General features: G+C 42.3%; 1 protein-coding gene and 1 pseudogene across 3 annotated transcripts; both read left to right on the top strand.

The window, feature by feature from the left end:
- The first annotated feature begins 36,942 nt into the window (after positions 1-36,942).
- LOC147616967 (transcription factor Pur-alpha 1-like) lies at positions 36,943-67,115 on the top strand. Of its 3 annotated transcripts, none has more exons than XM_086776616.1 (8): positions 36,974-37,112; positions 37,232-37,388; positions 37,575-37,648; positions 37,735-37,870; positions 37,969-38,016; positions 64,533-64,682; positions 65,955-66,188; positions 66,398-67,115. In XM_086776616.1, exons 2-8 carry the CDS (start codon positions 37,323-37,325, stop codon positions 66,563-66,565), a joined length of 876 nt encoding a protein of 291 aa, XP_086632742.1. In that variant the 5' UTR covers positions 36,974-37,112; positions 37,232-37,322; the 3' UTR covers positions 66,566-67,115. The 3 variants fall into 3 exon arrangements, with proteins under 3 accessions (XP_086632743.1, XP_086632742.1, XP_086632741.1); XM_086776615.1 differs by having other exon boundaries at positions 37,232-37,451; XM_086776617.1 differs by having other exon boundaries at positions 36,943-37,112; positions 37,575-37,870.
- On the top strand, positions 44,877-46,020 carry LOC147616968 (uncharacterized; annotated as a pseudogene).
- Positions 67,116-72,089: the final 4,974 nt, after the last annotated feature.

Here is a 72,089-nt window from a genome sequence, read left to right as displayed (position 1 = left end):
TCCCCCTCACTTTCGGATGAACTGCAGGAGGTCACCGTCCTAGGCCTTGAGCACATTGCTTCCACATTTGGGTGAATATTTGATTCATCCTCCCCATCAGGCTCAGAGTCAGTTTCTTCTTGAGATTCAGACGACTCAGAGTTACATTGGTCAGAGTCTTCGCTACTTTCAGTGTCAGTGGAGTTTGCCACTTTCTCGCCATCAGGAGTCAAGTGCATAACACCTATCATGTTTATTGGCACTAACGATGGCATATCTTGCCTCTCAAGTGTTACCCAACTTGTGCCTCTATTTTCCCATGTGTCTATGGTTGCCGCTAGGTGTACCCAATCCACGTTATCCGACTCAGTCATACCCGGTAGGACATCCATATAAGGAGAATCTTTCCCATCATCAGTCTCTTGTTTGCATGTATAGCAATATCTTAATGGGGCGGAGTGAACAGTGGTATCCGATCGATTATCGATAATAACCTTGCTTCCTAAAGGATGCGCACGACCATTGTCAAGATCAACTCGAATGACAGAGTCCAAGAATTGTAGGTAGACATGGTTTTTCGACCAGTCATGTACCATTTGTGCTTCCCTCATGAAAGGACGTCCTAAGATCATTTGATATGACATAGGATGCTTGGAGAAATCCATTACAATGAAGGTATGTTTTACCTTGTATCCCAGAACCTTGATCTTAAGGTCCCTTAACATTCCAATAGGTTTAGCAATAGTTCCGTTTGCCATCTTAACCACTATGTTTGTGACTTCGAGGTGAGGTCTTCCCATAGATTCCCAACAGTTTTTAGTCACAATGCTCACGCCAGCACCACCATCAAGGATTCCCTTTAAAGTTAATCCCTTGGTAGTAATGGGGAGGGTCGCATTAGATTCATCACCTTCAAAGTACTGTCCCAACTTGTTAACAGGTATTTCAACGATCGAATCTTCATCTACGTTGGATTGTAGATCCCAATGTTCCCCTTCATGTTGAAGCGTGTCAGGTCTATCCATATTTGCGAATTGTAGTAGCCCCGCCTTTAGTTCTCCATTGAGAAATGCCCGAAGAGCTAAGAATAGCTCAGGATCTCTGTATAATTTGGATATGATCGTGGTTCTGATTTCAGAGGACATGAAATCCATTAGCTTAGACACATTCAACGGTACTTTTCGAGACATCGCCCCTTGACTAGGGACTGGTGAAGATGGAATCACTTCCTCTTCGATGGGGTCAGGCGTTCCCTCACTAAACATTCTTTCAAGCAAAAAGGGTGTTTGCCCACTTCTTGATGTCCTATCCTCACTTTCTTCTCGAATGATACTAGGTATAGCTAACGGTTTATGGCTCCTGTGAGGCTGAACTTGCATAGGAAACACTGTATCTAGAATTTTGATTTTTCTCGAGTTTGGTTCCAGTTCTCTTTGTGTTTCTTCCACCAAACCCCTTAAGTGTTGTACTTGTTCAATCTCCTCAACTAGGTTTGGGTAAGTTCCAATCTTTTTCTTGAGGGTTTTTGGCCCACGTGGCTTGTCTTGGGGAGTCTCAGTCAGTATGGGTGGTCGAGAGGGCATTAACTGACTTGGTTGTGGGGCCGAGGAAGTTTCCTTCTGTTTTCCCTTATTTATGTACTCGCTTGATTCTCCTTCGTTGAGCTCCCGAGTGGGTTCCTCCCTTAAGGTAGTGGCTTTGGTCCCCATGGTTTCTATTGAATCAGAATCATCTTCAGGATCATTCATATACACGGGGTCATCTCCTGTCCCTATGTTAGTCTTTGAACTAGGCTCGGAGCTCGTGGCATTAAGCGATCTCTTCCGCCGCGTTTTCTTTTTCTTTGCTCAAGCAATTGATGCAGTATCCCTCTCTTCGAGAATGTAGTTTTGATTTTGAAGCATTGACCGTGTAACTACATTCGCGGGTACGACAGGTATGGTTCCTCGTGCCTGGTTGGTGACCTCAACCAAATTCAATGGCGTAATCTTAGGTGCATTAGGATTATGTGCACATTGAGCAATCAAATGATCTATGCCACAACGATTACATGTAAGTACCGGCATTCCCGATGTGCTCCCTTGATTTGGTTGCATCTGAGTAGCGATCTTCTGTAGCCTATTAGGGCACTCCGCTACACGATGTGGTCCACCACAATCGTAGCATTGAAGAGGTGGTCTCCTTGCCATGGTCGATAGGCACTGGCATGTACTGTTGTAGGTACTGTTCCACTAAGTAGCGGTGTCGTACTAACTACAGCAGTAACAGGTGCGCTTTTCGCCATGCTCATCATTGGGGTAGGCATTGTGGATTCCTTAATGGAAAGTTGAGCCAAGGTTGGAAAGCTAAAGTTATTGCTCGTGGGCTCAACCTGCATTGAGACTCCAGGCGAAACAACATACGAAGGGTCTATGGGACTCACCGAGGGAGTCTCCAATTGTGATAGGGTTGGTTGTTTGGCCTTGCCCGTATCCAAAAACCTCATAGGGCCAGTGGAAACTAGGTTCACTCCCCTATTTTGCCTCTCAATTTGGATAATTCTATGAATAACCTCACATATCATTTGTTGTTGCTCCTCTAGATTAGTGGCGCTAGATGTAGATCGTAGGACTTCTAACCAACCTACATGGTATGTGTAACCCGTGTATAGGTCAGTTAGAGTCTCTGTGTGTAGATCATATTCCCAATTTTCATTGAGAAATATCCCATCTAGACTTGGTGTGCCAAACGGTTCTCTTGAAGTGGACGCAATGTCACTTCTTATGAATTGGCTTCTAGGGACCTCTACTTTAGGAAGAGCATCGGAAGGTGGTAGCTCAGTAGGACCCTCATTAAACGAAGTGGGTAGGATATCCACATGGACACTCTTTGGGAGGGTAGGGTCCACATGAGATGTGAATGGCGAATCCACTACCTCTCCTTCTTCATTTACTTCGCTTGTCGCATGTTTCGAGTGTGTAGCTCTACTAAAGGTCTCTATTAGACGACTAAACATGCTAGATCCGGGTGGTGGGACCCAAACTGGCATGTTTTCGCTTGTCTCCTCAGGGTTCTTGGTAGGATGCCCTTCCATGGCTTCTGAGTCAGAGGACGAGTCACTATCCACTATTCGTGGATCTTGGGTTGCACTTTCTTGGGTCCCAACAGAAGGCCAAGATGCTAACGTGGAGGGATGGTGTGAGCCTGCGTAAACTGAAACGCTTTCTAGTGGCTCAGACTCCAGCACCCGACCAGAGCGTAGATGCATGTGACCTGGGTACCCTACGTGCATTGGTAACTACCCTTGAAGCCTACACAAGGGGTTGCTTGGGTATTTCGCACCCCGTTTTTACTTGTTTTTAGATTGTTTTTAACCCGTTTTTGACCCCCTTATTATGGTCGAACCTGGACTAGGACGTGTGATAGCTCGAAACGAGCGTATCGTTCAAAGGGTCCTAGTGTGCTTTACAGCACCGTATTCGCCTATCCAGAGCTCTTGTAGTCCTCAAAACAGTCTGTTTCCTTGTGGGGAAGGGGCGAAAGCCTATTTGCTTGTGGAGGAAAGGATGAGGGCTTTATCCCACATGCTCACTTTACTCCTTGGGGGGTGGACTACATATAGGGCACAACTTCCCATAAGCTCTCACTTGAAAGAAAGCTATGGAGGCTCACTCTCCTATATATATATATCAAAAGACCGAGACCGGGGTCGGGGTCAATTGGGGGTTTTTCTTTTCAAAATTTTTTTCTCTAAATAAAAAATCTTTTCTTTCCACACGTTTGGTTTTTTTTCTGTGAGAATAAAATTTAAATTTTTTTTAATTTTTAAATTTTTTTTAATTTTTTTTGGATAAGTTTTCTACTGTTTCTTTCTAGGGTTCAGACTTTGCCGCGGTGCAGTTCACACACAGCACAGGTCTGGGGATTCAGAAATCCCCCCTCACAAGCAGAAAACTAGATAACAGAACGTACGCCCACACGCGGAGCAGAAAAATAACAGAAGAAACAGAAATGCAGAAGCCAAATTGCAGAAACAGATTGCAAAACACGGAAACACCTCAACAACAACACACAGACACCTTTCCTACAGTGTAAATTTCACTTCGCGCAGCAGCCCGAGCTGCAAACTGGAGCTTGGTGCAGGGCAACTCCCCGGCAGCGGCGCCAAAAATGTGCGCTTTTGCCGCACAGGTTGTAGTAGCTGGGGACGAACACCGTATGCGAGCCACGAATGGCTGCAAGCATACAACCAGGAAAGCAAGCTCAAACAGAATGCAAGGGTGTGTCACTCACCGCTCTAACCGCCGCCGTGAAGGATTCCCACGTCGCAGCAGTGAAGGAGGAGCTGCCGTCGCCGCTCTACCGCCTCTCCGCCCCGCCGTGCCGCTACACAGTGCTCGATCGCTCTCTCACTCTCTCTCTCTCTCTCTCTCTCTCTCTCTCTCACGCAGGAGAAGGAAAACAAGGAGATAAGGCAAGAGCACTCTTGTATTCAACACATGAGAATAAGGATTTTAGGGTTACATTTGACTCTTATAGGTGACTTGGCCGTACACATGGGCGCCCATACATGGCCGGCCGATCCTAACCCTTATCCTATTGATATTCAAGGTGCGCCTCTCATCGGCGATCACCCAATCCCTTTATCCTTTGCATATGGTGCCGACAAGCCCGGCCCATGACTCAGAATAGTTAAACTAATTACATGACGTAAAACATAGTACGTCTCATTGTCCGTCATAGGTTAACACATTGTCCAAGAAGACTTGAAGGTTCGGCGTGGGATTGGTGAGCATTGTCCAATGACAATGCTCAGCAGATTCCTAAAACATTTTCCAAGAAGACTTGAAGGTTCGCGTGGGATTGGTGAGCAACATGAGGATATTGTAGAGCCTGCTCATGTGGAAGTTATGGTTAGGATTGGTGAGAAACTTCAAGATATTATAGAGCAACTTGAGGATATTATAGCGCAACTTGAAGGTTCGGTCTAGGATTGGTGAGCAACATGAGGATATTATAGAGCCTGCTCATGTGGATGTTGTGGTTCAGCCTAGGATTGGTGAACAACTTAAGGATATTATAGAGCAACTTGAGGATATTATAGTGCCTGGTCATGTGGATGCTAACCGTAAGCCTCCTAAGACCATGTGGGTGTTGGGCATGTGGATGAAGTTGTACAACCTTGGATAATTGCACATGTGGATTTTGGGCATGTGGATGTTGTGAACAACCTACTATTAAACAACCCGCTACATGCCTTATAATTGATGAAATAGGAACATCATTTAGTAGAGTGTTACCCAAGCAAATGCCCAAGCGGATGATGTTCAAGTACGCAACTTATAATTGATGAAATAGGAACATCATTTAGTAGAGTGTTACCCAAGCAAATGCCCAAGCGGATGATGTTCAAGTACACAACTTATGAGAAGAGTGACCTGATACTCAAGGTGATGGGGTTGGTGATGGGGCTGCTAGATGATGATTCAGACAAAAATGAGAATTCTTCTGTGATCATGTGGAGGATAAACAGTGGAGGATAAACAGGGTGAAAAGACCATGTGGAGGGTCAATAAGGCAAAGACGATGTGAAGGATAGACAGGGTGAAGACTAGCAAGAGGATTTTACTAATGATGAAGTGTTCTTAGTGACTCCAGAATCAATGATTATTTCTCTTTATGAATAAAAAATTAAGTTGCTACTGGTACTCGATATGAATGGGCTGCAATCCAAGGTATGTAGCAATGTTATGTAATATATAACATATAGCTCTCGCCCTTCTACATAGCAATGCTATATAGCACTACTACATAGTAGTGCTATATAGTACTACTAGATATCTATGTAAGATTGTCTCCTAGCTAGAAAAGCATGGCATATCTAAGTGTTAAAGGTAATATTTATGCTATGTAGCATATAACATATAGCTCTAGCCGTGCTATCTAGCACTGCTAGAAAACTATGTTGGAATGTCCACTAGTTGTAAAGCATGGCATATCTAAGTCTCTAAAAGGTATATAACAATGCTACGTAACATATGACATATAGCTTATAGTAATGGTATACATCACTATAATATATAGATAGTTATATATGACTGTCTCCTCCCAGTTATAGAGCATGGTATATCTAAGTGTCTAAAAGGTAATGGTTGTATAGGTATGCAAGAGTTCCCAAAAGAGCACAAACCTGTGGAGATTTTGGCAAGTGATTCACAAGAATAAACAACTAGTCCTTGTGGTAAGACCGAATGCTAAGTAGTTTTTGATTTGTTGCTCTGAGCATTTTCACCTAATGATATGGACCAATTACATGGCACGCAAGATGGATAAAGCATTGAAGGTAGTGTTTCCTAGACAATGGAAAGATAATAAATTATTTTTAGGTATAGTGATCTCCTATTTTTAGTACTATTGCCTTTATAAATAGCCGAACTAATATTTAACAACACTTATCTTGTTGTAGGTCGATTCTTGCAACAGCATTGTTCACAGTGCCCATATGATTTCAGGGAGATCCAACATCACAAGAGCTTGGATAAACCTATTTTCTGGAATAAACTTGATGTTGTGTGTGGAATCATTATCCTCAATTCAACACATTATTAGTCAACAATAATCATGAGACTGGGAGAATTGTATATCACCAAAGTCATTTGACGATCAGGACTAGCTGGATTCATGGTACTTGACATGATTTCTTACGTCATGGGTGTACATGTGGAGCATTGTAACTGATCAAACAAACATTCACTAGGTAGAATATGCTCTTGAATAGCAAGGATGACATTTTTAAGGGATTTGAAAGACAAGAAAATATATTGATATGCATGTATATACATCTGTGAAGTCAATATAGATATTTTTTTAACTAATTGTGTACAAGCTTCCTATATTTTTATGAATGAAGTTTTATAAAGTTTATCAATCTATGGAGATTGAGTTAGTGTCTCATCATTTTATGTTGCCGATAAAAGTACTTGGACTCCCAACCTGTAAAAATTTAATATAGTAACTATTAAATGTTTACCACATCATATGGCAATGCATGATAGATGGCTTCATGTACCTCATGAGAAAGGTAGAACACTAACACTTTTGTGCCCACTAACTACTAGATGACTGAAGTATATAACAACATAGGCAGCTTATCCTCTATTAATTGGTAATTGGTCATTTGGTTGTTTATAATATAGACTTGATGCAAAATAAGATCCTCTTCGACACTTAGCCCCCATGCATCAGAACTTGTTTTCTCTACCATCAGCTTTGCTGCACTGTATTTCAAAATAAAGAACTCATCTTGTTCATCATTGCCCTTTTTTACATTGACAGCACAAATGTCACCTTCACAAAGAAAATCAGCCAAGGTATCGCTCACAACCCTTATAGATGGGGTCGCTACTAGTAGTGCTTTTCATCATCTGATGAAACCTTATATGTAGGTTAGAGTTGGACATGGACCCACTTTTTTACATGTGACTTAATGGTACACATTCTCCATGGCCCATGCATACATACATCACAATAGCAAGATAACTACTTCTGAATTGTGTTAGATCGTGCTTGGCAAATCCACATACAATATGCATGGATCATGTACCTTTAATGGTGTCACATCTCCAAGTGTTGCTGAAATCCACGCCATCAACCTCTGAGAAAACTCACTTGATATCCTTTTCCTTGGAATCATAAGTAGTGTTGGGTTGATCCATTGCTCAGTAGTGTTGATCCATTGTTTAGTGTCTCAGTTAAGAAAAGCACAACATCTCTAGCATCCTTGAGATTAATGCTATCAGTATTTAGTTGCTCACATGAGTAAGAGCCCTCTTGATTACTACACTTGCCCTATCATGCTCACCCTTCCCATGGTCAGATCCGAAGAAATTCTAGGTCATCTCTATATCTATAAATCTGAGATACCTACCCATAAAGAAAAATGGTCTAGAAGCCTTGAATTGGGAAGCTACATCATCAGGCAACATATGGGCGTCGGTGCCCAAACCCCCCCTCCTCCCTCTTCCCAAAGGCAAAAAAGGGAGTGGGGGGGACATATGGGCACCGATGCCAAAACGCCCCCCTCCCTTACCCCCCTACCTTTGGGCACCATCGCCCATAACCTCTTCCCTTCCCTCCCTTATTCTCTCCTCCATTCCCTCTCCCCCATAACTTTTTTTTTCAAAACCAAAACCTTATTCTCTCCTCTTTCCCTCTCTTCCCCTCACTCCCTCCCTCCCTATCTTCACCTTACTCCTTCCCTCCCTCCCTCTTTCCTTCTATCTTATTGTCTCTCTCCCTCTATCGTGTTGTTCTATATTAAATGCAGAATATTCTTCATTAATACAAAATATTTTTCATTTAATGTTGAATATTATTTATTAATTTTTAAATATTTTATATATTTCTATTTTCAATCGATACATACAAAATTTTAATCTATTAGGTCATTGTCAATGGTATAAATGTTTGAGAGTTTTTTTTAAGTGTATTAATATTAGATTATTTGTTTCATTTTTTACATTCTATTCTTCATTTTGAGATTCTTCTTCTTGGATTTGGAGATTCTAAGTCTATCTCTCTAACATTTTTGAGCTAATCACGCTTCTTCTCTCAGTGTACATTTAGGGCTTGTGTTTGCAATGGATTTCTCTACTATATCAATATTCTTTGGTACCTACAAAACAATGGCCACATGATGTCCTTCCCATGTGTAGGTCAATATTTGGTACTAAAAGATTGGGAGTTACAATCTCCTCTCTTTTGTAATCCTAATGCTTCTATTAGTGTGTTCGCCATATGTGAGCTAGAAGGCAACCCAAATCACTTAATCCAATTGTATCTAAGCAAGACCACCTCCCTCTCTACCCTGTATGTTTTTGATAGGGAGTTAGTGAAGAAGACAGTATCTAGTCCAGACCATGTAAGATTCAAATTCATGGGAAATGCACCGTAAGCAGCATCCACAAACTATCATGAATCAGGATGGAAATAGCTCCCATAGGCCGCCTGAATATGTTACTGAGAATCAACCTCAAAAGGGTAAAGGGAAAAAAATTTAATTTACACAAGAGCAGCAAACAAATGGAGGTGTGCAGATAGAGGAGAAAGAGGAGGGAGTGCAAAGAGTATGGGAATCAGATAATTCATGACACAATGTGGGGAATTCCTCATACGACAAAAATTAAGAGCAAGGTCACTTGTCAAGCATGGCTAGGTGGCCAAGCAGGAAAATGTAGAAAACAAATCACGCAGTTAGGAAGAGGGGTCCCAGCGCCAAGCTTTTATGGGCTGTGTGAGTGGACAGGTCGATGGTGCAAACAGTTCATGTGGTTCTGTATAATACAAGCAAGGACCATACATGGGCCATATGCTCGACAATCACACAAAGCCTCCAAGCGTCTGGACAATGCAAACCTTATGAGCAATGAGGTGCAAGCTAGAAGGAGTGGGATTTATTATGCAGTAGAAGGAGAGTTTTCAAGAAGAGAACACAACAGCAAGTAGATTCTCGAGGTACAGGATGGGACTATTGCAAATAGAAGCAAAGAGGATAGACAATGCTCTCACTTTGTCAGCTTCAGTAATTGCAGAAAGGGTTGTGAAGAAAATGAAACATGAGGTGTTTGTATAGTAGAGACTCACTTTTCAAGGATGCAAGGTGAGAGGTATGATGTGACGATTGCAAAGCTACCATGCTGTACATGTCCAGATTTTCAAATGAGACCAGGTGGTGGGGACATCCATTTGTTGCATGTAAGCACATGTATTTTGTCTACCTACGTGTACTTGGGCTCGATGCAAACAATAACATGTTCATACACCAATCACATATAAAGAAGGAAGACCTTGCCCAAGATTTTGAGTGCCAGAAGTTCAATGCCAGTGTAAGCATGTGGTGTTGAGGAATCATTTCTGTGTATCTCTCCTTCAAAATGGCCTGATCACATGCCTTTGGATGGTTTTTTTGTAATCCTGAATAATGTCATAAAATTTCTTCATTTTGTGAAATTTGTGTCTTGCAACCATATTTTTCAAGGAGGAAAATAGAATTTTTTATGATGTTAATGAAGATCACAATTGGTGATTGTGTTTCTTTCAAAGAACCTTGTGAATTCAATTTTACTTTGTCGAATAACAAGTGAATAGAGTAGCGAAAAAAATAAAGTAAAAAATTTAAGGGAATTCCTTCATTCTTTTTTGAATAATGAGTAAACAATGTGGCGGTAATGAGCTTTGATTAATTTTATATTGAAAAAGGAAATCCCTTTTTCTTTTGTGAATAACAAGATACACTTTATGCACACCCAAGAAAGGAGTGGTGTTCATTTTTTCATGCGCCTAAAAAATGAGAGGTAATCCTTGCATGGCCAAACCATTTAAAGGAATGGTGTTCCTTTCTACATGCACTCAGTCAATGAGAGGTAACCCTTGCATGGCCAAATAGAAAAAAGGAGTGGTGTTCCTTTAATAAGTATTATTTTCATGCAACAAAAAGCAGAGGTCCCTATTGAAAGTGGCATGCGGAGGCTATAAGGGGGGGCCCTCTCTCTCATTAGATGTATCCAGTAGTCCCTCAAGAAGCTCTTCCTCATTCCTTCTCTGTCTCTCAACCCTAAACCCCCTCTCTCTCTCTCTCTCTCTCTCTCTCTCTCTCTCTCTCTCTCTCTCTCTCTCATCACTCCAACATGTCTACCTCCAGTAACACTATGACGAACATGAAAGAAGCCTTCACCAAGGTCTTATCTAAGCTATCAATGCAAGTCAGAGAGAGAGAGAGAGAGAGAGAGAGAAGTTCATGAATGTGAAATATTTAAGCACATGCAATAGAGTGCAAAAGCCAAGATGGTGCGTTTAAAGATGGAGATATATATATCAATGTAACTTGAAATTGAGTAATATAATAGGGATTTAGCAGGCATTAGGATATATCACCCTGAAAATGAAGAAAGGAGAATAATCAGGGCAACTAGAATATCTATATGTGTTGATTTTCTCTTTTTGGTTAGTTAGGGAACTCTCATTTGTATGAACTTTTCTTATGAATGGAGTGTGTTTTCCTTGGTGAACTTCATTGTGTGCATGAATTTCTTTGAGCAAGTATGCTTTCATTTGTTTTTTCCCTTCAATTTTAGTCCTCTCCTTAAAGTTATAAATTTTCTCTTTCTAGTTAGAGAACTCTCGTTTGTATGGAGTTTTTCTTTACTAAGGAAAAATTCATTGTATACATGAATTTTTTCAGTAAGTATGGCATCGTTCCTTTTTTTCCTTCAATATCTCTCCTCTTCTTAAAGTTTTGAATTTGAATATGCATATAGAGAGGGACATAGATAAATAAAGGAGCTTGGGAAGTTAGTGAAAGAGAGAAGGACACCGAGTTTAGTAGTGTTGGAAGTAAACCATGTAATGTTTCTCGTCAATTGAATAAAGGAGAGTAAGCATGGCAAATAGAATATGTAAATGTGTGGATTTGCTCTTTTTAGTTAGTTAGAGAACTCTCATTTGTATGGAGTTTTTCTTAACCTAGTTAGAGGTGGAGATAACATGAGGGTGCATGTTGAAGGATGAAGAGAAATAGAGAGAGAGGTAGAGAGAGTGTGTGTGTGTAGAGGGAGAGGGAGAGAGAGTGTGTAAAAGGAGAGAGAGAGAGAGAGAGAGAGAGAGAGAGAGAGAGAGAGAGAGAGAGAGAGAGAGAGAGAGAGAGAGTGTGTATAGAGGGAGAGGGAGAGAGAGTGTGTAGAGGGAGAGTGAGAGAGGGAGGGAGGGAGGAAGGGATGGCATGGAGAGAGAGAGTGAGAGGGCTAGATAGGGGGAGAGAGCATACAGTGGCAAGGAGAGAGAGACTGAGAGAGAGAGAGAGAGAGAGAGAGAGAGAGAGAGAGAGAGAGAGAGAGAGAGAGAGAGGGAGAGGGATAGACAGAGGTGGAGAGAGCATAAGGGTGTGTGTTAAAGGAGGGATAGAAAGAGAGGGAGAGAGATAGAGTGTGTAGAAGGAGAAAGATTTATCCGAACGAAATGCCAATTTATTCCAGAAACTCCTATGAATCTTCAACAATAAAGAAAATGACGAATGGTAAAAAATTTGGACACGCAATCACAAGGAATGTTTCATCATGATACCTTTTGGGGCAACACAAAAGTTTTCACTCCTAACATCTGCTTTTGTCAAATCATGGAGAATCTAAATATTATTTGGAGATACAGTGTGATGAAGAATTTCTTACTCATTTCTACTACCTTAAATCTAAGTTACCACCAAAAAAAGTATTTGTATCTAATCATATTCATATTGTTAAAGGATTATAAAATTTACTATTGAATTTGCTATTGTTAACGTTTTTATCAAATTCAAATTTCATTTTTGTACCAAGAAACTCATGAATTTAAAGTAAGTTCTCTCTTACCTTGATATCAATAATCAATTTACATTTTATTGTATGATGTCAAGTAGTGATTTTTGGTTGAGGTACATCCCAATTTTAGTTTATGCTATTTACCTTTTATGCATAGAAAAGCATGTGTCCTTAATTCAAGTATAGTCTTTTTATTTTTTACTGATTTCTACTCAACAAAATTACTTTTTGTGTATTAAGCTAACTTGGTAGGAAGTTTTGATCTAGAGTAATCTTTCATCAAGTATTCATATTACACAATACACTACATAACTTCTTCTTTCTCCCAAATTTAATTTTTGTAATTGCCTCTAAGCCATGCTTCATTTTATTAGACCTTTGAGTATACTTCATGGAATGTTTCCTTTTTTTATATACAATTGAGAACAGTTACTCTTCAAAACGGGAGGACTGTTACAAAGTTCAAATTCTTTACACAACTGAGAGCAATTGCTCTTCAAATGGGAGAAATGTTTTACGGGAATGAAATTTATTATATTTTTAATGCTGAATAGAAAGAATATATACTTCAGTAATATGTGTGCAAGAACCAACCTTTATGTCAAATGTGCGAGGAAATTATTTAAAGGTTGCAAAAGGTACAAATGGTGATGAGCAGTGTGAGTGTGTCACACATGGAGAATCCTATTTTGTGCCATCTTGTATTATTAGTTTTTATGGGATATTCTATGGCTATACACCATGATTTTAATGTATTTATTTTATTCACCCCTTGTGTATATGGGCATGGACATTTAAATTATAAGTGCATATGTGAACAAAGTTTATGGTGGAAGGCACAGAGGTGTGAATAGGATAAGTGGCTTGCTAATTTTTTAAAAGGAAAGCCCAATCTTGAACCTGCACTCTATTATTGGCTCAAGGGATAAATTTTAAAACATAATAAAAATACCCATATCATGTGGAGAGAGCCTCACACATGGAAGGGGAGATGGAACCCAATGATTTTTCTTGTATGATGAAGTAATTTTATGTTCATGTCTTTTTTGTTCCATTAGGGAAAATTTGGACTCAAATTGGGTCCTTTAAGGATTTGCACACATTCTCTCTCTACAAAAATAGGCTCATGGTGAAATTTTTCCAAATTAACTCAGAAGTGAGCGGGGTTTAGACATTTGGAGTCTACTCTTGAAGACCTTTCCAATGATATAAAACATGACGGGCAATTTTGCATATTCAAGAAGTCCCCAAATTTGGTGATAATGTGGCATGTAACGTGCCACATCATCACCAAATTTGGGGACTTCTTGAATATGCAAAATTTCCCATCATGCTATATATTTTTAGAAAGGTCTCAAAGAGTAGATTCTAAATGTATGAACTCTGCTCACTTTTAAGTTGATTTACAAAAAGTTCACCATGAGCCCATTATTGTAGAGAGAATGTGTACAAATCCTTAAAGGGCCCAATTTGAGTCCAAATTTCCCCTAATGAAGTGTTTATGTTCACCTCTTCTATGCTTTGTCATATTTCTCTATTCAATTTAATCAAGTAATTGAAAATATATGGTTTAAGTTTGTACTTGGAGAAAGATTTTTGTTTCACCTAAAGCTAAAGACAATCCAAAAGCAGGTGGTGATGAGCCCTGTCCTAGCACAATTTCTCCTACTACTCCTCAAAGAGGTTAAGGCCAACAGACCCAACCTCAAGTCTCAAGCTCCTGCTAACCAAAGAAGATGGGATTCACATGATGCTTAAGCTTTGGTTGATTGTCTTAAAAGATCTATTATTCCACATATTTGCTTTTAGAAAACATCCATGCTTTAGAAACACTTTAGAGACTATCTATCAAGCTAAAAATGATGCATGAGTTGCTTTTCTCAAAAGGAAACTTGATAATAATAAAAATGTAAGAGAATACTTAACCAAATCATAGAACTTAAGAGAATAGCTTCTCAACGTTGATGAGATCATTCTTGACAAGGAAATGGTTAACATCATCCTTAACTCTTTACATGAATCTTATCTAGGTTTCAATACTTCCCTTTGACTTTCTTTGAAAGACAATACAAGTCCTTTTACCTATCAGGAGCTTGTTAGCTAGTGCTGTAGGAACGATCTAGAATGAATGTCTCTGAGAGTTTTAGTAGTGATTAGGTTCTAGCAGCCAAGGATAAGGACAAGAAATTTTAATGGAAGACCAATTCAAAAAAAACTTATGAGTCTAAGTGTGATTCTGAAAAGTCAAAGAAGGTGACTTTTGCTGATATTACAAGAAGCCCAACCATATAATTAAAAATTACTTCAAACTTCAAAATAAGTAAAAGAATTAAAAGGAATCCAACAAGGATTCTAGCAGTTCTTCTTCTAACAATCAGAGTTCCAAGAAAGAGGACTCTGCTAATATCATTGTCCAAAGACTTCTCAGTAATGGCTATTTGTAAAATATAATCCTAAATAGGATGCATGTCTTAGTGCAACTATCTCTAATATTTTGTTTCTTAACAGTGGTGCTTCTAAGCACATAACTTCTCAAAGAAGTTTGGTCAAACATACGGAGACTGTGCAAGGTGGTCACACTGTTACATGTGCTAACAATGCCTCTTACCTTGTCAAAGGTATTAGTGAGATAGTTCTCACTACTGTTAGTGGTAAGGATTTTTGTCTTCATAATGTACTTTTTTGTTCTAGGAATTCAAAAGAATCTGCTTTTTGTGCTCACTCTAGTAAGGGGGGGTCTTAATGTTAAATTTAGAGATAATAAATGCATTATCCGTACAAAGACTAGATCTCTAACCATTGGTGGTTGTTACAGGCTACATCATCCCTCTCCTAGTGCAATGGACAATGCTCACCTTAACTTGTCGTGGTGGGGAACCTACCAGTGTCCAAGCTCGTATCTCGATAGACTCCAAGCTTTGCTAGCAGTAGCTAGCACCGCTCTCTTGCGTCCTCCTCAAGATGTCACCACCATGAGGTTGCCATTTTCCATACAAGGACACTCTACTCTCACACTCAATAATACAAGCATAAGAGGCACATGCACCAAGAATGTAGCTCTCTCTCCCCTCAACTTTCTCACACATCATAGACAAACAAGAGAGCAAGGAGATAAGACTAGAATCAATTGGCACAAAGGGGGATTTTCCCTTGCATTATGAGAATAAGACTAGACTCAAGTGGCCAAAAAAGGGGGATTGTCCCTTGCATTATGAGAATAATGTTATTTATACAACTTTCCCTTATTCACACCCAAAACTTAATGAAAGATGAACTTGATGCTCACTGTTCTCCTGGTCGTTGGGGTGCAGACCATTCGTCAATCGGACGCCCGGTCGTGCATTTATTAAGGTTTAAAAATGAGCTCGAAGGTGCCAATGATCTCAACAAAAGTGTAAAGCAATGATCTCAAAAGTGTAAATCTCCTTGAATTTCCAAACTTCCTTATAAGGTTTTACACTATAAGCACTATGTATTATAGAATTATTTTGGCAAACTAGTAAAGGTTGTCACATGTGGGGCATGACTTGGGAATCCATTGACCACGGCGTGACTTGGGAATCAATTGACTCCCTAATCCTCATGATTCCTTACATGGCCTCACACAAAATTGAGATATTTTTGGATATAAAAATCCTCCTAGTGTCTAAAATGGTTTCCCTTGAAACAGAAATTCAAAAAGAACTTTCCAATGTGCAATTGGAATTAATTGAAAATAGGTATAAAGGACCTTAGCCTAAGGGTCCAAATTTTCAGAAATTTTTGGATTATGGTCCAATTAAGGTTCCTATGGACCAATAAGATTAATCCAAATGTAGGGAGGAGATGTCTTCCAAGATTTGGTTGACTCTCTCGGTTTGACCATCGCTTTGTGGATGATCAGTTGTACTTATACTTAGCATGGTGTCCAATCTCTTGAACATAACACGCCAGAAATGACTATTAAACTTTGTATCTCTATCACTAACTATATCCGCAGGTAACCTATATAGTCGATAGATATTCTAAATGAATAGCCGTGCTAACTCAGGCGTAGTCACTGTCATTTTTGTCAGAATAAACCAACACATTTTTGTTAACCTATCCACGACTACCCAAACCAGATTGTGGCCTCTGCTTGTTTTAGGTAATCCAACTATAAAGTCTATCGAGATACTCTCCCACTTGCCATTTGGGATCTCTAGTAAACGACCTACTTTTAGGCGTTATACTTTATTGACCTGGATTTTGTGGCATTTTAAGACAGTCCTAGGAGTCCTTACTTAAGCCAGACCAATAAAATTGTTTCTTAACTAGTGCATGTCTTCCGTATTCCAGGATGACCAGCACTCGAACTATCATGACATTCATATAAAATACGGCGCCTAATGTTTGAGTCTAAAGGTATACATACTCTACCTTTGTAAAGTAAGTAACCGTTTATCGATGGAAAAATTCTTCCAACGATTTCTTTCATCACTCGTAAGTGACATGTCTCCTCGAGAGATGTCTCCTTGAGACATCTCTCAAGACTTACCGCTAGTGGGTGTCTGTCTTGTTAACGAGGCTATCTTTATTTATCATCAAGGGATCCCTCTTCTCACGACGACACTCCACACGTGGGCATAATGTAGATCATCAACGTACTTCCCCTTAAGTGATTCCAGAAAATCACTCTTAATTTGAGTAAAACTCAACTCGTTAACCATGGGCATGCAACTCAGTAAACTAGCTACCACATTGTAACATCCTTTTCTATATCTCAGTTGAAAGTCGAACTCCTGGAGAAACTCTGCTCATCAAGCTTTCCAAACTGGAGCCATAGCTATGGCTACCTTAAGTTTTTCAAAACTTCTTTGCTAGGAATCCCCCCAAATGAAGGTCTTTCCTTTTCCTTTATCATTGGAATAGCTATCTTAGCATAATCTCGAACATACTTTCTATAGAATCCGTACAAACCAAGAAAAATTTGTAATTCTTCTAAGTTTGTGGGATGTGGCCATTTCAATATGGCTTCAACTTTCGTTGGATCCATATGAATGCCATCTTTCAAGATTATGTGACCCAAGTATTGGATTTCTATTACGAAGAATTCACATTTGTTCTCTTTGGCATAAAGTGAATGCTTCTTGAGTAACTCAAATACTTGTAAGTGTTCGAGATGTTCTTTCTTAGTGTGCAACTATAGATCATGATATCCTCTAGAAAAACCATGACAAATTTTCCTAAATAAGGTTTCAAGACACTATCCATGGGTGTCATGAATGTGGTCAGAGCATTAGTCAAACCGAAGGGCATGACTAAAAACTCATAGTGACCAAACTTAGTTTGAAAAGCAGTCTTTTTAGACATCTACTTCCCGAATTCTCACTTGATGATATCCAGATCGTAAATCGATTTTCGTAAAAAGTAATTTTTCCCTTGAAGCTGATCAAACAACTCATCTATTTGTGGCAAAGGGTACTTATTCTTAATCGTAATTGTATTCAACCCCCACGGTAGTCTATGCATAGTCCCCCATCTTTTTTCTTCACTAATAGAATTGGTAAAGCCCAAGGCAAAGTGCTTGGTCGAATGAATCCACTTTTAAGGTATTCCATTAACTGTCGTTCTACTTCTTGTGCTTCCTTAAAACTAAGCCGATAAGGAGGCTTACTTACTCGCTTTGATCCAGGTATTACGTCAATTGGATGCTCATCATCTCGGACAGAGGGTAATCCTTCTAGTAATTCATTTGGAAACACATCTTTAAATTGTTGTAACAATTGCTTTAAGGATCCATTTACTTTTTTATTGTTAACATGCTTTAGTTGAAAAGAAGTCATGTAAACACTGTGCTCACTCAAACCACTTATGTTTATACATGTAGAAAAATAAATAACATAATCAAGAATCATGGAACACAAAAAGATGTTTTCTACTTTATTAGCTTTCACAAGGTGATTTCCATAGAGCATATGAGAGGTGAGGAGGGTACATCATGTTCACCTTGCAAATGCACTTTCTTAACATCTACTTCAAACTCAAAAGAATTATGCAAATAACTTCTAGACAAAGATGGACCAATGTTATATAACCACTCGCAACCTAGAATGACATCTGCTCGAGTGATATGCATAACCTAAAAATCTAAATGCATCCCATGACTTGAATGACTAATGGGACATCACAAACTACTATATCCCATACATCTTTATGATAACCATTAATCAAAGAAACCACATACTTATGGTCACTTGAACTTTCTGGAAACTTTAATTTCTTGACTAAAGTATAATTCAAGAAATTGTGCGTGGCACTATCATCAATCATAACTCATACCTTGTGAACCTTAACGTGACCATATATTCGAACCAACTTATGTGGTCCAAATGTTGGCACCCACATCGATGACGTGACACAACACTCAGCATGGTAAACTTGAACCTCTTTAAACTTACGGGAAGTCTCTAGAGGGAGCACTTAAATAGTGTGCACTTGCTTTTCTTTACTTTGATCACCCTGATTCTTCTCATTTTCTGTAAGACACTGTAGTTTACTATGACCATTTCCCATGCAGTGAAAACATAAATTTTTCCTTTTAGCTCTTTCAAATTTGACCTTGATGCTTGGAACCCTCGGACACACTAGGTGTCCGTTGTGCAGTCTACGCACGTCTTTTCTTTCCGACAGTGTTGTCGAAAATCTGAGCAAACTTAATTGCTTCTAAAGTTTTCAGCTCATTTTTCTTAACTTGATTCTTATAGTCTGAGTCTAGTCCGTGAATAAATCTACGAATCTTTTGAAAGTAATCTATAATTGGAAACATAATGAGTCAATGTGAGGTTTCTCATCTCATAATTGTCCCACGCTTCCCAATTACGATCCATCTCATTCTCAAGAAGAATTTCTTTCATGAACGCACTTTTCAAATTCAGCCCACGTAGTAGGCCAAGTTCTGGACTCCAAGCTCATCCACCACTTAAGCTCGCTTCAAGCACGCATATCGCCTCTAGAGTTTGGCGTAATTGATGCAAATCTTGCCACTTTTGTAAACAAGTGTTGACCACATCCTTATTGCATTCCTTCTCCTCCCCATTAAAAGTTGGAGGTTTGAGATCTTTTAGAATAGCATCAGCATCTCTAGGGTGAGATGTACCGACATTCATGTTGCCCCCTTGGGCGGGAGCTACTGGCATCCCTCCCACAAAGGCATGCTTACAGTGGTAGAAGCTTGTATATTATTCTTTAACTCATGAAGAGAGAGAAGTATCTTATCGTACTTGGTGTCAATGTCCAAAGTATGGTATTCTAGAGCCTTAAACTATTTAGTACTGACCAAATTATCATCAAGAAGGTCATCGTCTATCATCATGACATCAAGATCGACCACTGCCTTCTTCGTGTCTGACAAACGACTAGGATTTCCACTTCCATATTCATTAGGGTTATTAGAGTCCATATAGACCCTATAAATGCGATGCAAGAGAATGAATACAAGAACCAACCTCAAGTCCAAAGTACAAGCTCTTGGAAAACCTCAAGTCCATATAGACCCTATAAATGCGATGCAAGAGAATGAATACAAGAACCAACCTCAAGTCCAAAGTACAAGCTCTTGGAAAACAATCGCAAGTATTTAGCTCGAAGTGAATCGGTTGGTGCGATGCTGGAATTTGTAAGTCGTCGTTGAAAATCCCAAAACGCCACTTAGATGCTCCATCGCATGATGACATTAGGAAAATTCTGGACTCAAAAGAGGGCTGTTTCAACAATAATATAATAATAGACACATAGATTGAGTGACATGTAATCTACGAACGAGATTCACCGGTGGTGGGACCTCTGTACAAACCCACCCAAAACGTGGAGAAACTCTTATCTTCATGAAATATTAAAAAAAACCATCACCTTGTCTTAAAATATTTAAAACCGTTTTTTTGTCAGAAACTAACACAATAAAAGAATGTTTTCCACATTCCTGTGTTAGACGTGGAGCACTAAAAAATTCTTTCCACCACTCCTAGAACTAATGAAGCTTGAATGCTTGGAATAGATAGATACAGATTCTCCCGGTTATTCCCTCAACTTGGTTCCACTTTTGAATCTCGAAACATCTTTGCCGCCCAAAAGAACACACCGTCCCTCATTTCACCCTCCCTCCTTGATCCACAAAAGCGGTTAGCCCAGTCATCCACTTTCTGCTACTTCTTCTTTCTCATACGTCTGTTAATCTATCATGGCACCCGAAAGTGGACTGAAACGAGCAAGGAGCAGTATCTCATCTGTTGTGTTGTATAACATAAAAGACGAGAACGAAGAATGGATTCCCCAAGTATACAGGAAGTACTCTTGGGTCACTATGCAGCCAGGAAAACAAGGCCACTACCGAGTGAAGGGAAAGGCATCTGAAGACTTGGCCAAACATTGGAAAGGAAGGATCCTTGACTTTAAGATGGCACCAGGAGGGAAAACTGTCAAAGAAGTGTTGATCCAGCATGTATTCATGCAAAAAGAGATCAACGTGGGACCATTGGAAGGACTTCCAAGACACAGACCACATTGTAAGTGCTTGTGTTTTGTATTTCAATGTTGCAAATAAGGTGATTGATATACATTTTTCTGCCTTGCACAGATTTGTACCCATCCAATCTTCAGGAGTGGGAGCCTGCACAATGCTTGACGGGGTTCTTGAATGTCGTACATGGTGAGGTGGGGGAACTTCAATATGAAGGTCGTGCACCAAGTGATCTCGTAAGAAGTAGAACATATTTCTATGACTCATTTTATACCTTGCCCACTCAATCGAGTCGACATGGAAAGTTGGAACGTATTCCGTTGCCCGCACTTGATAGTCCTAGGTGGCCATTGCTTGACACAGAAGTGATAGAGTCATACAGGACCAAAATGTTTAATGATATTAAATGTGCTATGAAGCCTAGCATTGGTGCAAGAAATGTGCACTTAAGTTTGTTTGTTCCAATTGCATGCTTTGTTCATTTATTTTCTGATTGTAAACAATTGAGAAAAACTAGAACAACTTTTGTGTGCAAAGATGTAGATGAAGCCTGGCTTGATCATTTGTTTGACAAAGGTTGGAGAGTGAAATCATCAAAGGGAGATGATTTGATCGAATGTCGATTGAACACCTCCGACATTGCATTTCGGTGAGTGTTAAAACATTATAATGTATTTTCGTGAAACAGTTACAACGCTTATTTGATTATACTCGGAAAATTATCCTAATGATATTTTGGAATCAGATACTATATTGCCAGGCAACATCTGTGCATTTCATTTACTTATAGAAGGTGGCGATGGATGAACAACAACTGGGAAAGCATGGACCAAGATACAAGAGATGGCAGCCACTCTTGCTTGATAGATATAGTTATGATTCGACAGGGTCACCCATCTTTGACATTGGAAGTGGAAGAGAATTGGACTCTCGAATATGTTAGGAAGGAATTAGAAGTAGCTATTCAGAATCCTCCAGATCAATTTTGCTTCAAGCTCGATGGTCGGAAGCTAAGTAAAAGAAGAGAGCATCAGATCATTTGTAAAGATGTTGCAGCCCCACATGAATTGGAGGCACTAGAAGATATATGATGTGACCATGTATACGGTGACAATGTATTTTCCATATGCAATAAACTTATCTATTCAGAACATTGCCTTTGTAATGCTTTATTGTTTAAAACAATGTAATGAAGGCAAGAATTCCCAATTGAATTTTTATGTACACAAAAAAGGCTTAAAGTAAGAAAGCAAGCAGTGAAGGAACACAGTAGCAAATTTGATCCTCTGATTTTCAAATGATAAGTGTATTTACAATTGATGTTCTCTCTCCAATACATGTATAGCTGCATATTTACAAACGTACATTTGTTGGAAGAAGGAAAAAACTATTTATTACTGGAACCCATAGGTATCGGCTTCAGGATGGAGCCAGGGCTCTTCTCCCAAGTATGGAGCCCATGTAAGAGGCTCAGGGGGGCCTATCCCCCCTCGTGGATTGGGCGGGATGAAGTCCACTGGCCCGTCTGGAGGCATAACTTCAGCGACCTCGATCAATTTCGCAATCGTTTCCTCCCTAAACGTTTGGACGTCTAGGTCCACGTAGCGAGACATTGATGGAAACTGCCATCACAATTCATCAAGGCATAAATAAGATCAACATGACAATATATAAGAAGATAAACAAGAGCACAAATGCGTATGGGAGCTGAAAATGCTTACATCCTCTGAAGGGAGCTGAAAAATGCTTCGTAGCAGCAACATTGCATTAAGTGCAACCCTCCACCCACAGCTATAGCCATCTTCTTGTTTGGGGACACTAACCCTTCGGATGGTCGATCGATCCAGGGTGTCGATGTCCATGCTGAGGCTCTCGTAAGCTGCCATTAGTTTCTTGACTCCACTGTAAACAGAGACCAATCATTATCCTGATCAATCTGGACTTCTAACTCAAACAATAATATGTATCTTAATGATTTTTACTTACAGCAAAACATTTCCATGGACACCAGATGTCGAATTTGCAAGGTAAATGACATTTTCTTGCACGTCGACTAGTAGAAGACTCCAATGGGAACTGCACAATAGAATTCTATTAGTTTCAATCCAAAGGAAGCACTATATAACTCGTGTACGGTGATTCCTATAAACATCATGCGAGAGAGAGAGAGAGAGAGAGAGAGAGAGAGAGAGAGAGAGAGAGAGAGAGAGAGAGAGAGAGAGAGACAAACTCACTTTTCATGATATGCCAAAAAAAATACTCGGGCATCGTCCAGCTGGACCTCCCGAAACCAGTTCAGCACATCGAGGTACGGAACTGACTCTACTAGCAACAGTGTTGAGACCAGTGAATCAATCTGGAACACTCGTTGCTGTACATCCTCGGGCAATAGCGAAATAACAAAACTTCACAAGGAAACATATCAAGAGTGAGGCATCAACTTTAAGAGCCAAGAATGAAAAATTGTGGGAGGACAGAGAAAAGAGTATACCTTAAAACACATCTGAGCACTTTGTCGTTGACTTCAGTTTTGGGATCAAACAAAATGTTGATTTCTTCAGCATGAATCGGGAAATAACATCTATGCCCTCTAATATTAAAGGGTACATAGAACTCCGGCAACAAAAATTGCAGCGCCTCCCGATTCATGGCGTGGAGTGCGCGAACATTTTCCCTTTTTGTTTGCAATGCAAGCATTGCAGCTTGATGTTCCCTTTGAGCGCTTGTCATTAAATTTGCCCGAGTCTGATGCTCATGATCTGGACCTCCCTCGGTCACCTCTTCAATTCTCACTTTTTGTACAGGACGGACATCCAAAATTTGTAACATTCGTTCATCAGTAAACGTAACTGGTCTAAGTAATTTATCGTATCTGAAACGAAGGGCTACTAGGCTGAAAAAATCTTTGTTCATTACTGTCACCCTATGTGCGTGGGCAGCAAGAACGTAACTATCCAAAAAAAATTCGATCATCCAATCTTCTGTGGCCTCTTGCAAGCAAAACAAGGCCGATGCCTTCCACCTAAACAAAATTCCATTCTGCTCACAAATTCTCCTGGCAAGCCTCTGGAAAGGCAATCTGGGAATAGCAGCTGTCGGGTGCTTCATAAACTTTTTGATTTCTCGCAGGGCTGCCGAATGCTCTGCGAAACGCCTTAGTCTAGGCTGCGTTTTGGACAATCGGGAAGGACTGCTTGATTTCCTTGATCTTGAGGCTTTCAGAACGCCCATCTTCTTCCCAGTAGATGAGGGAGCTGCATTGTCAATGGGTCTAGCTGTATGCCTTACACGAGCCATCTGAAAACGCAAGAAAAAGCAGAAAACTTTGCTATTCAGTAGTACACGATTAACAATTCACCATAAAGCGAGAGAGGGGGGCCAATAAAGCAATATGCACTTCCTCGCGTTATGGTGAATCCATTCACCATAACGAGAGATGAAGGCCCACAGAAACACAATAATCCTTCTCGCATTATGGTGAATTCATTGACACCAATAAGAAGCGGATTATCGTGCATTCTTTGAGCTTCGATCTTGCGTTATAGTGATTTGATTCACTATAACGCGAGACTAAGAGCCAGTCAAAGCAAAACAATCCTCCTCGCGTTATAGTGAATCGATCTACTACAACGGGAGGAGGGTTCTCCCGAATCTCTTACCATTCCGTCTTGCAGTTTGGTGATTCGATTCACCATAACACATAGAGCAGTATTGAGATTCTAATGACTCGTCGTCTGCTTTACGGTCAATCGAATCACCATGACAGAGGGCAAACAGTCGAAGAGAAAACAATGGCAGAGGGCAAACAGTCGAAGGAAAAACAAAACAATCAAGTTTTATACAAGAAACTCACAAAACAATCAAGTAATACACTTTCATCACATTCTATGACTGGGAATGGATGGAGACTGTCGTGTAGGAGGTGATTTTATTGACACCAATAAGAGGTGGATTATCGTGAATCCTTTGCCCCTTGGTCATGCGTTATGGTGAATCGATTCACCATAACGCGAGTCTAAGGGCCAGTCAAAGCAAAACAATCCTCCTCGCGTTATAGTGAATCGATTTTCGCGAATCTCTTACGTTTGCCTTCTGCCATGGTGATTCGATCCACCATAAGACATGGAGCTTATTGAGATTCTAATGGCCCGTCGTGTGCTTTAAGGTGAATCGAATCACCACGGCAGAAGGCAAACAGTCGAAGAAGAAACAATGGCACAGGGCAAACAGTCGAAGAAAAAACAAAACAAACAAGCAATATACAAGAAACTTACAAAACAATCAAGTAGTATACAAAAACTTACATTTCTTGCGTGCGAATGGATGGAGACTGTCGTGCAGGAGGTGGAAAGTCGGTTCAGTACTATGGCGGTAGTCGGAAGTCACCTGGATGCAAGCAGGAGGACGGACAAGGCAAAATCGATAAGAGGACGAAAAGGTGGCGTGATTAACGGCTTTGATTAGTCTTTAGAGCGACACACGTGCTGGCGGGCTACTAGGGCGACTAGGCGGCGCTGACGTGTCGCATAGCATTAAAAAGGGCTTTGATTAAACTTTATAGCTTGTACACGTGCTAGGTACACGGCGGGCTGCCACGTGGCATTCATGGAATGGCGGGTGAAAACGCGGCGCTGACGTGTCGCGTAGCATTAAAAACGGATTTTCTAGGATACTCATCTCATTTATTGCCTCTCTTGGAGTTCGTATTCTCATTTATCTCCCCACCAACGGCCTTCATCTCCATCAATGACTGACTATCTCCTCCAACCCTCCTTCATCAATCATCCTCCTGTATCCAACATCAAAGACAAACCTCCAACCTCCTTCATCTCCATCTCCTGCGACGATTGTATACAATTCGTTTTCCTGGTATTTTTATCTCTTTTGTGCTTCCTTCTTCTTTCGTTATTTCGTTGTTTTGGTTTCAGTCATGGAGAACTTCTTGCTTTGTCTTTTCATCGCGTTAAGGTGAATTGAAAACCTATGACTCCTCGCCTTATGGTGAATTGACTGCGAAGAAGAGTATTTTAATTCGTTTGACACCTCCTCTCTCAGTATGGGTACTGGAGAACTATCTTTATTTTTAATTCACCATAACGTTAGAGGCGTTGCCAAAGGATGATAAAGTCGTCATGTTGCGGTGAATCAATTCACCATAACACGAGAAGAGGTCCTTGACTTAGCTGCAATTTTATTTGCGTTAGGGAAAATAGATTCACTACAACGTGAGGAGGAATACCTGGATTCCTCTGGCATCTCCTCTCGCGTTATGTTGAATCCATTTACACCACACAGAGATTTATTGTTTAAGATCGACTGTCTCTTGATTCATTGCCTGAACTAATATTTGCCATGTCTTATCTACAGACTTGAATTCAGCCATGGCGCAAGTTCAAGTCGAATTTGATGTGGACGAAGAGATTAAAGAAACACCTGCAACTCTATTATATGACTTCCTCTACAAATGTCGACATCATGATTTGCACCCTGCAATTTCGTTGATGTTCAATTGCGATTTTTCTCTGGAGGATACATTGTCTAGCCATCATGGATACTTCGAAGAGGCAAAGCAAGAGTTTGACGAGCTCACAAATGAAGAACCAATGATGATTGATGGGAAAAGTCACATTCATTTTAATCTCAAGGTGTCGCCGGAGAAGAAGCAGAGGTTAAACAGGGATTGGCACAAGGTGCCATGTGATAAGAAGAGAGCTTTGGTATGCCCTTTTCACAAAAGAAAATGCCGCTTGATGGAATACTCTTACGCCTTCTTATGCTTCTTGCACATGAACGTGCAATTAACAGATGAAGAATGTACAGAGCCGCATGCAACAAATGAAAGTGAAGACACGATTTCTCGTCAGGCTAGTCCCACAATTGAGGATGTTGCTGAAGAGGAGGACACTCCTCATGTGATTGAGGAGTTCAATGTTGAAGAAGAGAGGAAGCTCAGTTCGGTGGTTGATATTGAGGCAGTTAGAGAACAAAACAGTGATGTAGGTCAGCTTGTGATTGAGTCAGATGACTCCTCCCCCATTCCAACGCCATTACTCCCCTCCTACCAAGTAGGAGATTCAGAGTATATATTGCTGACAGACATACAACATGTATTTAACTTAAGGGAGGACCATTGCATAGCTTTCATTGCCCAAAATCTGGAGGTCGATGACAATTTTGTAGATGATGATGGGATAGACAAGTACTTACTAGTGGATAGCCATGTGAAGGACACCGAGTTCCTATCTGCTGCAGCAACACTAAAGATGATCTATGCTGATGCCCTTAGATATGAAGGAAAAGATGCCACAGAGGAAGAGCTACAAGAAGCAAGGGACAGACTGAATATCACCAACATGGGAGGGTGTAGGGATGTGCCAAATAAGTCAGCGGAAACCGTTCCTAGTTCGAGCACTAATTTATGGCAAGACGCCTTGCTTGAAGCAGATGAGAACCAAGAGGTTAGTTTTTTTTTTTTGTGGATTTGGCTTTATCAACTTTGTCCTGAAATGTTTGGTGATGTTGTTTCTGGCTAATGCTCCTTTATTTTTTCAGTTGGAAATATATGAAGACACATTCCTCAAACGTGCTTCAGGCAAGCGTATGGCGGGATTGGGCCACGATTCGACACTAGGAACATATATACACCGCCTAAAATTCCCTCAAATTGTGATATTTCACGCTAGCTTCTCCAAGGACAATGCCAGTTTTCCTCTGATGGCGATAAAGACTTTATCCAGGTATTTAGGTGGCTATCACTTAAGGATGAATGCAAACAAGGCAATACTTCTGGAGCGGCAAGCAGCTGTTCGAATTTTTGGAGAGGGACCTGGAGTATATTCGTTAAGATGTAAATATTATTTAACATATGCTGCTTACGGGTTGGCATGTGGAATCACAGATCCTAATCTGTTGAGTGATTGCGGGAAGAAGCATCTTCTTAGAACAGCAAGGCCAAAGGTCCCTGTTGTGCCATTGATAGAGGATGAAGAAGATGATGCAGAAACGTCAACAAAAAAGGCTCGGCTGGGGGAAGTCTTTGCTCCAGATTAACAAATTTAGATTGTTCCAGTTGCTAAGAAGTTTTGTCATATTTCTCAATACTCTTCTTGTTTACCATTACAAACTATGAAATGTATGTATATTGGAAACATTTATATGGGACATAGATGAAAGCTCTTGTTCTTTTAAAATCTTTCACAGTTACATCATTGTTTTACAATATATATTTCAATGATCAATTTTCTTCCACACTCTGCCCTGTCTTTGTCGTTGTCTTAGCCATTCAGCATGATTCTGCTTTCCCTGTGAGGAGACATATATTGAACGTCTCCGTTCAGCCTGAACCTTTCTTATTGCACATGACACAGCTGATTCAGCATGTTTGATCTTCACACGAGCCCTCACTTGAATCCGCCTATACCACCACTGACATAGTTGCTTCATGGGATTACTTTTCTTTATTCCTCCTCCATGTTGAGTGGCCCTTTGATAGGCACAACGTGCTTGCCAATGAGATCTTTCCATGCCTTGGGTAGACCAAATCCCAAGGCTTCCAAACTCTTCCGCAAAAAAGGTTCCATGTGCATGCAAAATGTGCTACAAATGCTCAACAACAACAAGACATTTAGTATCGTACAATATTTTTTGAACAACAAAAAATACTCAAAGCTGTAGGTTTTCAAGTAATAACCATGTATTGTGTCAAGTTTGTCGCACCCCATGCCTTTTCATAGCTAGTGTAGAACTCTGTCACAACTGCCTCAAATTTCTCAACATCCCCATCTTCAAACCTTGCTTTTTGCAACAAAGGTGCTAGGCGATCAAGTGCCAACCACGCTTTGGCCTTTGCCACCCTTGCTTGTCCTGAAGAGCCTCGATCAAGTACAGCTGCATGAAGCTTCCTCCACACCTCAAAATCTGTACCCAGATGACCTCTCTGGGTATGATTAGATAAGAACTTTCTGGCTTTTGCACCTCCAAAACATGGTTTGCTAGGAACATTTCCGGTCTTCCCTGATCTTCTCAAGTCCTTCTCAATCTTCACTTGACCACAATGTAAACCTGCATCTGAAAGCACTTGCTCTATTTTTTTAATAGTTCTTTCACTCTCTACTGCTGGTTTCATATTCCATGAAAATTCGATGTACATGTAGACTAGTTTCTCAATTATTCTAACCAGCGCATGCAAAACACAAATATGAACTCTGATCAAAGGGATAGGAAGAATTGGATCCCAATTAGGATCCACTCCTGGAGCATCACGATTTGGGGGTTCACGCCTATTACTGATTGCATTTAGGCATTTCCATTCTCTCTCTTTTCCTCCTTTGGAGACACCTCGTTCGGTCATACAATACAGGCAAGGATACTTGGCCATTGCTCCTTGGGAAATACCAAACATGCATTTCAAGGTTTTAAGATCTGCAGCCAGGTGCCATTCAACCTCATATTCACCATATCCTTCTACATAAAGCTTTTCGCCATTCGACTGCTGCTGGATAGTGGAAGGAAGCTCAGTCTGGTTGAAGTACCACTTCAGAATTTCATGGGTCTCTGTTGGAACCTGTTAACAACAACTGTTAGATTGTCTACAACATCATAACAAGAGGATAGCAACATAATATTCTTTATTTAAAAATGGATAGCACGTCACCTCAAATGCAGCCAGCCACCAAATCTCATTTTCGGATTGTACACTAAAGTGCTTCTCATCAGCATTACTGATACTTGCATCCAAAGCTCTATTCATTAAAGTAATGCTAACCCTTTTCAGCTTCTGTCCTTTGATCACCTCACTCTCATCAAGTTTCAAAACAAATTTCAGCCTTCCATTGCACTCATGTACACTGATGTCATAAAATTTCACCATAGCCATTTGTAATTTCCGAACATCCATGATGAAATTGTTGAACTCTGTAAGCTCTATAATTTTCTGTTCCCCGCTCTTTTTAGTCACTGTCAATGTGCTAGACACGTGACAAGGCTCTCCAACAAGTTCGACCATTCCCAAGTTGAGAATATTTCGAGCTTTGTTTACGTGAAATGGTTTTGGAATGGGAATTACTGTTTTTTTTCCAAGCTTGCAATTGAAACCCTCTTTAACTTTATTAAACAACATCCTGTAAGACTTTGTGCTTATACCAGCCATGTCACATATACCTTGTGCATCTGCAGGCGTGAATGCTTCACTCACCTCCTGCAAGGATTGCTTTGCTATGTCTGATCGAAGTCTTGCAAACTTAGGATGCTGTATTGCTGACTCCACGATGTCTTTTGTCAGAACTTTGCCAAATATATCAGAACCTTGCTCTTTTGGACCCACAACATCTGTGACCATCCTGAAGCAACAACGATTGCTATTTCAGTCCACCATTCATCTAACTATACCACCCCCACACCCAATCCCCCATCTCCAAAAAAGGAACTAAAGATGAAAATGAAAGTGAGTGCTCAAAGAAATTTAAGCTCAAAGAAATTATAGATCCCAATACCTGCAAGCTTTTACACGACGCTTCCATTGGCCACCTCCAACATTGAGTTCTTCCAATGGTTTGATCTGTCTCTTGCGTAATCGAGCACCCAATGGCGTGTCTTTCAAATATTGCAATTTTCTGTTGAACTTTTCAAGTTGTTTTCGAAGGTGTGCATTCTCACTCTCCAATGTGAAATTGTTGATTTCTCGAACTGCCAAAATTTCATTCTTCTCCTTAATAGTGTCCTGCATCTTACAAATAGTCTGCTGCAAATGATCAAACTCTTTTTGTAACCCAGCACAAACTTTTGCTTTGTCCTCGTTTGAAGCTTGCAAAGCTGTTGTGATCGATGCCAAGTAAAAATTCGCACCTTCAAGCATTTTTATCCTGGCATCTCTATCACTCAAATGTCTTTCAAAGATACTTTGACATTGGCCAAACAGTCTTTTGCAATAACCAAGCAATCCATTTTCACCCTCACACACAAACTTGAAGAAACTTGTCAACCCAAAGAATGATGGAGATTGAGAGGAGGTTGGATCTGGTGGGTAAATACTACCATCCAACCAAAGGTCCATATTTTTCTTTCCTTCATTTCGAAGCTCAGTAATGCGGGCTTCGCATGCTGGCCTAGACCAATTTCTCTTACAGCAGGGAGCATAATCGGATTCTACTTGGAAGTGGATGTTCACCTTTTTCCTCTTTTGCTGCACAGGTTCCATTGCATTGTTCTGTGCTTTAACAACACCAAAAAGCATCATGAACTCACACTTTAACCAAAAAAAACCAAAGATATTACACTTATCTCCCGTGAAGAAGATTGCTTCATTAAAACCAAAAGACAACATCACTAAATAATACCTCCTTGTCCATCAAACAAACTTGTTGGTATCCTGGATGAACCAAAATGTACAGAGTACTTGTAAGCACAACCCTCACTTGAAAAAGGTAAGAAATGGGATTGTTATTCATGCACAAGCAGGTATGGCGCATGAAGAACAAATACTTTTCCATCCTTTTTCAAAACTTGCCGCCTTGAGAAGAAGAGAAAATCAAAAACCTCCCGCTCAAAAAAATTCGGATTTGGAGTGGTTGTGGTTGTGCAATCGGGAAGACAATGAGGGAGACAATGCAAGATGATGGGTTGCAGGGACGAAGTTCGGTTCAAGTTTGGTTAGCAGAGTTGGCTTCGTTACATTCAAAAGTGTAATGAAGAAAGAGAGTGGTGTCTTTTTTCAATAAAATAAGGCACCATAGTGGGAATAAAAAACTATACTCAAGATGCATTGTTTTGAATTAAAAAACACCCTACATATCAGTTAATGGAATAAAGAACTCAAAAATGACGCACGTGCCCTCCAATATTATATGTGGATTTATTGGCTTGCTTTGTCCACATCACCATCCCAAGGGATCTCTTACAAGGCCCCTTTTTGAGTCCAAATTTTCCCTAATGACAACGCATGATGAACAAACAGCTAGTAAGATACCGAGGCTAGGCAACCTGCTCCAAACAGTACACACCAAAGGGATGACTCTTTGAAGATGGATTGGCAGTACGATCGGATGCTCTCATACCAACACTAGGTTGGTCGACTGCAGGAGGCTAAGAATCACCAAAGGCTCAAGAGCTCCACGATTTCTCCACCCAACCATTCCAATCTTCCACACGGCTCACCTAAGTTTGGACCCCTCCTCTTTTAATAGCCTATTGGCCCTTTTCCTGTGCCCAACCACTTTTAGTGCCTCGTCACCCTTGAGTCCATTTACCGGTCGTATTGGCTCCCCTAAACCTCGCTCGTGTACCTTGTCCGTACAGTTGAGCTCTTTCGGCTCCTGGAACTACCGCTATCGTGACAATGAGGAAGAAGGAGAGTACAACACAATTAGGTCTATGTGCTACAACACAAACGAATAAGGCATGATTAGAAAACCCTTAAACATGTGCATTAATGGCATAAGAAGAAGCTATGAAGTTGTATCTTTGTATGCAAGCGTGTATATGTAGAGCTATGTGAGTCATAAGTGTGTATATATGGAGATATGTGAGCCACGCCACGAGTATATATTTGGTAACAACTAGAGATAGTTGCATCAAAAAATAACATGATTACTATTAGCTCCTTTTTCTTCTTCTTCATTGGCATGTTTTAATTCCCTATAAAATCCTCCAACCTGCATGATTGATATATGAAAATAAGCCATTGAAACATACCTTTGTACACAAGTATGTATTTTTTGAGCCATACAATTCATGTGTTTATATTCATCCGATAAATACGTAGAGGACACCACATGACATCAAGCTTACTTTTAGCGACATGTATTTGTTGAGCTATGCAATTCATGTGTCTATATCCATACAATAAATAAGTAGAGGACACCAAATGACATCAAGCTTGCTTTTAGCGACACTTTAGAAGAAGAAGGGCTTCTTCTTTGGGATGACAAAAAAAAACCCATCACACATTGGACATGATTAACACTAGAAGAAGAATCCATTGAGACATTAGAAGAAGAAATCACTTCCAAAGAAGAAGAAGTAACAAAAAATTAAGAGGAAGCTCTTCTTGTGTGTTACACATGTCCTAAAAAACCTCACAAATCCATTATGCATGATTGGCATAAGAAGAAAAATCCATTAAGGTTTACCTTTGTATGCAATATGTAGAGCTTGCTTACTTGCTTACTTGAAAGGGATAAGTTGTAGTTATATAGAAAAATACCTTTGTATGCAAGTGTGTATATATAGAGCTTCCTTGCTTGTTGCTTGAAAGGGACAAGTTGTAGTTATACAAAAAAATACCCAAAACACAATTGAAATTACTTATGTTTCTTGAAAGGGCCAAATTGTAGTTATACAAAAAATACCCAAAACTTAAGAGAAATTGCTTATGCTTTGTGAAGAAAGATAAAAATAGGTTAAGCACTTGAGGGTGGAAACTTGCTTCTTAAAAATGCATTGGGGCATATGTAGTCCTTGGAAATACTTATAGACACTGGATCCTTAGTTGGCTTGTCCTCACCCAAAGTGGATGTAGACTTGGTTCTTAAAGGTGTCTTAAGGTTTATGTATTCCTTAGGGTGGAAAAAATACTCATGGATACTCATAAACAAATCCTTATTCAAATGGGTATCATAGGGTGGAAAATTGCTTCCAAAAATTTAAACCCTAGAATCTAAATCTCATAATGTAAACGCTATGTCCTAAAATCTAAAACCTGAACCTTAGACCAAATTGTAGACCGTAAACCTTAGAATCTAAATCCTCAACCCTAAATCCTAAATCCTAAACCTAAGACGTTAAACCTTAAATCCTAAACCCAAGAACTTAAACCTTAAATCGTCAACCAAAAAACCTGGACTCTACCCTAAGATTTAAATCCTAAACCATACACCTTAGACTCTAAATCCTAGACGAACCCTAAACCATACACCTTAGACTCTAAATCCTAGATGAACCCTAAACCATACACCCTCGACTCTAAATCCTGAATCATCAACCTTAAGACCCTAGACCTAAACCCTAGAGCTTACACATTACATGCTAGACCCTAAATCCTAAGTTATAAAGCCTAAACCCTAAACACTAAAGCTAAACCCTTAACCTTGAACATTAGACTCTAAATCCTAAACCCTTAAACCTAAACCCAAGAGTTTAAATCTTAGACCTTAAACCTTGAACCTTAAATTTTAAACCTTAAACTATTAATTCTAAACCCTAACGTTAAACTTTAAACTTGAAACTATTAATTCTAAACCCTAACGTTAAATTTTAAACCTGAAACAATTCTAAACCCTAACATCAAATCATAGACTCTAAACCTTGAATTTAAACTATCAATTATAAACCCTAAGCTTAAATCATAGACTCTAAACCTTGAAATTCGATTCCTTAACCCTAAACTAAAAAACCTTAACCCTAGGCCCTAAACTCTAAATCCTAGGACTTAAATCATACAACCTAAACCCTAAATCTTATAATCTTAACTTGAAACTTGAATCTTAAATCGTCAACTCTAAACCCTAAACCTTAAACTCTAAAACCTAAATCCTAGGTCCTAAACCCTAAATCTTAGAATCTTAACTTGAAACTTGAATCTTAAATTGTTGACCTTAAACCTTAAACTCTAAAACCTATAAAATTTATTCCAGACCCTAAACACTAAATACTAAACTTTAAACCCTAAACCCTAAACCATAGACCGTAAATCGTAAGCCCCAAAACCTAAAACCTAAAGCCTAAAAAGTTCTGATCAAGGGGTGCCATTTGATTACCCACCACTATATGTATGATGTACCCTAAACACCAAACCCGAAAATTTGAAATCCAAAGCCTAAACTTCAAAACTTGAAACCTAAACCTTGAAACTTGAAACCCAAAGCCTAAACTTTAAAACTTGAAACCTAAACCTCAAAACTTGAAACCCAAAGCCTAAACTTTAAAATTTGAAACCTAAACCCGAAACCCTGATTCCCACCATTGAATATCCATTCTTTGGAAAACCCTCTCCACTGTAGCCTATGTGAAATAACACTCGTAATAATCCTTGAAAATTATCATCGTAATCATCCTTGCAATAATCCTCACAAATTAGGAGAGTTATTGCAAGAGTTATTATGAGGCTTGACATTTTTCTATTGACTAACGAAAAAGAGACTTTATTCTCCCTTGTAGTATAATAGAGATGTAGTGTGTGACCTTAATACGATTCAAAATCAAGGTAGTTAGCTTTAGTGCTATAATTTGTTTTCTTTCTAACTAATGAGAAAAACAGTAAGATTGGAGTGCATGCGGTTTCCTTAATCAGTTTTTTAATGATTTGCTGAATCTACAACTAAAAGTGAAAAAATTCCTTTTTTTGTTATTGTCTCAAACTTGCACCTTATTTTTCCAATATGACTAAATATAGAACTTAGTAGGAATAAGAGAGAGAGAGAGAGAGATTTCGTAGGCACGTGTTGTGCCTTGTTGATCATGGGAGGGTTAGTCTAGTTTAATGAAACACTTTTAAATCTCCACTAAATTGAGATTATTTTAGATATTTTTCATATCCATTAAAATTTTGAGCAAATTCTCAAATGGCACGAATGATAACTGGTGGTTTATATTGCTCCCTTGGTATGGTTTGTGTAAAGATCTTAAAAGACACAAATGCATATGTTCACATAGACAAGATGATTAAAAGCTCCTTCTTTTTAAATTCCTCTTAAACTCTTGTTAACCAATTGAATATATTTTGAATTTGATCAAGCATTATCAAACAAAGATAAATTAGCTTTGAATTTTCCACCTAATGGGGCCACCTTAAGTTGTTACAATTCTAGAAGCTAAAGTTGACTCTATTTATTACACGTCATAGATGCCCACTCACACACCATCATTATTATCTACAAGCATATAAAGATAAAACTACAAATTGGTATAAATGTTGCCACCAAATAACCTAAAATCTCTCTAACACAACTAAAAGGTTGGAAGCTAAAAAAAGACTACTTTCCATTTGTATCTAGTCATACATTTCTTCTCTTACATACCATTTACACACAAAGGATTATAAAATTTATAGAATTATATTACTCGCATGGTGAGGTTAAAAAGCATCTTGAGATTCCAAGTGGATGGACAAACTGAGTAGCAAAGCAGAGGCAGCTTCTCTTTTAGAGTAGGGTTCGTTTTTAATGGCATGAGTAGGTGGGGGTTTTATCTTTTTGAGATGGTGGACAAGAATGCCTTATCATATCCACGACTTATGTACTCATGCTTGCATGGAAGTGTGAACATACGGCAATAGTGTGAAGATACGACAATAGTGTCCACCCAACTTTCTCACGTCTGGCTATGCATATTCCATTTGCATGATCATTACTACATGTTTGTATGTTATGTGAAAGGTGCCTTAAACAAACAAGTACACTTGAACTTATGCATGCTTTCTAATCTATATGCAATTGGCTTATAGGCCTTTCCCATGACCCACATAACTAGGCTTGGGGTGTGCTAGAAAACTTGGCTGTAATTGTGCCAAAAGCTGCCTAATTGCTGAGAACTGCATTATAAACTTGGCCAAAAACGTCATTATGATGCTATTGAAAATCAAAATATCGTGGGAAGCTACACATCTCTAACCTATGAGGCTATGTGTGAGAGTGAGGGCCTTTACACATACAAAAGCTCAAGAAATGAGAATTCAACCTAAAAGATTGTGGGCACCACGTGCGAGGAGATGAACTGGTGAGTTTGCTTGGGAATGCAATTGGGTGGGCAAGATCAAACCAAAAAGCGGGATTCTTTCCCTTTTGAATAAAAAACCTAGCTCCACCCAAGGTATGGAAGCCACTAATAATAGGGCTTGATAAAAGCATTTTTTAAAAATCGGTCAAAATAAGGATAGGCTTATTTTTCTAGGCTAAATTTGCATATTTTGTCGGTATTTCAACAAAAAACTAGTAAATTTGAATCGTTTTTTCTACCCGGTTTTTCCGAATTTTGGCAGGAAAAAATACATTGAATTGCCGTTTTGTCGAGCCCCGGCCCCTTGCCCCTAAGTTTTGGACATGTAAAGTGGATTGTTCCCCAAACTCATTAATGGCATGTACTATGTGCTGAAGTCATGGTCATTGGTGAGCATACACGATGACGACAGCCGAGGACAGATATCATGCTTGTACTTTTATGGCTTTTGATCCACGGTTAGAAACTTGGGTTGGGACCTCGTCGGCAGTAGCTTTTTGGATCTGATGACTTTGGGCGAATTCTGCAACGGCGTGAGTGGTCTTTTATTTTAGGGTCTACTTGTTTTGTTAGCAGTGATCGCCCACCTTATCTTGTCCTGTGAAAGATAAACCGGGAAGGTAAGCGGTTTTCTCCATCGCCCACTACACACTGTCTTGGAAAAATTACAATTCTTTGTTTTCCTTTGCTTCTTTGGAATGTTTTCTTCTTCTTGACTGTATCTTGTGGCCTGCCAAAGGGGCTCACGAGGGCGATCTATCACTGAGCGGTGGCCTTAGCAGCTGAGATCCTCATGCCTTTCGGAGGCATCTATTTTCGCATACCTTGTTATGAATCGGCCCCCCATTTTCCGGCCAAAAAAGCCTGTTGGGTTCGACAGTGAGGGCAAAAACAGAGTTGGGCGCTTACCCTACTCGTCAATTCAGCACATTGTGTTTACTAGTGAAGGCAAAATCAGAGTTGGGCACTGACCCAGAATGACTCAAAACCATACAATATATGTGTACCTGCATTTGGATAATTGATTTATGGACTTGTTACCCTAGTTTGCCATAGTATCACAGAGTTTTGACATCGTGCAGAAGGTGCGTTTTTCGGCAACGTCATGGATGGCGCAACTGGCAGTGATGTGGAGCTCATCTCCAAAACCCTTCAGGTGGAACACAAGATTTTCTACTTTGACCTCAAGGAGAATCCTCGTGGCCAATACTTGAAAATCTCAGAGAAGACCTCTGGTTCCAGGTCCACCATCATAGTGCCAGCCTCTGGCATCAGCATCTTTGTGGATCTGTTCAAATACTACGCGGCCGGAGACAATCCAGAGCTTTCCGGCAAAGACGCAGCCCTCCAGAGTAGTGAGGTGCAGCTGGACACGAAGGTCGTCTTTTTATGATATCTTCCTTAGGTTTTCTTATTTGTATGATTTGTTTATACTGAGCAGGGGCTAATGTGACTTATTGCTTACTTATGTGGCAGGTGTTCTATTTTGATGTGGGACATAATCAGAGAGGTCGTTTTTTGAAGGTAAGCATTTGAGTTACATGTGAGCATGTGCATGTCCTTGATATGCTTTCAAAGGTCTATACGGCCACTATTATGTAGAGTTAGATGATGATGAAGAGCTTTTACCTGATGCAAGTAGCTATTGTAGCTATATCGATCAGTCCCGGTGCCTAGCATGTCTTTGAAGATAGATGATGAAGGCAAACCGCTATGGCACTATGTAAAGAGCCACTATGCCTTTCAAATTTAGAAGTGTATCGATTGTAGAGCAATGAATTAGAAGACACGTCCAAAAGCCCTTTTGGGTAGAGGTTGCAAGAGCATACCCAAACTGGCAAGGTGAAGGCAGAGAGAGACGACACAAACATGGGATAATGACTTGTGCTCACCATATAACTTTTAAGCTCACACTATATATAATGTAATCATCTTTACAACCACATAAGCATCATAGCTGAACACTCCCCCTTTAAAAGTTAGGTGGTTGTAGCATCAAGAAGACTTAGAAGCATCATCGTCATGAATCAGTACGACGTCCTGCAAACCCATAAGTTGCAGAAGATGTTATCTTTTGGAAGTCCAAACATTTGATTGTCTTGTAAGGTTGGCCGCAGCTCATTTATGAACTGTCGACTTGCTTCGTATGGTCAACTGTCTTGTGAAGCTGTAGAAGGCTTGGAATGGCGAATGGTTTTGTGTGACAGTTGTGTAGACTAACAATCTGTACAAAAAGGGCTCTAACAATGTGGACAAATGTGGGCCTTTATGGTTTAGGGTTAGGAGAGTGCCCTTAAAACCTCAACTTTTTGTATGAATACCTCATAATGGAAACATAGCACCTCATTTGGTGCTCATTTGACATTTGGATATTATGCAAGGCTCAGTGGTTTTCCTTTGGATTAGCTCATTAAACATTACTTTAATCATGGATTAGAGCTCTTAATCTAGGCATTTCTACTGCTGGCGATCAAAGATGGGTGGGTTTTTTTTTTTTGGGGGGGGGGGGGGGGGGGGCAGTGTTTTATCCTCCTCTCCTCCTTCCCTCCCATTCCTCCTCATCTCTCCCCTTTACAACTGACAAATTCTCCCTCCCTCCCTCCCGACCTTTTCCCTCCTCCCCCCACTCTTTCTCCTCCATCCCACCCCATGCCCTCCCCTCCAGCACCTTCATCTCTCTGGGTGCAGATGCTGGAGTGCCATCACCAGGCTACTACTGCAATGTCATAAGCTGCCGGTCCCCTCTGTGTGCTACTGGTGCAGAACCACTGACTGCCCATCTGCATTGGCTTCCATTTGTGGCACTCCTTGGGCTGCTTGCACTTGCCCGTGCTGTCACTATTTGGTTCCCTAAGCAGGATTAGCTATGATGTAAGAGCAACATTAATTCCAAAAGCTCTTTTTTGGGACACAGTGTGACTAGCCATTGTGTCTATTTTTAGCCCATATGACTGGAACTACTTCTACTCTAGTGTGGCTAGAGGCGGATGGCTCTGCTAGTGTGACTAGTACTCCACATCTCCATTGTGATTGGAGATGGCTAATGCGATTAGCTGTGTGTGCTCTCTACTAGTGTGACCAGATGAGAGGCTAGTGAGATTGGCAGTGATGTGCCACGAGTGTGACTGGGAACACATACACACCAGGGTACCCTAGTGTGACTAGAACCCTGGGATGGATACAAGTTTTGAGAAAAGGGATTTCCAAGTTTCATATGCATGTGCATTGCTCATGTTTGCATGTACTGTCTGACCCTCTTCCGTCCCTGCTTTGGTGTAGGAACTAACTACACCGGTTCCTGTTCAAGGAGACAACTAGCCTTTGCATATAAGCATGAAATTCACACAACTGTACCTGATTTTATCTGATGAGAGCATTACCATAGTCTGCAAGAGAAAGAGAGAGAGAGAGAGGCTGTGGGGAGCAAGCTCAACCCTCAATACATGAGTTGCAGGGCAAGGGAGTGCACCACAATAGCTCTTAACCTGCAACAACCCACCATAATGCTGCAAATGAGCCTCATTCAGCCCAAAATCCCACGCTTCCCTCTTCCCAGTGTGGAAAATGCACATAAATTTGACACTTGGCACAATTTTAAGCCTTTTCCACATGCAATCTTCCAAGCTAAAAATCTCCTAACTGGTTCACATTCTCACAACAGTCCTTTGCCAGCTTTTGGTCCCCTTGACATTCCGCACAAACTGACGCGAACACTTTTCAATTCCGACATTGCCCAAAATAGCAGTTCCCTAGATTTTAGGGATGATGTCATCTGCATTCCTTCTGGTCTCCTGACCATCTTTGACCACTATGGTCACTTCAGAATTTGCTTAGAATTCAAGATACATTCACATTTTGGTGGCAGCCACTTACTAGTGTAAACCGGCCTATGCCCTCATTCAGTGGCCATGTCCTGGACACTGTCATTCATCTTTCAGTGCAGTTCTCAGGCTTAGCCAACCACTGGTCCAGAGTCCCACTGGCTGACCCATTCTGACATTGCAATGGCCCAAGTCCTTCCAAGAGATCCCGGGGGAAAACAACAGCAACCAAAGAGAAAGAAAAGAAAAATATATATATTTATAAAGAAATGTAAATAAAGAAAACAATTGCAAAAAGTTTCACCTCCTGGTGACACCGGGCATGCAAGGGCACATGGGCATCCTCTACATCATAGGAGCTAGGCACCCATTTTATAACCCATGTGGGGTGACCAGGTCCCTTTTAATGCCAGTGTGGCCACCATGGTGGGCTGCCCACCACTTGGCAGGCCCTTCCATGCATGGCCACCTATGCCACTCCCTTTTCAATCTCTCTTGGGTTTGGCGCAACCAGCAGCAGCAGCACAGTCTCTCCTGCTCATTCTGTATGGCCAGTCCTGCACCCACCTGTTGTGCAGCTGTACGACTCAGCCCCCTGCTGTACGACAGGTGTATGACCACCTGTACAAGCTAACTCCGCCTTCTTTTGACGCGGGCCAGCACCTGAACAGCATCTGCAGCTGTAGTATGGGCTGTGCATGCTGCTATACGGCCTGTATCCTTTGTTTACTTCGTCTCTGCTGCTGGCAACTTCATTCCCTTTTGTGCCTGGGTGTTTTTGAAGAAACTGCCTATTTCTGTTGCATAGACAGCCACCCTATGTGCTTGAAGAGTGCCCGAGGATTGCCATAAAATCTATGAAGAGTACTTAGAAGCTGTTGAAGACCAGGGAGCATTGCCGTGGGTGCAATCTTACTTCTTGTGAGATTGGGCTTGACTTAGTGGCTTGGGGCTTGGAGCATCTATTTTCATATTGTTCTTGGAAATCTGATGCTTGGCACCCTTACTCTTGTATGTTGTAATATGCAGCGGAAGTCTTCGTATTGGAGGATCCTGTCACACAAATGCTCACACCATCTTCTGTATCCTGAGTTTCGTGAGTTTAGCAATCCACTTTAATACTTCAAACTTTAGAGAGATATGAGAGAGAGAGACGAGAACTGTACAGCAGATTGGGTCCCAAATTACCCACTGAAGGGGCCCCTATCCCGTTACCGAGATAGTATTTGCTTTATTACTTTAGAGAAAATGACTGTGGACTGTAGATAAGCCAAACGCAAGATCTCGGAGGATCGGAAGCCTGGCTGAACTGTACATGGCTGTAGAAACACCTCAATGAACTGATCTCGAGCCTATGCACTCTTCCCAAAGGCATGAGGAAGGGCTGCACACCTGAGGCTGAGAGAGGACTGCAGTGGACTGTTCTAAGCTATGTAACTATGCTGTAAATGCTTATGAATGATATGTTACCTTCACCAGATGACTGTTGCATGTATGGATGATGCACAGAAGGCGGGGTACTGTTGCAATACTGAAAACTGCTGTAGATCTGCAAACTGTAGGGCTGAAACGCAGACTGTAGGCAAACGCAGGTCTGTATGGACTGAATTGCTGCTGGTGGTGATATGGGCTTAAACGCAGAGGGTAAACTGCTGTCCTGGTGCCTGGAAGGGTGCTGTATGCAGGCGCCTATGGCTGTAGGGACTGAACTGCTGCGTTAAGGTACTGATTGGCTGCGCTTGATGACTGTAGGGACTGTATTGCTGCTGAACTGCTGTGTAAGACTGCTGACTGAAGCAAACGCTGGTTCTCAAAGGCTGGAGAAGCAAACGCAGAAGCTTCAAGAGGGATGGATTAGTCTATGCTGAAGCCGGGGAATGCTCCTAATGCTGAGGATGAAGATGCCTAGCTCACTGAAGACTGAATGAATGTCTAAGCCCTATGCAAGCCTATTTATACTAACTAGAGGCTGGTCAAGTTAGCTGGTCATTTATTTAATAAAGTTTATGTTTATAAATGACAATAAATGCTAAATAAATATCATAAAATATGGAAAAAATACTAGATAAATCCTAGTAAATTCCCTAAGGCTTCTGGGATGTTCTAAATGATGCACAGGCATATGAATGCATGTTATGCAAAATGCAGAGTGCTTTCTGATGCAAACCCTAAGGTTTCTACTGACTCTATATGCATGAATGATTCGGGTTAAGGGACTTGACTGACTGACTAACCCGCTAAGGCTGAGGAATAACCTACGTAGCTCGTGCCTGACTTATCCTGGATTGAGGATGTACAATGGGGTCACGGCGTACGACAAATATCATCCTACTGGGTTCTAATAATGTACAAATGTTGCACTGCTGATGATGAGCCAGTTTGTCACCATGCACTGAGTGCAGAGTGCATGTGACATATCTCCAATTTCTCTATTGGAATAAAGCTATTCCTTAGGGCGGGGCCCGGTTGGTCCGGCCCTAGTGTGGTGTGCCACATTACATTGGGAGCCCAAGCTCCCTTCCTTCCCATTGTGGTGGAAGGAGTCCTTTCTTGTGATTAGTCGTGATTATTTAACCATTAAAAGACTAATTTTAAGACAACAATTAACCAACTCCACTTAACACAAATCAGACATTGATCATTAACGAGGTTAATTAAGGATGGCTGGCTGCTCTCCTTCACATATTAGTGCATCACAAGAGGCACCCTTGGCTGTCCAACTGGAGGTGGATCCACATCAAGCCATGGTGCACAAGGAGCAAGAGATGGAGAGACTTTGGAGGAGGATTGAGCAAGAAGCGGTTATCAAGCAACTTAACTACATTTTCAGTTTTGGCAAAGGGCATGAATGCCAAGCCTCGTGAGCTTGCCCTGGCATATCTCATCAAGAGAGGGAAAGTTGAGACAAATGAGGCAGGGGAACTTGCCCTTGTGAAGCCTCCCAAGTTAAATACCATGGGGGCTGCTGCCCAAACAGCCCATGCAAGCGTGAGAACCGCACCAACATTGTGCCAGTGTGTTCTCCCTCTCCCCGTTGACCCATTGCATTAAATCCTATCCATGCAACCCATAGTGAATCTATGGAAACGGTTGATGAGGGGCACAACGAATCTCAGGCTCATGTGCATCCAAAGAGCCCAATGTTTGGGGCTAGTTTGAGGATGCCTATGCAGGGTGAGGGCAAGATGCCCATGAATGCCTTGGACAACACTAAGAAGAGTGCTATGGATGCATGTACTGAGCCAATGGTTAGCAACAAAGGCAAGAGGAAGATGCCCATGCTCGATGAAGTAATTATGCTGGAGGATCTTCACCCATCTCCCAAGAAACTCATGGAGTTTAAAATGGGCGACGAGCAAGTGAAGTTTGATGATTACCATGGAGATTTGTATGTGGACAAAGCATTGTCCATCTCTCAATTTGAGGCAGTCTTCTTGGAGGAAGACTACACGGAGAAGGCAAAATTGAGACAGGTGGGCTATCATCTCAAGGGTACAACAGTTCTTGGTGGTTGGCCGAGAAGCTCACCGACCGAGCCCCCAATTTTCTATAACACATTTTAAAAAAAATGATTGGAAGGTGAGAACTACCCGGGCACACACGGACTTCATCCAGTGTTGGCAAGCTTTCTCCTTATCTTCTCGAGACTTTGGTTGCTCAATTCATGCCTCTTGAGCTTGGATCGTTTTCTTCAAGGGTCGCCACCTTTTAGTATGGGAAGCCATGACTGTTCATTTTTTAAATCCAATAATGTTTTTTAAAAACATTAAGGCTCTAAAGCCTTAGCCTCATATGTATTAAGGCTTTTACAAAAGTCTTCCCACGGGCTATGTAAGCAGCCCGCCCACCCTAAACAGGCCGCCCACGCATCTGCAAGGCAACAAAGAAAAAAACATGACTAGCAACCCTCACGTATGCAAATGCGGCTAGCCTAAAAAAACCCACCTGCATGGCGTTTTGGGGCTCCCGCATGCAGTCGAGTATGTCACGATTGTGACTTAGTTCATTATACACAGTCTCCTCGTGGTTACAGATACTGAAGTGACATGATTACAGAGGACCCCTACACTCGGATGGTCACGACTATTCGCTCTAGAGACATGCCTCTTCATCAAGAGCCACACTCCTTCGATGACTGGTCACACCCCTTCGCTCTAGGGTTGCAACTCTTCATCCAATGGTTGCAGCTATTCGTCCAAAGGATGTGTCTCTTCACCTAGAGTCATGACTATTGGTCATGGGATGTCTCTTTTCATTCGTGTCTCTTGGACTCCTATATAAGGAGCCTGTCGTATCACAGTTTCAATCAATCAATCAAACATCTGTGTTCAAGTCTCTCGAGTCTACTTTCAGTCTTAAATACACAGATAAGTGGATGAAATACTAAGTAATAACAGTAATCCTCACAGTGGTATCAGAGCAAAATTTTTTCCCGGGCCTACGGTTGTGAGCCTCTCACCCTCTCCGCTCTACTCCTCTACCCGGCGTTGTATGGAAGCAGAAGAAAGATGGAACCTACATCTACGAGTATGAGGTAACCTAAACCTTCTTTCTCAATTCACATATAGAAGACAGATGCACAGATGTGTGTGTGGCGTACCCGGTGAGGAGATTTCCTGCTGGTAGCCCTTCGTGTGCCTCTTCATCGGGTTGTGCCCTTTCGTGCATGGGTTCGCATCCCTTCACACGAACGGTCATCAAATCAGCCCGGCAGGTACCCCTTCACCTTGGCGGCACCTCTTCGCTATTCCCCATGGCTGCGCACCTCTTGGTCGCCTGTGCATAAGCGCTCGTCATACAAATCAGCCAGCGCAGGTCCTTTTACGCGCAGCCCTTCGTGGGTTTAATAAACGGCGACCTTCCTAGCCGGCCAGCCCGTTAATCAACTTGGGCGGCCCTTTTTATTAACCCACGTGCCCTTTCGATAAGTCAAAAAAAAAAACAAAGCGAATATGGGGCCAGCGCAACGAATTAGTCCGCCGGCCAGCCCATTCGCTCCTCTCGCACGCTGTTCTAGGGAAGGTTCGCTCCTCTTCCACGCTGCCACGCCAGGGAATTCTCTCCACTCTGGCACACATTCCCCTTCTCAACCAGGCGTCCAATGGAACCCAACAGCAATCAGCCAGAGCTTTACATCTCGTACATAGACGAGGTCCCGGAAGCCATCTTGCCTGAAAATCCTCGCCCAGCCCCAGAAATAATTATAATACCCGATACACCCACACCGGAGCCCGCCCCATTACTCGAACCCGAACTTGTTCCGTCTCCAGTTCATGTACCAGGTCCCCTGGACTATTTATTATACGTCAGTCACACCGCCACGCCACTCAGTTACAGGCGTGGGTGATCTGGCATATTTACTTGACGTGTCCAGCACACCATCTTGCTCATTACGAGTTTATTTTGGGACGGTACCCACATCTTGCATATTTCCTGGACGAGTGCCGTGTGGATGCAGTAAACCGAATCATCTCGCTTCAGCCCTTGGTTCGAGTATACAGCGAGCTCATTGTGCCAGATTACACTCCCTTAACCCCCTGCAGAGACACCTCCTCTCGACGAGGTGGAAGACTTCGAGCCTTCGGAGTTAGGCTCCAATTTCTTAGCAGAATTGGGAGACGATTCACTGTCACTCTCTTCTCCAGCAGTACCACATATTTCACCAGCTTCTCCGCGCTACTCACTCTAGCAGATCCAACATGCCATCTATCTCAGAGGAGGAGGGCCAGCAACAAGACGAGCAAATGCAGGCCATTACATCATTACGCGAGCAGATGGAGACACTTCAGCAGACCTTTTCGACAAGTCTTTCTACCATCAGCAGACGACTCGACCAGTTGCAGCGGCCCCATCCAACGCGCACACCAGCCAGTGATCCACAACCATCTTCTTCAGAGACTTCGGTAGCAGAAAATGAAGATGAACCAGATCCAGCGGCCGAGGTAAACAATGCAGAACTCCAACTTCTTTATAAAATATTTACTGTTGCACAAAAAAAGAAACTCGATGTCAAACTGCCTGCCCCTTATAATGGTCGCCGCGACAAGCGCGTGCTTGACCAATGGATATTCAAAATGGAGGTATATTTGACCAATACCGATTTGGTCGAAAGCAAGAAGGTGGCTTTAGCCAGTTTACTACTCAAGGATACAGCACTTCTATGGTGGCAACGACGTGTTGCAGATGGTAAGCACACTCCTACTTGGGATAAATTCCGGCGCGCCCTCCGCAAGGCCTTTGAACCTGCCAGTGCGGACTACCATGCCCGGTCTGCTCTCCGCTGCCTGAGGCAAACAGGATCCTCAGCCACATATATCACAGAGTTCCAACGTTTAACTCTGGAAATTGAGAGCCTCAGCCCCGCTGACAAGCTACACAGCTTCATCGATGGGCTTGAACCCAACTTACAGGAAGATGTGCAGAAGTTTAACCCTCTCACCATAGATGCTGCCATTGCCTATGTAGAGCGCCTTGGAGATCTACGACGACAACCCAGGACATCCTTCTTTGGCAATCGGTCCTCAAACAGTGCCCGTTTCTCCCAGCACAATCGCAGAGGAAATTTATCTCAACCTGAGTCTCAATATTCCCAATCCTCTGGTCAGCAATCTACTCGGCAACAGCCCTTTCGGCCTAGATTTTCAGGTTAGGCAGCAGCCTCCCAAACAGGATCCTCTTCCAACAACAACAATCGGAATCGAGGACGCAACTGGCAAGGTCGCCGACCCAACAATCGCCGCAATTTTCGCCGCGATACCTCAGCAGGTCAGCAAGCCTCTACATCGGCACCTTCAACCTCTCAAGACAACTCTCCAGGTCTTTGCACAATTTGCAATGGACCACACAGGTGGTATGAGTGCCCAAAGCGTAATTCTCGCCAGAATTCCAACATGGAATGTTTCCCAGAAGGTGAACATGGACATCATCATCCTTCTGCGCCAGAAAAAGGCAAGCAGGTGGTTCATGCAGTGCGAGTTTCTAAAGTTGTCAGTGCTTTAATGTTAAATGCCCACAACCATACTTCAGTGCCTGTTAACCTTTCCAATCAAGTTTTGAGCTTATTGGGATTTATTGGCCAGCATCCTATCAATGTTCTTGTTGATAGTGGATGCTCAACTAATTTCGTGGGAACTACTCTCGTCAGCAAGTTGCGATTACCTACTCAGCAGAGTGCGGAAGTTTTCCAAGTGGAACTTGTAGATGGTTCTTTCTTGCATTGCAGTAAACGGATTCAGCAGTTGCATTTTTAGATTCAGGACTATCAGGATCAGCTGAATTTCTCTATTATGCCTTTGTCACACTATGACATGATCCTTGGACAGTCTTGGTTATATGAGTATGATCCTTTGATCAGCTTTCGAGATCATTCCATTCGACTTTATCATAATCATCGAGAAATGGAATTACGAGGTCTGTTTAATTCTAAGCCGATTACTGTGGTTTCTGCTATGCAAGTCAAACACTTAGTGCGTAAACGCGACAGCACTTCTGCCTTAGTTATGTTGCGAGAAGCAGAAGACAATACAGTGGACCAATCGGAATCCTCGCCATCAGATATTTCTTATTTACAGCAGCCCTTCTTTCAACCTTATAAGGATTTATTTCCTGACGAGCTGCCAACGACATTGCCTCCTCGACGTTCTATAGATCATACGATTGATCTAATTCCTGGACAACCACCGCCAGTTCGAGCTCCTTATCGAGTTTCTTATTCAGAATCTCAAGAAATTCAGAGACAATTGGCAGAGTTGTTGGATAAAGGTCATATACGTCCAAGCAAAAGTCCTTTTGGTGCTCCAGTTTTATTGGTCAAGAAGAAGGATGGATCTATGCGACTTTGCATTGATTATCGTGTCCTTAATAAGCAGACAATCAAGAATAAGTTTCCCTTGCCTTGCATCGATGAGCTCTTTGATCAGTTGCTTGGTGCGAAGGTATTTTCGAAGATTGATTTGAAGTCAGGCTATCATCAAATCAGGATTCGAATTGGAGATGAGTATAAGACAGCTTTCAGAACAAAGTATGGACATTATGAATTTTTGGTCATTCCTTTTGGGTTAACCAATGCCCCAGCTACTTTCATGACTTTGATGAATGACATCTTTGGTCCTTACTTGGATAAGTTTGTCATCGTTTATCTAGATGACATTTTGGTCTTCAGTAAGACTTTAGCCGATCACAAGCAGCATTTGCAGATTGTCTTCGAAGTACTCCGTACGAATGTCTTGTACATCAACAAGAAGAAGAGTCAGTTTTTCAAAGATCATGTGGAATATCTTGGACACATCATCTCTGGACATGGTATTGCAGTTGATCCTAAGAAGATAAAGATCATTGTTGATTGACCTTTGCCACTTACAATTTCAGATGTGCGATCTTTCTTGGGATTAGCGAATTTTTACCACACCAAGGTTCACAAGTTCTCAGATATTGCTGCTCCTTTGACGGCCCTTACAAAGTTAGATAAATTGCAATGGTCACTTGAAGCTGAAAAGTCCTTTAATGATCTTAAGCATGCGTTGACAACTACGCCTGTTTTGGCTATTGCGGATCCAACTCAGCCGTTTGACGTCATGACAGATGCTTCGGATAGAGCATCTGGAGGCGTTCTTATGCAGAATGATCGTGTTATTGCTTTTGATAGTCATAAATTTTCGGCTATTCAAATACGATATCCCGTTTATGACAAGGAATTTTTGGCAATTGTTCATGCTTATAGAACGTGGAAGCATTATCTTCTTGGTGCAGATTCAGTGGTCAAGACAGATCATCAGTCTTTGACTTACATCTTTACTCAGCCAGTGATGAATCCTCGTCAAGGACGATGGGTTGAATTTTTGGCAAATTTTCACATGGCGATACTCTATGTTCCTGGATTACAGAATGTGGTAGCAGATGCTTTGAGCCGCATGCCTCGAGCTACGAACTTTGCTATCTCAAATGTGCAGATGGAGATTCCTGCATGTTTTAAGCATGAGTATTTGACAGATAGAGACTTTGGAGATGTCTTTCGAGCTCTCAAATCTCTTCATCCTACTGTTGCAGAAATGAATATGTTTGCCGCATATACAATTGCAGATGATTTACTTTATTACTTAGATTGCATTTGTGTTCCTCACAATGCATCTTTGCGGAAACTCCTTATTCAAGAGCATCATGAAGTATCCTTTGCAGCTCATCCTGGAATTAACAAGACATATCGTCTGTTATCAGCAACATACTTTTGGCCACAGATGCAACAGGATGTTATTAAGTTTGTTAAAGCTTGTCACTCTTGTCAAATTATGAAAGCCTCACGACAACTTCCTCAAGGATTGCTTCAGCCTTTGCCAGTTCCTCAGGAAAGATGGGAAAGCATAAGCATGGATTTCATCACTACTTTGCCGCGTTCGCAGAAAGGCAATGCTCAAATTTTAGTAGTGGTCGATCGGTTTTCCAAAATGGCACATTTTATTCCTTGCAAGAAGACAGTTTTTGCTCCAGATCTTGCAGCGTTGTTCGTACAGCATATTTTTAGAATTCATGGATTGCCAAGATCTATCTGAAGTTTACTGGACATTTTTGGACTTCCTTATTCAAATCTCTTGGTACGAATCTCTTGTTCAGTTTTGCTTATCATCCTCAGACAGATGGACAGACAGAACGGGTAAATCAAATTTTGGAAGAAATGCTTAGACATTATATTCAGACAAGATTAGCTTCTTGGGAAGAATATTTGCCTCTTGTGGAGTTTGCTTATAATAATTCTCCGCATTCAGTCACTGGAATGACTCCTTTTCAAGCAGCATATGGTCACACTCCGCTTGTGCCTACAAACTTTGTTCTTCAACACAAGGTGGCATTAGCAGATCAGTTGATTCAAGAAATGCAAGATATTCTTGTGCAAGTTCGAGACAGACTGGTTCATGTTCAGCAGAAGTATCAAAAGTATGTGAATAAGCACAGAAGGCATACTGAGTTTCAAGAAGGTGACTTGGTTTTGCTTTATGTTGCACCACATCGATATAAGACAATAAAGTCAGTCTTTCCGAAGTTGCGACCGCGTTTCTATGGTCCATTTAAAGTTATAAAGAAGATTTATAAGTTGGATCTTCCACCATCTTGGGGAAAAATTCATCCGACATTTCACATCTCTTGGCTCAAGGAATACATACAAGGAGATTCATCTATTCCGGAGTTATCTTCTTATGTTCCTGAGATTGAAGATGATCACATTATTCTTGTTCCTGAGAAGATTCTTGACGTTCGTCAGAAAGAAACAAGACGGAAGATTACTACAAAATTTCTTGTTAAGTGGATGGACTTGGATGAGTCAGATTCTACTTGGCAGACAGATGAAGAAATGCAACAATATCCTCAACTCCTCCAAGAATTCTTTGGCAGACGACCGACTCTCATTTAATCACATGGGTTTTATTTTAAATGGGAGAGAATGTCACGATTGTGACTTAGTTCATTATACACAGTCTCCTCGTGGTTACAGATACTGAAGTGACATGATTACAGAGGACCCCTACACTCGGATGGTCACGACTATTCGCTCTAGAGACATGCCTCTTCATCAAGAGCCACACTCCTTCGACGACTGGTCACACCCCTTCGCTCTAGGGTTGCAACTCTTCATCCAATGGTTGCAGCTATTCGTCCAAAGGATGTGTCTCTTCACCTAGAGTCATGACTATTGGTCATGGGATGTGTCTTTTCATTCGTGTCTCTTGGACTCCTATATAAGGAGCCTGTTGTATCACAGTTTCAATCAATCAATCAAACATCTGTGTTCAAGTCTCTCGAGTCTACTTTCAGTCTTAAATACACAGATAAGTGGATGAAATACTAAGTAATAACAGTAATCCTCACAGAGTAGCGTTTCAAAAAAAAGACGTGTGCTCCTGGCTTGTCACATACATAGCACAAGCCTCCCTCCTCTTCATGCCTACGCAAGTTAGTCTCTGGTCTCCCCCTTCAGCACACGGTTCCTGGCCTGCACGTGTTCATGGTGTTGTTCCAACTTTCTAGCATTGCAGGTCTTCATTATTTGCAGCTTCTGCTTAGCACCTGACTCCTGCAGAACCTGCAGTCAGTTGGGCTTATGTTAGCATATATCATCTCCTGTTGGTGGCTTTTTTGATGTCTATGGGGGCCATTTCCATGCTCTGGCATTCCCCATATTTTCCCCCTATCTTATGGGTCTTTGATGTGGGTTGCCCACCCTTTTTATGGTATTTTTACCTATTTTCAGGTTGTGTAGGAGCCTAGGAGGCAGTCGGCCAGCTCATATAGGGTGTATATATATGTTGCCCTCTTCCTCACTTTTTCATCATTCTTGATCATCACTTTGGTGAGCACTGCCTACGGAGTCCACTCCTCGCCTACGGGTTGGTTGTATCCACTCTTTTCTTGAGGATTAGTGCATCAGCGTTTTGTTGTTTTCTCTCCTCTCTCTCTTGAAGCTTCAGTGTTTTTGTCATTCGTCTACATCTTTCTGCTGCCCTATGACATGGTATCAAAGCTTAGAGATGTCTAGACCTGGAATCGCTGATTGGTGCTGATTTTCTGCGTTTTCACGCAAACTCGGTGCTGCCTGCAGTGGTCCATACCTGCGTTTTCTTCTTTGGAGGGAAAGATCTACATTTTCTGTGTTTTTTCTCCTCTCTACTCTCTTTCTATCACGCCCACCCTCCCTACAAGTGTAGAGAGCAGCTCTTGGGGTGTTTTGGTGGCTGCTAGAGGAGGTACATCATGGCACTCATCCAACCTCGGGCGGTTCAGATACTGACTCTTCTGAATTTTCCTTTAGATGCCAAGTTGGATGGCACAAACTACGACATCTGGAAAGTCATGGTGGAAGCAGTCTTGGAGACTTATGATCTTCTGGAGTTCATTACACGACTGGTCCTCCGGCCCAACCCGGGCACTGCAGAGGATGAGGATACGAGGGATGCCCTTACGCATGAAGCTGCTCTATGGGATCGGCTTAATGCCCAAATACTGGATGATATCTTGGGTTCCTGCAATGGCCTAGATGCTATGCATGAATGATGTGCAATATGCAGGATGCTTTTTGATGCAAACCCTAAGGTATCTACTGACTGTATATGTATGAATGCGTCTCTTTAAGTGGGTTAAGGGACTTAGACTGACTGACTGACTTGCTATGGCTGAGAATGACCTACGTAGCTCGTGCCTGACTTATCCTGGACTGAGGATTATAATGGGGTCACGGCGTACGACAAATATCATCCTAAATGGTACTAATATTGTAACAATGTTGCACTGATGATGATGAGCCAGTTTGTCACCATGCACTACAGTGCAGAGTGCATGTGACATTCCCTCGTGCTTAGGTTGGCAGTAGGTTCATGGCTTCCAAGTAGTCCGCCAACAACTGGGTGTACTCTTGAAAGAACTCCTCGTCTAGCCATACGGCTTCGTGGGTACCTCGATCTCGGAATTTCGTATAGAACTGATGTATCCGTCGACCGGAACCATGCTTCCAACGATGAAGAAGGATCTGCTCGAGCTTGATAACTTCTGCTTCGTCTACCACGTCTGGCTACTGTTCATCTGAAACATCAAACACTTCTGGTCCAACATATGGTTTTAGCCAAGAAACATGGAAAACATCATGCATTGTCCAACTGGTAGGCAATTTTAACTTCATGTAGACACTTTGTTTCATGATACGCAGATAGACCCAATCCTCTTCCTTGAAGTGGACATCTCGTCTAGACTTATTCGCCTGTCTGCTATATGTTCCTGTGCTTTGGTCAGGCGGTCCTTGACTGACTCAATGATCTCGGAAAATGCCTCCGTGTTTTTATCAGCCTCTAGAGATGGATACATCAATCTCGTCAAAAGAGAAGAGAAACGTTGACCAAAGGCTGCTTTATATGGAGTCCGTCCGACACTGGATGAATGAGTGTCGTTCAAGATAGCTTGGACCAATGGAAGATAATGTTCCCATTTGGACTGCTGGTCATGACAATATGACTTGAGAACATCAAAGGCCAATTGGTTATATATTTCTATTTGGCCGTCTGTCTGTGGATGGAATGCACTAGACAATACTGCAACTTAGTTCCAAAGTTTTCAAATAATGCCCTCCAGAACTGCGAGGTAAACTTGGAATCTCTATCTGATGTAATGGCAAATTGGGTACCAATGCTTGAGAAACAGACGGGCTACGTCCTCGGCTGTGGCCGTATGCTTGCATGGGATGAGCATGCAGAATTTACTGAAGCGATCCACAATGGTAAAACACTGAGTGTTCCGAGATCCGGTGGATGCTGGTAGAGGCCCTACAAAGTCCATAGATATGTCGATGAAAGATCCGTCGGGGATAGGCAAAGGTTAAAGTAAACCAGCCTTCTTTGTATTAGGAACCTTTACTTTTTGACAAATCTTATAGGCTTGAACATGTGAATAGACATCACGCCTCATCTTTGGCCAATAAAAGGGCCGTTCTAATTTCTCGAGGGTATTGTTGATACCCCTATGGCCTCCAACTAAGGAGTCATGGGCATCATGGAGAAGAGCGGAACGCTTTTCCCGAATGACATAGCGGCGGTTCTTGAAGAACAACCAACCGTTTTGTACTGAATAATGGCCTGGCTCAGAATTGAGGGCCAAATTGTACTGAGTACCAAACTCAGGGGAGTCGACATACTAATCTTCTATGCTATTTAAGTCTTTTCCAGAGATGTTGAGAATGGTAGACTCCTGAATGGTCTGGATGCTTGTCTTTCTACTAAGAACATTTGCTACTGGATTATGCTGACCAGGGATGTACTTGATCATTCCTCCAACCTGGTAGAAGAGCTGACCTTGTCTAGTGTGCTGATCACTCCACTGGGCACTTGGCATCGTCGGGAGCCACTTAAGTGCTTGGTGGTCTGTGGTGACTGTGAAAATGCATCCATAAGGAACATGTTTCAAATGTTTGAGAACTGACTGCTTGTCATGTGCAAGTTTGCCCATGGACATGTCCAGAAGCTAGTCCAAAAGGGGCAGCGAGGAAAAGATGACTAGAACTAGGATTTTGAGCACAAAGTGCAGATGTGGCAGTATGGGACTAGGAGAAGGACATGAAAAGGATGTTGTCGGCTACATGAAGGGTCGGTCGGCTGAACCAGAGCATTGTTGGACTCATTCACTCCATTAGGGAGTGGGTCCTTTTGTGTAGGACTGTTTTGGGTGATTACACCTTTTTTTATGAAGGCAGCCCATGGCTGTAGATTTAGGGTACCTTTTTGTACCATATGAATATACTGAATTTCCAGCTCTCTCTCTCTCTCTCTTTCTCTCTCTCTCTCTCCCTTCTGTCTGTGTTTTTGCATCAGCATGTTCTAAGTGGTGTTTAGGGTTGAAAGAAGACTCTCAGAGCTTCTGCATGTTACATTGGTATCAGAGCATCAGGCTCAGCAAGGCTAAACACTGATTCAGTCCCATATGATGGTGTACAGGTCCAAGGTACAGGAAAGTGCACGGGTACGAAGCCCAAGGCAAGGAACACAAGATCGGGAAGAGCTCCCAGGAGGTTTGTTGGTGGTGTTCCACAAAGCTAGAGGGGATGGCAGTCCTGTGAGCCAGATAGGTTTTCGAGAAACGGTCCCCAGGGAGGATGATCCTCCAAGGGGTGATGTGAGAGTGCCAGACTCATTTCTCAGGAATGAAGACCAAGACAGTGTTCAGAGTTAGGGCAGGAACGGATTGGGGATTGGATGGAACAGATGCATAGATCTTATTTAGAGTCAAAGTGGTTTTGGAGATCGGGCTGGGTTTCAGAGAAAAGGGTTGCCAGAGATGGATGGATGATAGAGGGACTTTGGGAAAAGAATGGGATGATGACAGTCATCCAAGAACAGGTTGGAATCCTGTCATCAAGGTTAGCAGAGGGGGATGTCATGTGCAAATTTGCCCATGGACATGTCCAGAAGCTAGTCCAGAAGGGGCAGCCAGGAAAAGATGACCAGAACTAGGATTTTGAGCACAAAGTGCAGATGTGGCAGTATGGGACTAGGAGGAGGACATGAAAAGGATGTTGTCGGTTGCATGAAGGGTCTGTTGGTTGAACCAGAGGAGAGTCGGCTGTACCAGAGGAAGGCGGCTGCAGGCGCTTCAATATTTGTGGATTTATGACCAGTCGGCTGGCCGACCAGCAATCGGCTAGCACTCCAATGGTCCAAGAGGCCTATAAATAGGCGCATGTGCTCATTGTTGGACTCATTCACTCCACTAGGGAGTGGGTCCTTTTGTGTAGGACTGTTTTCAGTGATTACACCTTTTTTATGAAGGCAACCCATGGCTGTAGATTTAGGGTACCTTTTTGTACCATATGAATATATTGAATTTCCAGCTCTCTCTCTCTCTCTCTCTCTACTCTCCCTTCTGTCTGCGTTTTTGCATCAGCATGTTCTAAGTGGTGTTTAGGGCTGAAGGAAGACTCTCAGAGCTTCCGTGTGTTACACTGTTGTTCTAGCTTGTCTTCGAAAGTCTTGGAAAGACAAGAGGGAAACTTGCTAGGAGGTTCTGCCCTAGGGACCGAATCGATATGATGATCCACAGGATGAGAGGATGGGATACTGGGTGGGAGATCATCCTTAAAAATGTCTGAATGAGAAAGGAGATCTACCAACTGAGGGACCGAAGAAGATGAGACAACGGTTATCGATGAGATAGAAGCTATTTGAGCATAAATCAATGCTCCTTCTGCTCCCTTGCGGATAGCTCGTGGGGTCTGGAGATGAGAAATCATAGGAACGCCAAGAATGCTTCTATCTTCCCGAATCATGATAGGCTCAGGAAAACCTTTAGAGATAATAAAGGTGTCCTGTCCCCAATTGGGAATAGGTTCATACTGATGAAACCACTGGATTCCTAAGATCATGTCACATCCCAAAAGAGGGGAGAGAATGAAATCTCGCTGGAATGAGGCCTTTTGAACTTGAAAAGAAAATTGTTGTATCCTTTGAGATATGTGGGTGCGAAGACCAGGGGTAAACCCGTCTACCTCCAAATGATAGGGCACCAAGGTACAGCTCATGTTGGTAGCCAATTGGGGAGAACTTCCCATGGCAAAAAGGATTATGAACTGGTGGCCCTTGGTAGAGCCATAAGCTTGGATCAGGCTTTTCTGTGTGGTTGTAGCCTCACCCTCCTGCTTAGCATCAAGTACCACGGATGGCATGGGATGCATAGAAGGTAAGATCTGAACCGCATTGGTGGTAGCAGGCGGTGGAGGAGCGGGGGATACTGTGGCAACTGTGGCAGAAGGCTCTTTGGAGGCTTGCTCCGCTTGCCTTTTTGGACAATCCTTCTTACCATGCCCAATGGTATGAGAGAAAAAACATCGGTTTTCTGACTGATACTGTCTTTGCTCCTCTGGAGGAAGATAGCCTCCAGTGATGCCTGCTTTAGCCTTTTCCTCAGGGGTTTTCTTAGGCTTGGATTCCTTACCCCCTGAACTAGAGCTAGGACTGTTATTTGTCTTTGTGTCTTTAGAAGACGGAGTACCTTTCCGTGGTTGGGGTTTGGTACCGGATTTGGATGACTGCTTGGGCTTCCCTCCGTTCATCTTCATTTCTTCATTCTGAGCGACAGTCAAAGCTTGGTTATATGTACGAATGTTAGGATCCAATCCACGAATGAATTGCTCCATCTTGGCCTGCGCAGATAGCCCTAATTGCTGTGCTAAAGTAATAACCTTGCCAGAGAACTGAAGCACTGGGATCTGTTCTGTCTGAGTCGATAGAAGTTTAGAACTCATCTGCCAGACCGGTCATGTACTAGGGCGGGAGGAATCTGGTCTTCAGGTCATGGACAAAGGTATCCAAGCTAAAAGTTGTGACACCTGTGGTCTGGTCTGTATAAAGATTAGACCAACGCTGCCACCAAGTGACTGTCTCACCAGTGAGATGGGGAGCCATTATGTGGACTCTATCCTGAGGATTTGTGATCCTAGCTAATGGCAAATGAGCAGTAAATTGATGAATAAACTGATTAACTGCTAAATGATCACACTTACCATCATACTTACTGAAATTTGGTTGACTGCGAATGATGGTAGTTGATGCTGCGGATTGCTGGCTGGTGGCACCTGAGGCGGGGGATGCTGAAGAGAGGTGCTGGTATCTAAGATGAATGGCCTCCTTTTCCCTTTGGTGCTCGAGTAACATGTCACGTGCATCCCGCAATTGGATGCCACGTAGACATTTCTGTACAGAAGGTGCAGGACCTAGGATGGTGAACTGGTCCCATGTGAGCTCAGTCTGGGACGAGTCGGCCAGGGATCCATCTCAGTCGTCCGAGGTGAGGTGTGCATTGTCCTGCACATGAGTCCAAGGTCAGGTGTGCACTGTCGTGCACATGAAACAGTGCCAGTCCGCGTTGTGAGTCTCCCTCTAGAATGATGTCAGTGATTCTGTGTATCTGGTATGGTACCGGATGCCAGATCACTGAGTAGATAGTGGTTAGGGAGCGGAGATACTCCTATTTTTTTCTTTTCCCTTTATAATTCTTTAGTGATCCTTGCAGCTACCTTTTTCTTGGCCAAATACCCCTATTTTTACCTTTTTCCTTAATAAAATTTTAATGATCCTTACAAGTGCTCCACCCATCCTGGCAACTTTTCTTTTCCCAATTCAATCCTTATTGTATTCTCAACTTGCTTTGATGTCCTCGACTTTTTCCCTTGCACTTGCCATCACTCAAGTAATTACCTTGGCCTCGCTTAGCCGACGAGTTCAGTCCGCCACTTGATTCATCGCTTCTCGGAGCCAGTAGAGATGGCCATGGCCGCCTCCCCGGTGAGGGCTCTCCCGCCAGAGTCGCTAGGTGGCCCCGAGAATCTTGGGGCAGCTAGTGGATTACAGTTTCTTCCGATATCTCCCTGTCAAAGGAACTAACATTTTCGAGGAGACGGTGGCTCCCATTCGGATTTGTGTGGTGTTACCTCACTCTAAGCCATCCACGCCAGAGAGTGGCGCAATGATCTTTTCTTCCCCTCGAGTGTAGCCCCCTGGAACGGATTGGGACTCGGAGTCGGCGTTTGCCGCCATCCAGGGGTAGGCAGTTGAGCTTTCTCATCATTTTCATGATCTGTGCATCATTGATGTGCTTACCCATCTTTGGCCTTTGGCTCGGATGGAGCTGGGAGGCTTAGGCCACAGAGATCAGGACGGGGAGGTGGTGTCCTCGAACTTGGAGGTGTTGCTCTTTGTGTTCCTTCATATCTCAGTAGCAATACCCCTTCGCCCCTCCTACAGATACTTGCATTACGACAGGTGGAGCTCTGATTATGCTTACTCTGGAGCTCGTACAGAGTGGCGTCACATGGAGGACAAGATCCACGCCCACCTAGCACGCCTTCGTCCTAGGATTGACTGTGACCACTCCCCTTCGAAACCCATGCCCAAGCCTCTTTGAGTGGAGGGCTTTTCCGATACTTCTGCTGCCCACAGAGATTAGATATCGGATTGCCTCATGGAACATCTAGGGTTTGGGGGAGCCTCATTGTTTTCAAAGGCGTGGCGTCCTTAGAGGAGAGTAGGAATTGGGGGACCCATTGATATTCCCTTCCTCCAGGAGCACCATCTTTTCGAGGGGCATACCCGTTGCTGTGGGAAGATTTTACCAGGCATGAGTCACACTTTTTGGTCCCCCTCTTTTGGCCCCTCCGGGATGCAGGGGGGGGTTTATATTTTTGTTAGCGAAGGAACTAACATTTTCGAGGAGATGGTGGCTCCCATTCGGATTTGTGTGGTGTTACCTCACTCTAAGCCATCCACGCCAGAGAGTGGCGCAATGATCTTTTCTTCCCCTCGAGTGTAGCCCCCTGGAACGGATTGGGACTCGGAGTCGGCGTTTGCCGCCATCCAGGGGTAGGCAGTTGAGCTTTCTCATCATTTTCATGATCTGTGCATCATTGATGTGCTTACCCATCTTTGGCCTTTGGCTCGGATGGAGCTGGGAGGCTTAGGCCACAGAGATCAGGACGGGGAGGTGGTGTCCTCGAACTTGGAGGTGTTGCTCTTTGTGTTCCTTCATATCTCAGTAGCAATACCCCTTCGCCCCTCCTACAGATACTTGCATTACGACAGGTGGAGCTCTGATTATGCTTACTCTGGAGCTCGTACAGAGTGGCATCACATGGAGGACAAGATCCACGCCCACCTAGCACGCCTTCGTCCTAGGATTGACTGTGACCACTCCCCTTCGAAACCCATGCCCAAGCCTCTTTGAGTGGAGGGCTTTTCCGATACTTCTGCTGCCCACAGAGATTAGATATCGGATTGCCTCATGGAACATCTAGGGTTTGGGGGAGCCTCATTGTTTTCAAAGGCGTGGCGTCCTTAGAGGAGAGTAGGAATTGGGGGACCCATTGATATTCCCTTCCTCCAGGAGCACCATCTTTTCGAGGGGCATACCCGTTGCTGTGGGAAGATTTTACCAGGCATGAGTCACACTTTTTGGTCCCCCTCTTTTGGCCCCTCCGGGATGTAGGGGGGAGTTTATATTTTTGTTAGCGAAGAGCAGCTCTTGCCGGCAGTAGTTTTTTCAAGGATCATTGACACAGGTCGGGCTCATTGGTTATTGTCGGGGATTGGCGAGGATTGTGTGGGCTTATATACTCCGAACGCCGCTCTGCAGATAGAGCCACCTTTTGGAGTACAGTTCTTCGGTCCCTTCTTGAGGCCGACTTTTGGTGCATGGGTGGGAACTTTAACATGATAGAGTTAGTAGAGGATAGACTTGGAGGAAACATGGCTACAGTTTCTGGCTCAGAGTACTTTGCTTGGGACGAGTTGATCCTGGTACTTAGGGGACAAGACCCTCGGCAATTGCTAGAGTTTGGACCCAACCTTGGGAGTCTGTGCTTCTCAAGGTCTGACAGGAGGAGCACTGGCCCCAATCTTTCTCGACTTGATAGATTCTATGTGGATGAGTGGGCTTGCGGTCGTGGGGGCATGATTGGTATCTTGGCAGGCACTACTTTCTCTGATCATGCTCTAGTTATTTTGTCCTCGGAGGATATCCCTGGAGGCAGGACAGACACTTGAGCACTAGGATCTCGGACAGCCTCATACAGGACTCTGAGACATGCAACAGGATAGAGCAGATATAGGAGGGGCTGGATTTTCTCTCAGGTTCTACCACAGGCACCTTGGATGTAGGCCTTGGCAAGATTAGCAGTTTATTGCTGCAGGCAGCACAGAGTAGATTGGCTGGATTCCGTGAGCAAGAGAGGAGCATTCGTTGGGGCATTGATTCTCTCTAGCAACTTCAAGAGAGTTCCCCAGATAGCCCGTGGATTGAGGGTCAATTGGCTGTCGCCCGTATAGAGCTTAGATCTATAGAGGAGAGGAGGGTAGAGTACAGATACCATGCGAGAGCTTCCTTTTGGACCCAGGCCAGTGATAAGAGTCATTGGGGATTTCTTTGAGATTGCAGGCCCCCACATGCAGAGAGATGGTATTCGCAGGTTGCGAGGCCAGGATGGATCTATTGTTTCGGATCCCCCATGTGAGAGACATAGCCACAGATTTTTTCAGAGGGTCTGACTCACTTGATTCCTAAGGAGGGTGTGACAGATTGGAGATTCGGCAGAGAGGCTTGTAGAGGGTTTGATTCACTTGATTCCTAAGGAGGGTGGTGACAGATTGGAGATTCGGCAGTTGAGACTTATCACCCTCCTTGGGACCGCCTACAAGATTTTGGCTAAGGCCATCAGCCGGAGACTTCAGCCCTTCCTCCCCGATTTGATTCATGATACTCTGACAGGTTTTGTTCAGTATCGGAGCATTCTAGCTAACATCTTCACGTTTTGAAAGGTGATAGCTTCGGCCAGGATGCGGTAGTAGGATCTCATTGTGCTCCTTTTGATTTTGAGAAAGCCTTTGATAGGGTTGACTAGGGCTTTCTGGAGGGCATGATGTCCCAGTGGGTTTTCCAGTGGAGTGGATCCGTTGTGTTTTTGGACTTTATTTGGTCTCTCACAATCAGGTTCTCGTTTAGGGAGCCAGAGGTGATAGATTTTCCCTCTCTCGCTCGGTCCAGTAGGGCTGCCCTCTAGCACCCTACCTCTTTCTATTTGGCACCAAGGCCATGAGTAGTTTTCTCTCAGCTCAAAAGACTGGGCTCCAGGGACTGTGTCTCCCCATCCGTACTCAGGAGGAGCTGCTAGACTTACGAGTTCACAAATGACACAGCACCATACTTATCTGGAGATGTGGGGAATCTTCAAAGATTTGCAGAGGCGATTGAGATCTTCTATCGCGCATCAGGAGCGCAGATTAACTGACACAAGTCGTGTGGTTTTTGGGTTGGCTTTTCACTCACCTCGACTTGGCGTCTGATTGAGGCTTTCCAGTGGATCCCGAGGGGCATGCGAATCTGTTATCTTGGGTGCCAAGTGGGCATCCATATCTCCCCAGAGCAGCAGCTAGCCCCTCTTCTTCTGAGCATTCGGAAGAAGCTTTTGTACTGGAGTTCAGCGAGGCTTTCCTTAGCGACCGAGTGGTGGCAGCAAACCGGGTTATTCTTGCCACCATGTGGTATATTATATCTTGTTGGGCCTTCTCTCAGGCCTACATTGGTCAGGTTCAGTGGTTGATCCACAATTTTCTGTGGGCAAGGAGCAATGGGAGGCTTGCCCGGGCCAAGGTGGCCTGGAGAGTGATCATACAGCTCGCCACAGAGGGGGCCTAGGCATCATTGACCCCGCCATTTAGTGTCGTGCCCTGTTGGGCAAGTTGATTGTTAGAGGACTTTTTCCAGGCGGCAAGCCATGAAAGGATTTCCTCTTGGCTAGGATTTGGCCCATCACACGCCTCATGCGGAACCTAGGGGAGTGGACTTGGCTCAATCCTGCAGACCTGGAGGAGACTAATGGTACCCCGTTCTTTGCATACACCACACGGCTAGGTCGAAGGATCCAGATGCTTGAGGTTGAGGGCACCCTGGCAACAGCAAAACACTGGCAGTCTCAGGGCCTCTCATTGCGCTTTCTCTCAGATTTTTGGAAGTGGCTCTAAGACAAATTCCGACCTCGGAAGATCACCCTCTTTTATGGTTGTTGGCCCATTGGAGTTTGGCGGTAGACTAGCAGCATGTCTGAGATGTGGCCATCCCCAGGAGTCTTAGCAACATTGTCTTTGGGATTGCCTGAAGGCTCAACGGGTTTGGCAGCGGATTCTCCGCATCTTCACTATGGATAGGGTCTCTCCCCGTACGATTACATGGGGCACTGTTACTATTACATGGGGCACTGTTGCTTGGGCCATTGAGGCCAAGGTGGTCATGGCTTATGAGGAGGAAGGTGGGGGGCTAGCCCTTAAGGTCTCTCACCTGCGCATCTCGATAGTGCTAGTTCCAGCCCCATCTTCTAGTCACTAGACTCCTGGTTCGTGCCAGAGATGGGAGATAATTGTTGCATGGCACGTCTAGAGAGCTCGATGCAGCGAAGCCATCGAAGGCACCCACACTCCGCCGGCGGAGTCCATCGGGAGCATCTGGCTCGACATCATTCATACCCTCTGCGGATAGTGCAGAAAGTTTCAAGGTGGTTATGACCGTATGTGGAAGTGTTGGGAAGCCTTCCTCGGGCTCTGGCGACATGGTCCTTTTCTCAAAGATAGTGGTGGTGAGCCCACTTGGCACTACAAACCACTTGTGTGGTTATTCCCTCCCTCACCCCTTGTATGAGATAGCCTTCTCATAGAGCGGCCATCCGGAGGAAAAGTGCATCCCTTCCCCTTATTTTGTTATTGATCCTCACTCTGTACATGGAGGCGAGTTTGTATCTAGCCTTTGAGGCTGTTTTCTGTTAACTAATAGAAGGATCCGTTTCCGGAAAAAAATTAAAATCACAAGGTCTTGTACAATATCAAAATATCAAATGAGAAAACCAAATAAGGTGGTGTGCCTTTCATTCCATTATAGATATTTACAAAAAAATGAGAAATCAGCCAATGAGGGGATAGCTCAAGTGGTGAAGGTGTTTGCCTAGGACCAAGAGGTCTTGGGTTCAAAACCCCCCTTGGTGCTTCCTTGGCGGCATCGCCTACGGGTGGATAATTAAGCGCCTATGGGCGGTGAAAAATCGGTTAACTATGGGAGGATCTTGGGCCTAAGACCAATCAGGGAAAAAAAAAAAGGAGAAATCAAGGGCTTTTCACTCACCCTCCTAACCCTAACCCTACCTGCAAAATACCCATATTTGGTGCCCTTTTGGACTAAAACAAAGTCTAAAGTCTAGGGTGCGGGTGCAAGGGAGAAACGAGAAGTGTTGTTGGGAAAACATAGAAGGTGGGGAAATGTGCTAGTTTGAAAATGGAAATGGAAATATGGCTGAATTCACACCTCACCCCCCCCCCCCCCCCCCCCCCCCCCGAAAAAAAAAAAACACACACACACACACACACACACACAAACAAACCCCCAAAACAACAATGCGTGTTCTAGCCTTGAGGCCTCCTTTTGTGTATGTTTCCCTAACTGCTTGTGATCTGCTGGGTTCATTTCCACTGCATGCTCAGTAAGTATAGAAGCTTGTAACGTGAAGCTTATATTTAATAGAAGCATAGCTGTCAAAACGCCTCAACAAAATGAAAACGGCAACGCCCAAAATATTTCGAAAACTAAAACAGCCATGCCGTGTCATAGGGTTAACTGCATTCTATAATCATTATCACGTGTTGTTGATGAACGTGCAAGGTTGCGATCCGTTCCAAGGCACACCATTAGCAACTAAGTAGGACATTTTTGTAAGGCCAAGCGTAATACAACGTGGCCTTTCCCAAATTGCATGCCAACACTTTCCAATGTTTCTATCAATGTGGTTGGAATGGGTTGGCTGCCAAGCTGGGATGGTGTCAACGGGGTTTGCAATGATCTCTCGGGCAAAAATGTGGACCAGTTTGGGATCCTGCCATCATTAAGTTTTGACAACTTTGGATAGAAGCCTTTGTGCTTTAGAGGCAGCATGCATAACTAACTTGCAATACATGCAGCATGCCATCACATAGACTGTGCCATGTTTGAGAGGATGCTTTGCTGTGTTTGCATTTATTTTTTAAAATTACAAATTTCTGTAGTGCACTTCTCTACTTTGACTTTATAATTTATAACATCTGGACAGTTTTAGATTTGGTCTATTTTTGCAATTTTCTATCCTTTTTCAAGCGCAATATCAGGAGCGTGATAAAGGGTGTTTTAATGCAGGTTTCTGAGGTAACTCGTAATCGTAGTACAATCTTTGTGCCTGCTGGGACTGCGGATGGGGAAGGTTGGGCAGCCTTTCGGGATATTCTTGCAGAGATTGAAGGAGGTCGGCATTTGCTTGCACCTGATAACAGATCAGTTGATCTTCAGGTGAAGGTTTTCTTCTAAATATTCACTCATGCTTGTCACATGCTGGTGGTTCTTATGGCTGAGCCACATGCATGGCCTTCTAGGCATGAATGTATGATGCATGCATGCAGGCACTTGCGGCTAGGCAGACATGCAGAAAGGGGAGAAAAGGTTTTGTTATTTCAGTGTCACATTGAAGGAATAGGAGACCGATCATTGCATGATTCAGTTAGAGACAAGAGGAGTTGAAACAGAGACCTCTTTGACACGAACAATGAGTGTATGTGTGCGCATGTGTGTGTGTGTGTGTGTGTGTGTGTGTGTGTGTGTGTGTGTGAGAGAGAGAGAGAGAGAGAGAGAGAGAGAGAGAGAGCATCTACTAAAGACCCAATGGGCCTATGAGACCAAAGTGATGCAATAATGTTCATGGCATATCTCATCATGGGAACCCAAAATAAATAGAACAAATCAAAATTATCTCACTCACCTTTTCTACACTTCGCTAATCTCTTGGCGCTTCGCTTTCCAAGACGAATTGGCGGGAGTGGCACAAAAATGTCCATGGATATCTCATCATGAATACAAGGAACATGAAACATGAGAGGAGCATCAGGCTCTCTGAAGAGTGTGTGCTCCCTCTTGGAGGACTCCTCTTGTGGGTGGTGCCAACAAGCCATGGGCCTTCCATGGAAGAACTTGGTAGACCAGTATGTTGAACCAATGAAGGAGAGTAGGAACTACCCAGAGAATCTGGTGGAGAGGGACTCCATGAAGGAGACTGTTGGTGACGCGAACGTCATCTCTCGTGCCGACTAGCAGAATGCTTTGAGAGACAGTTGCTCAGATCGGGAGCGGTGCTCGTCCAATTGCTAGATTTAGAGCAGGTGCCATTTGTGCCTCCATATGAGCAGCCTGCGCATCCATATGCCTTCCTGCTGGCAAACAATGCCATGATTCATTCTGCATCCATGATGACAGCTAGGAACCCGTGATCAATAAGGAACCCCAAAAAGACTTCCTCAAACCTGACCTTGTGCATTCCTGATTCTAAGGGGGCTATCCGAAACAAGCAATCAACGCACCCGGGTGCCAAAAAATACAATTTTACAGCTTCCTAGGCCAAACTAACCACAATCTCACTTTCCCCCAAACCCGGATGTCCTGCTGACTCTATGGGTTCTATCCATAGTCCGTGTAAAAAACCGCGTCTCTACCTGTGTAAGTCTTTGAGAGAGAGAGAGAGAGAGAGAGAGAGAGAGAGAGAGAGGTTTTCATATTTTTTTTGGGAAACAGGAATCTTCCGTGCCATCAGAGCACATAGCAGTGCACTCATTGGGTGTCATCTTACCGAGTGGCAATTCACAGGCAGGATCCTCTGGGAGCCCTGTAGATGATGGCTCTGTGGTCTTGCCTTCATCCAGCAGTGATGCAGGTGGGACATTTTCGAAAGTTCTTCGAGCTGAGCAAAAGAAGTTCTTCTTTGATCTCGGGAGTAATGCACGTGGGCAGTACCTGAGGATTTCAGAGGTTTGTGCTATGTCCATATGATAAGAGCTTGCCTTCTGTAAATACTGTGTTGGTCTTTATTCTTGAATCTTTATGGGATGTAAATGCAGAACCTTATGGATGGGCAATCTTACCTGTCTGATTCCCTGCCCATCCAATATGGGCGGGCAGGTTCTTTGACCAGCCTAAGCTTGGAGTGTTGCTAACCTTTGGGGGTTTTGGAGCTACAGGTGACAGGTGCTGACCGCTCGGCAATCATTCTTCCAGTATCAGTGTTGGAGCAATTTTATGAGACAATCGGTCACTTTGTAGAAACAGTCAGAAGCCAGGGCATGCCTGGGCCAGGACTTGGCAGGGTTCGACCTGTGGCACCCCCACGGAAGTGGAGCGAGGGTTAACTTTTCTGTTAAAAACAAGTGGCAAAGCTTAGCAGTGTACCTTCAAATTTTTGGCTTGTCCTATCCTTGTATCCGTATTCTTCTAAGTTAACTTACTGGGAAAATCGAAAGTGCTCAAACTGGACCAACAGTTTGGGTAGAGCCTTTTATCCTGGGAGGCACACCATGAGATGATATTGTCTAAATGAGATAATTTGTCACACTATACAGTTATAACACCACAGTTCCAATGGTGAGTCTGGGTGTAATAAGGTGGCATACCACACACAGGCACCACAGTAACAATGAAGGGGTTGGCTTTATTTTTCTTTGTTTTTTGGGTTTGTTTGCTTTTAAATAAGAATGCTGCCTGCATACTGGGGTGCCTAGAGCAAAATTGTTAAGGCTTCAGAAGAAACGGCGTCAAGGGTGGAGGTTATAAAGGATTGACACTTACCGAGCCAGTCTTTATTTATATGTATCTAAATGCTTTGTCAGCAACATGTCAAAGGCTGTGTGTGTTTTTTTTAAAGTTTATCTTGGCATCAGAAAATTAACTCGTTTTAAAACACATCTGTCTATTCCATTTTTCCGATGTGTCGTGGAACATTTCTGTGATGATTCTGTGGCCTCAACTTACTTTTATTTTGCCAGTTAACCATGGCTGTCATATCCCAAGGGAATGAAACCTCAAAACGTTTTGGCAACAACATGAAAACAAAAATTGTTCTCAACTGTGTCCCAGACACCCTCACATGTTTGAAAAGGATCAGGTTGATGACCATGCAAGGTTGCAACTGAAGGAAGAGTTGGTTGAAGGTACACCACTATGGCAACGAGACGTCCTGTTATGATATCAGGCTTTGTCTCACTGGCTCTATGTTACATCGACCACCAGGTTTTGCAGTAGATGTGCGCTTGAGGGAATGGAACTGCACTCCATGGTGTTGAAATTACTTCAAATCAAGACACTTATCCTTCCTGAGATTTGTGTGCCCAAGTGTGTTTCAGACCCTTGTAAAATTTAGTTTTAGAATGTGCAACTATTAGTTGTCTTCCTTAGATATTGTCCTCTCGAGCTACTTGCCTGGGGCTCCACCTAGGGTTGGCACAATCTCCTGAACTCGCTCGTGTACCTGGCCTATTTTCCCTTTGCTGACGCCTGCATCTGCTTGAATAGTATCTGCAGAATATGTATGTGAGTGCACATCAATGCTAGCTCAATGTCTTGATGAATGGGCATATGCACATTAATGGATGTGAACATATGTGTTTTGCACATCAATGCTAGCTAAGGACATAAATACATATGCACAACATTTCCACATCCATCAATGCTAGGTCAATTTCTTGACGAATGTGCATATGCACATAAATGTATGCCTATGAATGGATGTGAATATATGTGTTTGTGCATCAATGCTAGCTAAGGATATACATAAATATGCACAACATTTCCACATTTATTTTTGGGTGCAACATACTAGTGAAATGGTCTTGGGAGGCATTAATTCATAGAATTCTTGTGGCCAAGTATGGACAAGCATGTAGGCTTGAGGAGAGGCAAGCTAGACGTAATGCATGGGATGTTACAAGGAGAGCAAATCACGTGAGCTTAGGATGTCACCAAGCACCCTTTTGCTAGTGAAGGAATGTTTGGTGACATCAATTGAAGAGACCGGTGTCTTTCCTCTTTATTTGAATCACATGGATATAGACTGACTTCTCATTGTAATTTCACCTACATTTATGCACTACTACCTTGTGTAATTGTGATTTGGGTCCTATATATTGTGCTATAATATGCTATACCCTTGGGATATAGATCTCAATTATGTCTTTAAAAAAGGATTAGAGTTCCGAGATAGTTTAATGTTACCTACCAACTCAAGTGATGCCACAGAAACCATTGAAACATGTCACCAAGCACCCTTCTGTTGGCAAAGAGTTCTTTGTGAGACTAGTGAAAGAAATTCATGTCATCCTTCCATCATCATCTTGAAGGAGCGAAGATAAAGAAATCAAATATTAGCCTCAAGATTGAGTACCATCATCCAAGAATCAAAGCATTGAAATCTATGGTACACATGGCCTAGTAAGCTTTCATGGAATTTCTTTCTTTTATTTAGCCTTTAAAACATAGATATTCATGGTTCGTAATTAGGCAAATTGTGTGATCATGGACATATAAACATTCAAACAAGGAAAAATGATAGAGATCCATCTTGTGCTATGGTTAGTGATGGCTCTTAAAGCAAAAAGGCCTTGTATGATGACCATAATATAAAGAAATATTCCTTGAACACAACTATTTTAAGGCGGCCTTGCAATAGGATCTAGCTTAAAAATTTGGCCATGAGAGTGTACATTCTCTACATTATGCATAGGAGATTCTTAACCTAATAATTTTAGCTTCTACTGCAAACTCGCTCTATCAAGCTTGCCCTCTACCTTGACAACCATTTGAATTGCTTCTTTATTGGTTTAGCCTACAATATTGAACAACAGTAATATATTTTCTCATCACAAATATATTGCTATTTGCCACCTAGCAAACATGTAGTATTACAAAATTGAAAACTATCCATAAACTCCCTATTCACTTGTGGTGACATTTCTCTATTGCTTTCATGTACACCATACTATAGATCAAGCTTACACACTCTAAATTAGTAGGTAGCATGGAAGTACAATCTTTTTAAAAATCCACTAGTTGGACAAGAACATTCTTAGGAGCTACAGACATTTGAATACTCAAACAAAAGATATACACACCATAGGATCACTTCGTATCAATGTAAATGAATTGAACTAATTAAGATTTCAATATGTATCATTACTTGAGTGTTGTGAGTGCATGAGAGAGAGAGAGAGAGAGAGAGAGAGAGAGATTTTATTAACGTCTTCCAAAAGACCAAACTCGGCCTATGAGACAAATCAGTGTACCTGTGTGGGGTATCCTTTGTCATCGCAACAAAATGAAAAAGTACTGAACTAAAAAGCTGAATCTAGGTGTGCAATAAGTACAATGAGTGGGGGAGGGGATGGAGCTCTACTACTAGGAGAATGCAAAGCTATATGCATGGAGTATACAATCATGATATGCAACCTAGCTAGCTCCATCCTGTACCATATTGGGGGTATAAAATGGTATACATCAATGAAGGGGGTGTCCACAGCTCCCTGAAGAACATGCCTGGGTCTACTCCTGAAGCGAGCCAGTCGCTCCGCACCCTCTGTGAAACTGAGCTCTAATCTCTGTCATCTCTCTGGTATAGGTGTGGTGTCCGAAAGCCAGGTGTCCTCTGTCTCCTGCGGGCTTTGAGTGTCTCTGCTCTCTGGAGAGTAATTCCCTGCTGTATAGGGGCTGGGAGTCGGATGGATCTCTGAAAAAATGTAATCTGTGTCTGTCGTCCCCCCTTTGAGAGAGAGCTCAAATTTTTTAAATTTACTTTTAAATCTATTTAAATATAAGTTATTTATACTTGTTAAGTAAATTAGAGCTCTAAATTCACCACATATTTATTTTCTAAATTATTAACGTTTGATTTATTTATCAAAATTAATATTTAAAGCACATGTTCTTACTTCAAATAAGTGTATTGTAAGCCGCCTTTGAAGTACTTTAACAAGGTATATTCAATCCACTTTATTTAAAAGTTGGTTTTTTATTGTAAAGACAATTTAAACTTTTATATAAAACTTAATTTTAGTAAATATTATAAGTCACTTTACATGTTCTCTCATTCGATAAAATCCATCTCAATTATATATCTAAAGTTGTGTGATGAAAGCTTGTGTATTTGTATAAGAATTCTCATTAGTAATAATATAGTAACAAACAGTGAGACATTCAAATTATGCAGTCATTGACATACCAAATAAATTTTAGTGCTATGTACCAATTTATAAACTTTAGTGCTATGTAGCAATTTATTCATGAAAGACTTGATTGCAATGAATGATATGAATATCTTTTCTATACTTGAATCTAAATGCATGATCTTTAACATCCAATAGTGATACAAAATAGAAAGCCAATGTAAAATTTAGTTCCAAATTTAGTAAATTTATATTTTCTAATTGTCTTGATACATTATTGAAAAGGTAAACATGTCACAAAACTAAAGAACACAATCATGAATAGAACTTCACTGACTAAGTGTTTATTTCTTAAAAAGACATCATATAAATATGAAATAAAAGATGAAATGTGTTCTCCTAGCCTCCATTCCTCAACATTATGATTTTCTTTAACTCCATGGAATATCACATCCTATTTTTTATTCAAATGTTTTTTCCTTATTTTAGAGTTATCTCTAAAGAATATTCTTAGCACTACTAAAAAACATATTACATTTAACACTACAATTAAAAAGCCAGAAGAGAGTGAAATGAGAGTAGCCTAAACTTGGAAAATAGGGTTGTGGGAGTGTGATGAGGGCTTTTTTTTTTCTAGGCAAAGCAAAGTTTAATGACCCTCAACAAAATTGTACCATTGAAAAGTATATGCACATTTATACTCACCGTGATACATTTAATGACCTATACTTGCATAGTCTCCCGGTCGCTCATAGGCTTCATACTTTTGATGAGTGTTGTAAACAAGCCATGAACATTAAATTGGATGACAACATGATGGAGAGCTAGTTGAAGAAACCTACATCTAGCACCTTACCGATCATATCTAAAGTACTTTTAGCCTTTAAGGCTTCAAAGTAGTGTCCCAACTTGTTCATGGGCACTTTTGGCTATCATTTTGTCTTAGGTATGGAGAGAGAACACACTATGACACAACTCATCCTCCTTCTCTTTAGGTTCCAGGTTAGCTATGTGGGCTCTCCCATTCATCTAGTCAGATAAGTCTCTCCAAGTTTAGAATTTCCATGTAAAAGAGAACTTATTGGGACTCAAACTTCTAAGGATAAGAAGGTTGTGAAGCCTGTTACGTCCCTCGTGCAATATTCACAATGCGCTATGCTCATACTCACTCATAGGTGTGCTTGGACATGCTAATGTGTAGGGAATTTGCATTTATTCTTCCGTAGGAGGTGGTGCCTTTGATGGGGTCAAAATGAAGTCATCATCTATTGTATCGGAGAATATATTGTGCTGACTATGATGAAGGCCAATTTTGACCTCCCACTGAGTCCTCCTTCATTGCATCTAGCAAAGTGGTCGGATTGGTTCTAGAGGTAGAGGCTTTGAAACTGGCTCTTTTTGTGGCCTCTTAAAAAGGGTTATAGGTTTCAGGCGCACTGAGGTCCCCTCATTGGTTTTATGATTGGCTCTAGAATGGGGTCAAGGATCTCCTCATGCAAGGTCAGTGGTTTAATACTCGAACACTTACGCAAGTACTAGCTCTAGTTCAGCCTACACCTTCCTTACAAGCTCTTGGGGTTGTTTCATTCGTCACGTTATTTCCCAACATAGGGTTAAGGTACTCTTTGAGTTTCTTTGGAAGGTTTTCGTAGTCAATGGGTTTCTTCTATTTGGGAAGAGTAGCGTTTGCTCTTTCTTCTATACCTCTGGTTTTGGTTCATTA

Source organism: Cibotium barometz, chromosome 37 (assembly GCF_041138505.1).
Source record: "Cibotium barometz isolate CiBa-2024 chromosome 37, ASM4113850v1, whole genome shotgun sequence".
Classification (NCBI taxonomy): Eukaryota; Viridiplantae; Streptophyta; class Polypodiopsida; order Cyatheales; family Cibotiaceae; genus Cibotium; species Cibotium barometz.
The sequence above is the reverse complement of the archived record's forward strand: the minus strand, read 5'-3'. Positions and strand labels throughout refer to the sequence as shown.

What these genes read in the sequence shown, in the direction of transcription:
- LOC147616967 (XM_086776615.1), top strand. Translation starts at nt 37,323, where the DNA reads ATGAATCGGCCCCCCATTTTCCGGCCAAAAAAGCCTGTTGGGTTCGAC. An exon ending in AGGTGCAGCTGGACACGAAG is followed by an intron (nt 37,871 to 37,968) that starts GTCGTCTTTTTA and finishes CTTATGTGGCAG; the next exon opens with GTGTTCTATTTTGATGTGGG. An exon ending in AGAGAGGTCGTTTTTTGAAG is followed by an intron (nt 38,017 to 64,532) that starts GTAAGCATTTGA and finishes GTTTTAATGCAG; the next exon opens with GTTTCTGAGGTAACTCGTAA.